The following is a 72,089-nucleotide window of genomic DNA, read 5'->3' on the forward strand; positions in this document are numbered from 1 at the left end:
TACAATTAACTATGAGTTTTGCGTCGGATTCGAAAACGTAGAATCACGGGAGACGGACCATGTGGTGCCCGAGGCAGCAATATCCCCTTGGAGACAAGTCCGCTGGAGGCCGATGTATTGAATCTCGACGCAATTTGAGTGTTCCATCGTCATTAGGAGGCCCTGAACCTTACAATTAACTATCAGTTTCGCGTCGGATTCGAGAATCTGGACTCACAGGAGACGGAACACATGGAGCCCGAGGCAGCAATATCCCCTTGTAGACAAGTCGGCTGGAGGAAGATGTATTGACTCTCGACGCAATTTGAGTGTTCCATCGTCTTTAGGAGTCCCTGAACGTTACAATTAACTATCATTTATGCGTCGGATTCGAAAATCTAGACTCACAGGAGAACGACCATAAGGTGCCCGAGGCAGCAATAGACCCTTGGAGACAAGTCGGCTGGAGGCCGATGTATTGAATCTCGACTCAATTTGTGTGCTCCATCGTCATTAGGAGGCCCTGAACGTTACAATTAACCATGAGTTTTGCGTCGGATTCGAAAACGTAGAATCACCGGAGACGGACCATGTGGTGCCCGAGGCAGCGATATCCCCTTGGAGACAAGTCCGCTGGAGGCCGATGTATTGAATCTCGACGCAATTTGAGTGTTCCATCGTCATTAGAAGGCCCTGAACGTTACAATTAACTATCATTTTTGCGTCGGATTCGAAAATCTAGACTCACAGGAGAACGACCATAAGGTGCCCGAGGCAGCAATAGACCCTTGGAGACAAGTCGGCTGGAGGTCGATGTATTGAATCTCGACTCAATTTGTGTGCTCCATCGTCATTAGGAGTGCCTGAACGTTACAATTAACTATGAGTTTTGCGTCGGATTCGAAAACGTAGAATCACGGGAGACGGACCATGTGGTGCCCGAGGCAGCAATATCCCTTTGGAGACAAGTCCGCTGGAGACCGATGTATTGAATCTCGACGCAATTTGAGTGATCCATCGTCATTAGGAGGCCCTGAACCTTACAATTAACTATCAGTTTCGCGTCGGATTCGAGAATCTGGACTCACCGGAGACGGAACACATGGAGCCCGAGGCAGCAATATCCCCTTGTAGACAAGTCGGCTGGAGGAAGATGTATTGACTCTCGACGCAATTTGAGTGTTCCATCGTCTTTAGGAGTCCCTGAACGTTACAATTAACTATCATTTATGCGTCGGATTCGAAAATCTAGACTCACAGGAGAACGACCATAAGGTGCCCGAGGCAGCAATAGACCCTTGGAGACAAGTCGGCTGGAGGACGATGTACTGAATCTCGACGCAATTTGAGTGTTCCATCGTCATTAGGAGGCCCTGAACCTTACAATTAACTATCAGTTTCGCGTCGGATTCGAAAATCTAGACTCACAGGAGAACGACCATAAGGTGCCCGAGGCAGCAATAGACCCTTGGAGACAAGTCGGCTGGAGGCCAATGTATTGAATCTCGACGCAATTTGAGTGTTCCATCGTCATTAGGAGGCCCTGAACCTTACAATTAACTATCAGTTTCGCGTCGGATTCGAAAATCTAGACTCACAGGAGACGGACCACATGGAGCCCAGGCAGCAATATCCCGTTGTAGACAAGTCGGCTGGAGCAAGTTGTATTGACTCTCGGCGCAATTTGAGTGTTCCATCGTCATTAGAAGGCCCTGAACGTCATAATTAACTATTATTTTAGCGTCGGATTCGAAAATCTAAACTCACAGGAGAACGACCATAAGGTGCCCGATGCAGCAATATCCCCTTGGAGACAAGTCGGCTGGAGGTCGATGTATTGTATCTCGACTCAATTTGTGTGCTCCATCGTCATTAGGAGGCCCAGAACGTTACAATTAACTATGAGTTTTGCGTCGGATTCGAAAACGTAGAATCACCGGAGACGGATCATGTGGTGCCCGAGGCAGCGATATCCCCTTGGAGACAAGTCGGCTGGAGGCCGATGTATTGAATCTCGACGCAATTTGAGTGTTCCATCGTCATTAGAAGGCCCTGAACGTTACAATTAACTATCAGTTTTGCGTCGGATTCGAAAATCTAGACTCACAGGAGAACGACCATAAGGTGCCCGAGACAGCAATAGACCCTTGGAGACAAGTCGGCTGGAGGCCGATGTATTGAATCTCGACTCAATTTGTGTGCTCCATCGTCATTAGGAGGCCCTGAACGTTACAATTAACTATGAGTTTTGCGCCGGATTCGAAAACGTAGAATCACCCTAGACGGACCATGTGGTGCCCGAGGCAGCGATATCCCCTTGGAGACAAGTCGGTTGGAGGCCGATGTATTGAATCTCGTAGCAATTTGAGTGTCCCATCGTCATTAGAAGGCCCTGAACGTTACAATTCACTATCATTTTTGCGTCGGATTGACTCTCGACGCAATTTGAGTGTTCCATCGTCTTTAGGAGTCCCTGAACGTACAAATTAACTATCATTTATGCGTCGGATTCGAAAATTTAGACTCACAGGAGAACGACCATAAGGTGCCCGCGGCAGCAATAGACCCTTGGAGACAAGTCGGCTGGAGGACGATGTACTGAATCTCGACGCAATTTGAGTGTTCCATAGTCACTAGGAGGCCCTGAACCTTACAATTAACTATCAGTTTCGCGTCGGATTCGAAAATCTAGACTCACAGGAGAACGACCATAAGGTGCCCGAGGCAGCAATAGACCCTTGGAGACAAGTCGGCTGGAGGCCGATGTATTGAATCTCGACGCAATTTGAGTGTTCCATCGGCATTAGAAGGCCCTGAACGTTACAATGAAATATCATTTTAGCGTCGGATTCGAAAATCTAAACTCACAGGAGAACGACCATAAGGTGCCCGATGCAGCATTATCCCCTTGGAGGCAAGTCGGCTGGAGGTCGATGTATTGAATCTCGACTCAATTTGAGTGTTCCATCGTCATTAGGTGGCCCTGAACGTTACAATTAACAATCAGTTATGCGTCAGGTTCGAAAATCTAGACTCACAGCAGAACGATCACAAGGTGCCCGTGGCAGCTATTGACCCTTAAAGACAAGTCGTTTGGAGGACGATGTATTGGATCGCGACGCAAAATGAGTGTTCCATCGTCATTAGGAGGCCCTGAACGTTACAATTAACTATCATTTTTGCGTCGGATTCGAAAAACTAGACTCACAGGAGAACGACCATAAGGTGCCCGATGCAGCAATAGACCCTTGGAGACAAGTCGGCTGGAGGCCGATGTATTGAATCTCGACGCAATTTGAGTGTTCCATCGTCTTTAGGAGTCCCTGATCGTTACAATTAACTATCATTTTTGCGTCGGATTCGAAAATCTAGACTCACAGGAGAAGGATCATATGGTGCCCGAGACAGCAATATCCCCTTGGAGACAAGTCCGCTGGAGGCCGATGTATTGAATCTGGACGCAATTTGAGTGTTCCATCGTCTTTAGGAGTCCCTGAACGTTACAATTAACTATCATTTATGCGTCGGATTCGAAAATCTGGACTCACAGGAGAACGACCATAAGGTGCCCGAGGCAGCAATAGACCCTTGGAGACAAGACGGCTGGAGGACGATGTATTGAATCTCGACGCAATTTGAATGTTCCATCTTCATTAGGAGGCCCTGAACCTTACAATTAACTATAATTTATGCGTCGGATTCGAAAATCTAGACTCACAGGAGAACGACCATAAGGTTCCCGAGGCAGCAATAGACCCTTGGAGACAAGTCGGCTGGAGGTCGACGTATTGAATCTCGACTCAATTTGTGTGCTCCATCGTCATTAGTAGGCTCTGAACGTTACAATTAACTAAGAGTTTTGCGTCGGATTCGAAAACGTAGAATCACCGGAGACCGACCACATGGAGCCCGAGGCAGCGATATCCCCTTGGAGACGAGTCGGCTGGAGGCCGATGTATTGAATCTCGACGCAATTTGAATGTCACATCGTCATTAGAAGGCCCTGAACGTTACAATTAACTATCATTTTTGCGTCGGATTCGAAAATCTAGACTCACAGGAGAAGGATCATATGGTGCCCGAGACAGCAATATCCCCTTGGAGACAAGTCCGCTGGAGGCCGATGTATTGAATCTCTACGCAATTTGAGTGTTCCATCGTCTTTAGGAGTCCCTGAACGTTACAATTAACTATCATTTATGCGTCGGATTCGAAAATCTGGACTCACAGGAGAACGACCATAAGGTGCCCGAGGCAGCAATAGACCCTTGGAGACAAGACGGCTGGAGGACGATGTATTGAATCTCGACGCAATTTGAATGTTCCATCTTCATTAGGAGGCCCTGAACCTTACAATTAACTATAATTTATGCGTCGGATTCGAAAATCTAGACTCACAGGAGAACGACCATAAGGTTCCCGAGGCAGCAATAGACCCTTGGAGACAAGTCGGCTGGAGGTCGACGTATTGAATCTCGACTCAATTTGTGTGCTCCATCGTCATTAGTAGGCTCTGAACGTTACAATTAACTAAGAGTTTTGCGTCGGATTCGAAAACGTAGAATCACCGGAGACCGACCACATGGAGCCCGAGGCAGCGATATCCCCTTGGAGACGAGTCGGCTGGAGGCCGATGTATTGAATCTCGACGCAATTTGAATGTCACATCGTCATTAGAAGGCCCTGAACGTTACAATTAACTATCATTTTTGCGTCGGATTCGAAAATCTAGACTCACAGGAGAAGGATCATATGGTGCCCGAGACAGCAATATCCCCTTGGAGACAAGTCCGCTGGAGGCCGATGTATTGAATCTCTACGCAATTTGAGTGTTCCATCGTCATTAGGAGGCCCTGAACCTTGCAATTAACTATCAGTTGCGCGTCGGATTCGAAAATCTGGACTCACAGTAGACGGACCACATGGAGCCCGAGGCAGCAATATCCCCTTGTAGACAAGTCGGTTGGAGGAAGATGTATTGACTCTCGACGCAATTTGGTGTTCCATCGTCTTTAGGAGTCCCTGAACGTTACAATTAACTATCATTTATGCGTTGGATTCGAAAATCTAGACTCACTGGAGAACGACCATAAGGTGCCCGAGGCAGCAATAGACCATTGGAGACAAGTCGGCTGGAGGACGATGTATTGAATCTCGACGCAATTTGAGTGTTCCATCGGCATTAGAAGGCCCTGAACGTTACAATTAACTATCATTAGAGCGTCGGATTCTAAAATCTAAACTCATAGGAGAACGACCATAAGGTGCCCGATGCACCAATATCCCCTTGGAGACAAGTCGGCTGGAGGTCGATGTATTGAATCTCGACTCAATTTGTGTGCTCCTTCGGCATTATGAGGCCCTGAACGTTACAATTAACTATCAGTTTCGCGTCGGATTCAAAAATCCAGACTCACAGGAGACGGACCATTTGGTGCCCGAGGCAGCAATATCCCCTTGTAGACAAGTCGGCTGGAGGAAGATGTATTGATTCTCGACGCAATTTGAGTGTTTCATCGTCTTTAGGAATCCCTGAACGTTACAATTAACTATCAGTTCTGCGTCGGATTCTAAAATGTTGACTCACAGGGGAACGACCATACGGTGCCCGAGGCAGCAATAGAGCGTTGGAGACAAGTCGGCTGGAGGCCGATGTATGGAATCTCGACGCAATTTGAGTGTCCCATCGTCATTAGGAGGCCCTGAACCTTACAATTAACTATCATTTTTGCGCCGGACTCGAAAATCTAGACTCACAGGAGAACAACCATAAGGTGTCCTAGGCAGCAATAGATCCCTTGGAGACAAGTCGGCTGGAGGACGATGTTTTGAATCTCGACGCAATTTGAGTGTCCCATCGTCATTAGGAGGCCCTGGACTTTACAATTAACTATCATTTTTGCGTCGGATTCGAAAATCTAGACTTACAAGAGAACGACCATAAGGTGCCCGAGGCAGCAACAGACCCTTGGAGACAAGTCGGCTGGAGGCCGATGTATTGAATCTCGACGCAATTTGAGTGTTCCATCGCCAATAGGAGGCCCTGAACGTTACAATTAACTATGAGTTTTGCGTCGGATTCGAGAACGTAGAATCACCGGAGACGGAGCATGTGGTGCCCGAGGGAGCGATATCCCCTTGGAAACAAGTCGGCTGGAGGCCGATATATTGACTCTCGACGCAATTTGAGTGTTCCATCGTCTTTAGGAGTCCCTGAACGTTACAGTTAAATATCATTTATGCGTCGGATTCGAAAATCTAGACTCACAGGAGAACGACCATAAGGTGCCCGAGGCAGCAATAGACCCTTGGAGACAAGTCGGCTGGAGGACGATGTACTGAATCTCGACGCAATTTGAGTGTTCCATCGTCATTAGGAGGCCCTGAACCTTACAATTAACTATCAGTTTCGCGTCGGATTCCAAAATCTAGACTCACAGGAGAACGACCATAAGGTGCCCGAGGCAGCAATAGACCCTTGGAGACAAGTCGGCTGGAGGTCGATGTATTGTATGTCGACTCAATTTGTGTGCTCCATCGTCATTAGGAGGCCCTGAACGTTACAATTAACTATGAGTTTTGCGTCGGATTCGAAAACGTAGAATCACCGGAGACGGATCATGTGGTGCCCGAGGCAGCGATATCCCCTTGGAGACAAGTCGGCTGGAGGCCGATGTATTGAATCTCGACGCAATTTGAGTGTTCCATCGTCATTAGAAGGCCCTCAACGTTACAATTAACTATCAGTTTTGCGTCGGATTCGAAAATCTAGACTCACAGGAGAACGACCATAAGGTGCCCGAGGCAGCAATAGACCCTTGGAGACAAGTCGGCTGGAGGCCGATGTATTGAATCTCGACTCAATTTGTGTGCTCCATCGTCATTAGGAGGCCCTGAACGTTACAATTAACTATGAGTTTTGCGTCGGATTCGAAAACGTAGAATCACCCTAGACGGACCATGTGGTGCCCGAGGCAGCGATATCCCCTTGGAGACAAGTTGGTTGGAGGCTGATGTATTGAATCTCGTAGCAATTTGAGTGTTCCATCGTCATTAGAAGGCCCTGAACGTTACAATTCACTATCATTTTTGCGTCGGATTTACTCTCGACGCAATTTGAGTGATCCATCGTCTTTAGGAGTCCCTGAACGTTACAGTTAAATATCATTTATGCGTCGGATTCGAAAATCTAGACTCACAGGGAACGACCATAAGGTGCCCGAGGCAGCAATAGACCCTTGGAGACAAGTCGGCTGGAGGACGATGTACTGAATCTCGACGCACTTTGAGTGTTCCGTAGTCACTAGGAGGCCCTGAACCTTACAATTAACTATCAGTTTCGCGTCGGATTCGAAAATCTAGACTCACAGGAGAACGACCATAAGGTGCCCGATGCAGCATTATCCCCTTGGAGGCAAGTCGGCTGGAGGTCGATGTATTGAATCTCGACTCAATTTGAGTGTTCCATCGTCATTAGGTGGCCCTGAACGTTACAATTAACAATCAGTTTTGCGTCAGGTTCGAAAATCTAGACTCACAGCAGAACGATCACAAGGTGCCCGTGGCAGCTATTGACCCTTAAAGACAAGTCGTTTGGAGGACGATGTATTGGATCGCGACGCAAAATGAGTGTTCCATCGTCATTAGGAGGCCCTGAACCTTACAATTAACTATCATTTTTGCGTCGGATTCGAAAATCTAGACTCACAGGAGAACGACCATAAGGTGCCCAAGGCAGCAATAGACCCTTGGAGACAAGTCGGCTGGAGGCCGATGTATTGAATCTCGACTCAATTTGTGTGCTCCATCGTCATTAGGAGGCCCTGAAAGAGACAATTAACTATGAGTTTTGCGTCGGATTCGAAAACGTAGAATCACCGAAGACGGACCATGTGGCGCCCGAGGCAGCGATATACCCTTGGAGACAAGTCGGCTGGAGGCCGATGTATTGAATCTCGACGCAATTTTAGTGTTCCATCGTCATTAGAAGGCCCTGAACGTTACAATTAACTATAATTTATGCGTCGGATTCAAAAATCTAGACTCACAGGAGAACGACGATAAGGTTCCCGAGGCAGCAATAGACCCTTGGAGACAAGTCGGCTGGAGGTCGACGTATTGAATCTCGACTCAATTTGTGTGCTCCATCGTCTTTAGGAGTCCCTGACCGTTACGATTAACTATCATTTATGCGTTGGATTCGAAAATCTAGACTCACAGGAGAACGACCATAAGGTGCCCGAGGCAGCAATAGACCATTGGAGACAAGTCGGCTGGAGGACGATGTATTGAATCTCGACGCAATTTGAGTGTTCCATCGGCATTAGAAGGCCCTGAACGTTACAATTAACTATCATTAGAGCGTCGGATTCTAAAATCTAAACTCACAGGAGAACGACCATAAGGTGCCCGATGCACCAATTTCCCCTTGGAGACAAGTCGGCTGGAGGTCGATGTATTGAATCTCGACTCAATTTGTGTGCTCCTTCGGCATTACGAGGCCCTGAACGTTACAATTAACTATCAGTTTCGCGTCGGATTCAAAAATCCAGACTCACAGGAGACGGACCATTTGGTGCCCGAGGCAGCAATATCCCCTTGTAGACAAGTCGGCTGGAGGAAGATGTATTGATTCTCGACGCAATTTGAGTGTTTCATCGTCTTTAGGAATCCCTGAACGTTACAATTAACTATCAGTTTTGCGTCGGATTCTAAAATGTTGACTCACAGGGGAACGACCATACGGTGCCCGAGGCAGAAATAGAGCGTTGGAGACAAGTCGGCTGGAGGCCGATGTATGGAATCTCGACGCAATTTGAGTGTCCCATCGTCATTAGGAGGCCCTGAACTTTACAATTAACTATCATTTTTGCGCCGGATTCGAAAATCTAGACTCACAGGAGAACAACCATAAGGTGTCCTAGGCAGCAATAGATCCCTTGGAGACAAGTCGGCTGGAGGACGATGTTTTGAATCTCGACGCAATTTGAGTGTCCCATCGTCATTAGGAGGCCCTGGACTTTACAATTAACTATCATTTTTGCGTCGGATTCGAAAATCTAGACTTACAAGAGAACGACCATAAGGTGCCCGAGGCAGCAACAGACCCTTGGAGACAAGTCGGCTGGAGGCCGATGTATTGAATCTCGACGCAATTTGAGTGTTCCATCGCCAATAGGAGGCCCTGAACGTTACAATTAACTATGAGTTTTGCGTCGGATTCGAGAACGTAGAATCACCGGAGACGGACCATGTGGTGCCCGAGGGAGCGATATCCCCTTTGAGGCAAGTCGGCTGGAGGCCGATACATTGAATCTCGACGCAATTTGAGTGTTCCATCGTCTTTAGGAGTCCCTGAACGTTACAGTTAACTATCATTTATGCGTCGGATTCGAAAATCTAGACTCACAGGAGAACGACCATAAGGTGCCCGAGGCAGCAATAGACCCTTGGAGACAAGTCGGCTGGAGGACGATGTACTGAATCTCGACGCAATTTGAGTGTTCCATCGTCATTAGGAGGCCCTGAACCTTACAATTAACTATCAGTTTCGCGTCGGATTCCAAAATCTAGACTCACAGGAGAACGACCATAAGGTGCCCGAGGCAGCAATAGACCCTTGGAGACAAGTCGGCTGGAGGTCGATGTATTGTATCTCGACTCAATTTGTGTGCTCCATCGTCATTAGGAGGCCCTGAACGTTACAATTAACTATGAGTTTTGCGTCGGATTCGAAAACGTAGAATCACCGGAGACGGATCATGTGGTGCCCGAGGCAGCGATATCCCCTTGGAGACAAGTCGGCTGGAGGCCGATGTATTGAATCTCGACGCAATTTGAGTGTTCCATCGTCATTAGAAGGCCCTGAACGTTACAATTAACTATCAGTTTTGCGTCGGATTCGAAAATCTAGACTCACAGGAGATCGACCATAAGGTGCCCGAGGCAGCAATAGACCCTTGGAGACACTCGGCTGGAGGCCGATGTATTGAATCTCGACTCAATTTGTGTCCTCCATCGTCATTAGGAGGCCCTGAACGTTACAATTAACTATGAGTTTTGCGTCGGATTCGAAAACGTAGAATCACCCTAGACGGACCATGTGGTGCCCGAGGCAGCGATATCCCCTTGGAGACAAGTTGGTTGGAGGCTGATGTATTGAATCTCGTAGCAATTTGAGTGTTCCATCGTCATTAGAAGGCCCTGAACGTTACAATTCACTATCATTTTTGCGTCGGATTTACTCTCGACGCAATTTGAGTGTTCCATCGTCTTTAGGAGTCCCAGAACGTACAAATTAACTATCATTTATGCGTCGGATTCGAAAATTTAGACTCACAGGGAACGACCATAAGGTGCCCGAGGCAGCAATAGACCCTTGGAGACAAGTCGGCTGGAGGACGATGTACTGAATCTCGACGCACTTTGAGTGTTCCGTAGTCACTAGGAGGCCCTGAACCTTACAATTAACTATCAGTTTCGCGTCGGATTCGAAAATCTAGACTCACAGGAGAACGACCATAAGGTGCCCGATGCAGCATTATCCCCTTGGAGGCAAGTCGGCTGGAGGTCGATGTATTGAATCTCGACTCAATTTGAGTGTTCCATCGTCATTAGGTGGCCCTGAACGTTACAATTAACAATCAGTTTTGCGTCAGGTTCGAAAATCTAGACTCACAGCAGAACGATCACAAGGGTGCCCGTGGCAGCTATTGACCCTTAAAGACAAGTCGTTTGGAGGACGATGTATTGGATCGCGACGCAAAATGAGTGTTCCATCGTCATTAGGAGTCCCTGAACGTTACAGTTAACTATCATTTATGCGTCGGATTCGAAAATCTAGACTCACAGGAGAACGACCATAAGGTGCCCGAGGCAGCAATAGACCCTTGGAGACAAGTCGGCTGGAGGACGATGTACTGAATCTCGACGCAATTTGAGTGTTCCATCGTCATTAGGAGGCCCTGAACCTTACAATTAACTATCAGTTTCGCGTCGGATTCCAAAATCTAGACTCACAGGAGAACGACCATAAGGTGCCCGAGGCAGCAATAGACCCTTGGAGACAAGTCGGCTGGAGGTCGATGTATTGTATCTCGACTCAATTTGTGTGCTCCATCGTCATTTGGAGGCCCTGAACGTTACAATTAACTATGAGTTTTGCGTCGGATTCGAAAACGTAGAATCACCGGAGACGGATCATGTGGTGCCCGAGGCAGCGATATCCCCTTGGAGACAAGTCGGCTGGAGGCCGATGTATTGAATCTCGACGCAATTTGAGTGTTCCATCGTCATTAGAAGGCCCTGAACGTTACAATTAACTATCAGTTTTGCGTCGGATTCGAAAATCTAGACTCACAGGAGAACGACCATAAGGTGCCCGAGGCAGCAATAGACCCTTGGAGACAAGTCGGCTGGAGGCCGATGTATTGAATCTCGACTCAATTTGTGTCCTCCATCGTCATTAGGAGGCCCTGAACGTTACAATTAACTATGAGTTTTGCGTCGGATTCGAAAACGTAGAATCACCCTAGACGGACCATGTGGTGCCCGAGGCAGCGATATCCCCTTGGAGACAAGTTGGTTGGAGGCTGATGTATTGAATCTCGTAGCAATTTGAGTGTTCCATCGTCATTAGAAGGCCCTGAACGTTACAATTCACTATCATTTTTGCGTCGGATTTACTCTCGACGCAATTTGAGTGTTCCATCGTCTTTAGGAGTCCCAGAACGTACAAATTAACTATCATTTATGCGTCGGATTCGAAAATTTAGACTCACAGGGAACGACCATAAGGTGCCCGAGGCAGCAATAGACCCTTGGAGACAAGTCGGCTGGAGGACGATGTACTGAATCTCGACGCACTTTGAGTGTTCCGTAGTCACTAGGAGGCCCTGAACCTTACAATTAACTATCAGTTTCGCGTCGGATTCGAAAATCTAGACTCACAGGAGAACGACCATAAGGTGCCCGATGCAGCATTATCCCCTTGGAGGCAAGTCGGCTGGAGGTCGATGTATTGAATCTCGACTCAATTTGAGTGTTCCATCGTCATTAGGTGGCCCTGAACGTTACAATTAACAATCAGTTTTGCGTCAGGTTCGAAAATCTAGACTCACAGCAGAACGATCACAAGGTGCCCGTGGCCTGCTATTGACCCTTAAAGACAAGTCGTTTGGAGGACGATGTATTGGATCGCGACGCAAAATGAGTGTTCCATCGTCATTAGGAGTCCCTGAACGTTACAGTTAACTATCATTTATGCGTCGGATTCGAAAATCTAGACTCACAGGAGAACGACCATAAGGTGCCCGAGGCAGCAATAGACCCTTGGAGACAAGTCGGCTGGAGGACGATGTACTGAATCTCGACGCAATTTGAGTGTTCCATCGTCATTAGGAGGCCCTGAACCTTACAATTAACTATCAGTTTCGCGTCGGATTCCAAAATCTAGACTCACAGGAGAACGACCATAAGGTGCCCGAGGCAGCAATAGACCCTTGGAGACAAGTCGGCTGGAGGTCGATGTATTGTATCTCGACTCAATTTGTGTGCTCCATCGTCATTAGGAGGCCCTGAACGTTACAATTAACTATGAGTTTTGCGTCGGATTCGAAAACGTAGAATCACCGGAGACGGATCATGTGGTGCCCGAGGCAGCGATATCCCCTTGGAGACAAGTCGGCTGGAGGCCGATGTATTGAATCTCGACGCAATTTGAGTGTTCCATCGTCATTAGAAGGCCCTGAACGTTACAATTAACTATCAGTTTTGCGTCGGATTCGAAAATCTAGACTCACAGGAGAACGACCATAAGGTGCCCGAGGCAGCAATAGACCCTTGGAGACAAGTCGGCTGGAGGCCGATGTATTGAATCTCGACTCAATTTGTGTCCTCCATCGTCATTAGGAGGCCCTGAACGTTACAATTAACTATGAGTTTTGCGTCGGATTCGAAAACGTAGAATCACCCTAGACGGACCATGTGGTGCCCGAGGCAGCGATATCCCCTTGGAGACAAGTTGGTTGGAGGCTGATGTATTGAATCTCGTAGCAATTTGAGTGTTCCATCGTCATTAGAAGGCCCTGAACGTTACAATTCACTATCATTTTTGCGTCGGATTTACTCTCGACGCAATTTGAGTGTTCCATCGTCTTTAGGAGTCCCAGAACGTACAAATTAACTATCATTTATGCGTCGGATTCGAAAATTTAGACTCACAGGGAACGACCATAAGGTGCCCGAGGCAGCAATAGACCCTTGGAGACAAGTCGGCTGGAGGACGATGTACTGAATCTCGACGCACTTTGAGTGTTCCGTAGTCACTAGGAGGCCCTGAACCTTACAATTAACTATCAGTTTCGCGTCGGATTCGAAAATCTAGACTCACAGGAGAACGACCATAAGGTGCCCGATGCAGCATTATCCCCTTGGAGGCAAGTCGGCTGGAGGTCGATGTATTGAATCTCGACTCAATTTGAGTGTTCCATCGTCATTAGGTGGCCCTGAACGTTACAATTAACAATCAGTTTTGCGTCAGGTTCGAAAATCTAGACTCACAGCAGAACGATCACAAGGTGCCCGTGGCAGCTATTGACCCTTAAAGACAAGTCGTTTGGAGGACGATGTATTGGATCGCGACGCAAAATGAGTGTTCCATCGTCATTAGGAGGCCCTGAACGTTACAATTAACTATCATTTTTGCGTCGGATTCGAAAAACTAGACTCACAGGAGAACGACCATAAGGTGCCCGATGCAGCAATAGACCCTTGGAGACAAGTCGGCTGGAGGCCGATGTATTGAATCTCGACGCAATTTGAGTGTTCCATCGTCTTTAGGAGTCCCTGAACGTTACAATTAACTATCATTTTTGCGTCGGATTCGAAAATCTAGACTCACAGGAGAAGGATCATATGGTGCCCGAGACAGCAATATCCCCTTGGAGGCAAGTCCGCTGGAGGCCGATGTATTGAATCTGGACGCAATTTGAGTGTTCCATCGTCTTTAGGAGTCCCTGAACGTTACAATTAACTATCATTTATGCGTCGGATTCGAAAATCTGGACTCACAGGAGAACGACCATAAGGTGCCCGAGGCAGCAATAGACCCTTGGAGACAAGACGGCTGGAGGACGATGTATTGATTCTCGAAGCAATTTGAATGTTCCATCGTCATTAGGAGGCCCTGAACCTTACAATTAACTATCATTTTTGCGTCGGATTCGAAAAATCTAGACTCACAGGAGAACGACCATAAGGTGCCCGAGGCAGCAATAGACCCTTGGAGACAAGTCGGCTGGAGGCCGATGTATTGAATCTCGACTCAATTTGTGTGCTCCATCGTCATTAGGAGGCCCTGAAAGTGACAATTAACTATGAGTTTTGCGTCGGATTCGAAAACGTAGAATCACCAAAGACGGACCATGTGGCGCCCGAGGCAGCGATATACCCTTGGAGACAAGTCGGCTGGAGGCCGATGTATTGAATCTCAACGCAATTTTAGAGTTCCATCGTCATTAGAAGGCCCTGAACGTTACAATTAACTATAATTTATGCGTCGGATTCAAAAATCTAGACTCACAGGAGAACGACCATAAGGTTCCCGAGGCAGCAATAGACCCTTGGAGACAAGTCGGCTGGAGGTCGACGTATTGAATCTCGACTCAATTTGTGTGCTCCATCGTCTTTAGGAGTCCCTGACCGTTACAATTAACTATCATTTATGCGTTGGATTCGAAAATCTAGACTCACAGGAGAACGACCATAAGGTGCCCGAGGCAGCAATAGACCATTGGAGACAAGTCGGCTGGAGGACGATGTAGTGAATCTCGACGCAATTTGAGTGTTCCATCGGCATTAGAAGGCCCTGAACGTTACAATTAACTATCATTAGAGCGTCGGATTCTAAAATCTAAACTCACAGGAGAACGACCATAAGGTGCCCGATGCACCAATATCCCCTTGGAGACAAGTCGGCTGGAGGTCGATGTATTGAATCTCGACTCAATTTGTGTGCTCCTTCGGCATTATGAGGCCCTGAACGTTACAATTAACTATCAGTTTCGCGTCGAATTCAAAAATCCAGACTCACAGGAGACGGACCATTTGGTGCCCGAGGCAGCAATATCCCCTTGTAGACAAGTCGGCTGGAGGAAGATGTATTGATTCTCGACGCAATTTGAGTGTTTCATCGTCTTTAGGAATCCCTGAACGTTACAATTAACTATCAGTTTTGCGTCGGATTCTAAAATGTTGACTCACAGGGGAACGACCATACGGTGCCCGAGGCAGAAATAGAGCGTTGGAGACAAGTCGGCTGGAGGCCGATGTATGGAATCTCGACGCAATTTGAGTGTCCCATCGTCATTAGGAGGCCCTGAACTTTACAATTAACTATCATTTTTGCGCCGGATTCGAAAATCTAGACTCACAGGAGAACAACCATAAGGTGTCCTAGGCAGCAATAGATCCCTTGGAGACAAGTCGGCTGGAGGACGATGTTTTGAATCTCGACGCAATTTGAGTGTCCCATCGTCATTAGGAGGCCCTGGACTTTACAATTAACTATCATTTTTGCGTCGGATTCGAAAATCTAGACTTACAAGAGAACGACCATAAGGTGCCCGAGGCAGCAACAGACCCTTGGAGACAAGTCGGCTGGAGGCCGATGTATTGAATCTCGACGCAATTTGAGTGTTCCATCGCCAATAGGAGGCCCTGAACGTTACAATTAACTATGAGTTTTGCGTCGGATTCGAGAACGTAGAATCACCGGAGACGGACCATGTGGTGCCCGAGGGAGCGATATCCCCTTTGAGGCAAGTTGGCTGGAGGCCGATACATTGAATCTCGACGCAATTTGAGTGTTCCATCGTCATTAGAAGGCCCTGAACGTTACAATTAACTATCATTTTTGCGTCGGATTCGAAAATCTAGACTCACAGGAGAACTACCATAAGGTGCCCGAGGCAGCAATAGACCCTTAGAGACAAGACGGCTGGAGGCCGATGTATTGAATCTCGACGCAATTTGAGTGTTCCATCGTCATTAGGAGGCCCTGAATCTTACAATTAACTATCAGTTTCGCGTCGGATTCGAAAATCTAGACTCACAGGAGAACGACCATAAGGTGCCCGTGGCAGCAATAGAACCTTGGAGACAAGTCGGCTAGAGGCCGATGTATTGAATCTCGACTCAATTTGTGTGCTCCTTCGGCATTAGGACTCCCTGAACGTTACAATTAACTATCAGTTTCGCGTCGGATTCAAAAATCCAGACTCACAGGAGACGGACCATTTGGTGCCCGAGGCAGCAATATCCCCTTGTAGACAAGTCGGCTGGAGGAAGATGTATTGATTCTCGACGCAATTTGAGTGTTCATCGTCTTTAGGAATCCCTGAACGTTACAATTAACTATCAGTTTTGCGTCGGATTCTAAAATGTTGACTCACAGGGGAACGACCATACGGTGCCCGAGGCAGCAATAGAGCCTTGGAGACAAGTCGGCTGGAGGCCGATGTATTGAATCTCGACGCAATTTGAGTGTCCCATCGTCATTAGGAGGCCCTGAACTTTACAATTAACTATCATTTTTGCGCCGGATTCGAAAATCTAGACTCACAGGAGAACAACCATAAGGTGCCCGAGGCAGCAACAGACCCTTGGAGACAAGTCGGCTGGAGGCCGATGTATTGAATCTCGACGCAATTTGAGTGTTCCATCGCCAATAGGAGGCCCTGAAAGTTAAAATTAACTATGAGTTTTGCGTCGGATTCGAGAACGTAGAATCACCGGAGACGGACCATGTGGTGCCCGAGGCAGCGATATCCCCTTGGAGACAAGTCGGCTGGAGGCCGATATATTGAATCTCGACGCAATTTGAGTGTTCGATCGTCATTAGAAGGCCCTGAACGTTACAATTCACTATCATTTTTGCGTCGGATTCGAAAACCTAGACTCACAGGGGAAGGATCATATTGTGCCCGAGGCAGCAATAGACCCTTGGATTCAAGTCGACTGGAGGTCGGTGTATTGACTCTCGACGCAAATTTAGTGTTCCATCGGCATTAGGAGGCCCTGAACGTTACAGTTAACTATCATTTCAGCGTCGGATTCGAAAATCTACTAACAGGAGAATGACCATAAGGTGCCTGTGGCAGCAATAGACCATTGGAGACAAGTCGGCTGGAGGCCGATGTATTGAATCTCGACGCAATTTGAGTGTTCCATCGTCATTAAAAGGCCCTGAACGTTACAATTAACTATCATTTTTGCGTCGGATTCGAAAATCTAGACTCACAGGAGAACGACCATAAGGTGCCCGAGGCAGCAATAGACCCTTGGAGACAAGTCGGCTGGAAACCGATGTATTGAATCTCGACTCAATTTGTGTGCTCCATTGTCATTAGGAGGCCCTGAACGTTACAATTAACTAAGAGTTTTGCGTCGGATTCGAAAACGTAGAATCACCGGAGACGGACCATGTGGTGGCCGAGGCAGCGATATCCCCTTGGAGACAAGTCGACTGGAAGCCGATGTATTGCATCTCGACGCAATTTGAGTGTTCCATCGTCATTAGAAGGCCCTGAACGTTACAATTAACTATCATTTTTGCGTCGGATTCGAAAATCTAGACTCACAGGAGAACGACCTTAATGTGCCCGAGGCAGCAATAGACCCTTGGAGACAAGTCGGCTGGAGGTCGATGTATTGAATCTCGACTCAATTTGTGTGCTCCATCGTCATTAGGAGGACCTGAACGTTACAATTAACTATGAGTTATTCGTCGGATTCGAAAACGTAGAATCACCGGAGACGGACCACATGGAGCCCGAGGCAGCAATATCCCCTTGTAGACAAGTCGGCTGGAGGAAGATGTATTGACTCTCGACGCAATTTGAGTTTTCCATCGTCTTTAGGAGTCCCTGAACGTTACAATTAACTATCATTTATGCGTCGGATTCGATAATCTAGACTCACAGGAGAACGACCATAAGGTGTCCTAGGCAGCAATAGATCCCTTGGAGACAAGTCGGCTGGAGGACGATGTATTGAATCTCGACGCAATTTGAGTGTCCCATCGTCATTAGGAGGCCCTGAACGTTACAATTAACTATCATTTTTGCGTCGGATTCGAAAATCTAGACTTACAAGGGAACGACCATAAGGTGCCCGAGGCAGCAATAGACCCTTGGAGACAAGTCGGCGGGAAACCGATGTATTGAATCTCGACTCAATTTGTGTGCTCCATTGTCATTAAGAGGCCCTGAACGTTACAAATAACTATGAGTTTTGCGTCGGATTCGAAAACGTAGAAACACCAGAGACGGACCATGTGGTGCCCGAGGCAGCGATATTCCCTTGGAGACAAGTCGACTGGAGGCCGATGTATTTCATCTCGACGCAATTTGAGCGTTCATCGTCATTAGAAGGCCCTTAACGTTACAATTAACTATCATTTTTGCGTCGGATTCGAAAATCTAGACTCACAGGAGAACGACCTTAAGGTGCCCGAGGCAGCAATAGACCCTTGGAGACAAGTCGGCTGGAGGTCGATGTATTGATCTCGACTCAATTTGTGTGCTCCATCGTCATTAGGAGGCCCTGAACGTTACAATTTACTATGAGTTTTGCGTCGGATTCGAAATCGTAGAATCACCGGAGACGGACCACATAGAGCCCGAGGCAGCAATATCCCCTTGTAGACAAGTCGGGTGGAGGAAGATGTATTGACTCTCGACGCAAAGTGAGTGTTCCATCGTCTTTAGGAGGCCCTGAACCTTACAATTAACTATCATTTATGCGTCGGATTCGAAAATCTAGACTCACAGGAGCACGACCATAAGGTGCCCGAGGCAGCAATAGACCCTTGGAGACAAGTCGGCTGGAGGTAGATGTATTGAATCTCGACGCAATTTGAGTGTTCCATCGGCATTAGAAGGTCCTGAACGTTACAATTAACTATCAGTTTTGCGTCGGATTCTAAAATGTTGACTCACTGGGGAACGACCATACGGTGCCCAAGGCAGCAATAGACCCTTGGAGACAAGTCGGCTGTAGGCCGATGTATTGAATCTCGACGCAATTTGAGTGTTACATCGGCATTAGGAGGCCCTGAACGTTACAATTCACTTTCATTTTTGCGTCGGATTCGAAAATCTACTAACAGGAGATGGATCATATGGTGCACGAGAGTGCAATATCCCCTTGGATACAAGTCGGCTGGAGGTCGATGTATAAAATCTCGACGCAATTTGAGTGTTCCATCGTCATTAGGAGGCCCTGAACCTTCAATTAACTATCAGTTTCGTGTCGGATTCGAAAATCTAGACTCACAGGAGACGGACCACATGGAGCCCGAGGCAGCAATATCCCTTTGGAGATAAGTCGGCTGGAGGTCGAAGTATTGAATCTCGACTCAATTTGAGTGTTCGATCGTCATTAGTAGGCCCTGAACATTACAATTAACTATCAGTTTCGCGTCGGATTCGAAAATCTAAACTCACAGGAGAACGACCATAAGGTGTCGGAGGCAGCAACAGACTCTTGGAGACAAGTCGGCTGGAGGCCGATGTATTGGATTGCGACGCAATTTGAGTGTTCCATCGTCATTAGGAGGCCCTGAATGTTACAATTAACTATCAGTTTTTCGTCGGATTCGAAATTCTAGACGCACAGCAGACGGACCATTTGGTGCCCGAGGCAACAATATCCCCTTGCAGACAAACGACTGGAGGATGATGTATTGAATCTCAACGCAATTTGAGTCTTCTATCGTCATTGGGAGGCGCTGAACGTTGCAATTCACTATCATTTTTGCGTCGGATTCGAAAATCTAGACTCACAGGAGAAGGATCACATTGTGCCCGAGGCAGCAATATCCCCTTGGAGACAAATCGGCTGGAGGACGATGTATTGAATCTCGACGCAATTTGAGTCTTCTATCGTCATTAGGAGACGCTGAACGTTACAATTCACTATCATTTGTGCGTCGGATTCGAAAATCTAGACTCACAGGAAAAGGATCATATTGTGCCCGAGGCAACATTAGACCCTTGGATACAAGTCGACTGGAGGTCGATGTATTGAATCTAGACGCAATTTGAGTGTCCCATCGTCATTAGAAGGCCCTGAACGTTACAATTAACTATCGTTTTTGCGTCGGATTCGAAAATCCAGACTCACAGGAGAAAGATCATATGGTGCCCGAGACAGCAATATCCCCTTGGAGACAAGTCCGCTGAGGGCCGAAGTATTGAATCTCGACGCAATTTGAGTGTTCCATCGTCATTAGGAGGCCCTGAACCTTACAATTAACTATCAGTTTCGCGTCGGATTCGAAAATCTAGACTCACAGGAGACGGACCACATGGAGCCCGAGGCAGCAATATTCCCTCGTAGACAAGTCGGCTGGAGGAAGATGTATTGACATTCGACGCAATTTGAGTGTTCCATCGTCTTTAGGAGTCCCTGAACGTTACAATTAACTATCATTTATGCGTCGGATTCGAAAATCTAGACTCACAGGACAACGACCATAAAGTGCACGAGGCAGCAATAGACCCTTGGAGACAAGACGGCTGGAGGACGATGTATTGAATCCTGACGCAATTTGAGTGTTCCATCGTCATTAGGAGGCCCTGAACCTTTCAATTAACTATCAGTTTCGCGTCGGATTCGAAAATCTAGACTCACAGGAGAACGACCATAAGGTGCCCGTGGCAGCAATAGACCCTTGGAGACAAGTCGGCTGGAGGCCGATGTATTGAGTCTCGACGCAATTTGAGTGTTCCATCGTCATTACAAGGCCCTGACCGTTACAATTAACTATCATTTTTGCGTCGGATTCGAAAATCTAGACTCACAGGAGAACGACCATAAGGTGCCCGAGGCAGCAATAGACCCTTGGAGGCAAGTCGGCTGGAAACCGATGTATTGAATCTCGACTCAATTTGTGTGCTCCATTGTCATTAGGAGGCCCTGAACGTTATAATTAACTATGAGTTTTGCGTCGGATTCGAGAACGTAGAATCACCGGAGTCGGACCATGTGGTGCCCGAGGCAGCGATATCCCCTTGGAGACAAGTCGGCTGGAGGCCGATGTATTGAATCTCGACGCAATTTGAGTGTTCCATCGTCATTAGAAGGCCCTGAACGTTACAATTAACTATCATTTTTGCGTCGGATTCGAAAATCTAGACTCACAGGAGAACGACCATAAGGTGCCCGAGGCAGCAATAGACCCTTGGAGACATGTCGGCTGGAGGTCGATGTATTGAATCTCGACTCAATTTGTGTGCTCCATCGTCATTAGAAGGCCCTGTACGTTACAATTCACTATCATTTTTGCGTCGGATTCGAAAATCTAGACTCACAGGAGAAGAATCATATTGTGCCCGAGGCAGCATTAGACCCTTGGATACAAGTCGACTGGAGGTCGATGTATTGAATCTCGACTCAATTTGTGTGCTCCATCGTCATTAGGAGGCCCTGAACGTTGCAATTAACTATGAGTTTTGCGTCGGATTCGAATACGTAGAATCACCGGAGACGGACCATATGGTGCCCGAGTCTGCGATATCCCCTTGGAGACAAGTCGGCTGGAGGCCGATGTATTGAATCTCGACGCAATTTGAGTGTTCCATCGTCATTAGAAGGCCCTGAACGTTACAGTTAACTATTATTTCAGCGTCGGATTGGAAAATCTACTAACAGGAGAACGACCATAAGGTGCCCGAGGCAGCAATATCGCCATGGAGACAAGTCGGTTGGAGGAAGATGTATTGAATCTCGACGCAATTTGAGTGTCCCATCGTCTTTAGGGGTCCCTGAACGTTACAATTAACTATCATTTATGCGTCGGATTCGAAAATCTAGACTCACAAGAGAACGACCATAAGGTGCCCGAGGCAGCAATAGACCCTTGGAGACAAGACGACTGGAGGAAGTTGTATTGACTCTCGACGCAATTTGAGTGTTCCATCGTCATTAGAAGGCCCTGAACGTTATAATTAACTATTATTTTAGCGTCGGATTCGAAAATCTAAACTCACAGGAGAACGACCATAAGGTGCCCGATGCAATAATATCCCCTTGGAGACAAGTCGGCTGGAGGCCGATGTATTTAATCTCGACGCAATTTGAGTAATCCATCGTCATTAAAAGGCCCTGAACGTTACAATTAACTATCATTTTTGCGTCGGATTCGAAAATCTAGACTCACAGGAGAACGACCATAAGGTGCCCGAGGCTGCAATAGACCCTTGGAGACAAGTCGGCTGGAATCCGATGTATTGAATCTCGACTCAATTTGTGTGCTCCATTGTCATTAGGAGGCCCTGAACGTTACAATTAACTATGAGTTTTGCGTCGGATTCGAAAACGTAGAATCACCGGAGACGGACCATGTGGTGCCCGAGGCAGCGATATCCCCTTGGAGACAAGTCGACTGGAAGCCGATGTATTGCATCTCGACGCGATTTGAGTGTTCCATCGTCATTAGAAGGCCCTGAACGTTACAATTAACTTTCATTTTTGCGTCGGATTCGAAAATCTAGACTCACAGGAGAACTACCTTAAGGTGCCCGAGACAGCAATAGACCCTTGGAGACAAGTCGGCTGGAGGTCGATGTATTGAATCTCGACTCAATTTGTGTGCTCCATCGTCATTAGGAGGCCCTGAACGTTGCAATTAACTATGAGTTTTGCGTCGGATTCGAAAACGTAGAATCACCGGAGACGGACCACATAGAGCCCGAGGCAGCAATATCCCCTTGTAGACAAGTCGGCTGGAGGAAGATGTATTGACTCTCGACGCAATTTGAGTGTTCCATCGTCTTTAGGAGTCCCTGAACGTTACAATTAACTATCATTTATGCGTCGGATTCGAAAATCTAGACTCACAGGAGAACGACCTTAAGGTGCCCGAGGCAGCAATAGACCCTTGGAGACAAGTCGGCTGGAGGTCGATGTATTGAATCTCGACTCAATTTGTGTGCTCCATCGTCATTAGGATGCCCTGAACGTTACAATTAACTATGAGTTTTGCGTCGGATTCGAAAACGTAGAACCACCGGAGACGGACCACATGGAGTCCGAGGCAGCAATATCCCCTTGTAGACAAGTCGGCTGGAGGAAGATGTATTGACTCTCGACGCAATTTGAATTTTCCATCGTCTTTAGGAGTCCTTGAACGTTACAATTAACTATCATTTATGCGTCGGATTCGAAAATCTAGACTCACAGGAGAACGACCATAAGGTGCCCGAGGCAGCAATAGACCCTTGGAGACAAGTCGGCTGGAGGTAGATGTATTGAATCTCGACGCAATTTGAGTGTTCCATCGCCAATAGGAGGCCCTGAACGTTACAATTAACTATGAGTTTTGCGTCCGATTCGAAAACGTAGAATCACCGGAGACGGACCATGTGGTGCCCGAGGCAGCGATATCCCCTTGAAGACAAGTCGGCTGGAGGCCGATGTATTGAATCTCGACGCAATTTGAGTGCACCATCGTCATTAGAAGGCCCTGAACGTTACAATTAACTATCATTTTTGCGTCGGATTCGAAAATCTAGACTCACAGGAGAACAACCATAAGGTGTCCTAGGCAGCAATAGATCCCTTGGAGACAAGTCGGCTGGAGGACAATGTATTGAATCTCGACGCAATTTGATTGTCCCATCGTCATTAGGAGGCCCTGAACGTTACAATTAACTATCATTTCTGCGTCGGCTTCGAGAATCTAGACTTACAAGAGAACGACCATAAGGTGCCCGAGGCAGCAACAGACCCTTGGAGACAAGTCGGCTGGAGGCCGATGTATTGAATCTCGACGCAGTTTGGGTGTTCCATCGCCAATAGGAGGCCCTGAACGTTACAATTAACTATGAGTTTTGCCTCGGATTCGAGAACGTAGAATCACCGGAGACGGACCATGTGGTGCCCGAGGCAGCGATATCCCCTTGGAGACAAGTCGGCTGGAGGCCGATGTATTGAATCTCGACGCAATTTGAGTGTTCCATCGTCATTAGAAGGCCCTGAACGTTACAATTAACTATCATTTTTGCGTCGGATTCGAAAATCTAGACTCACAGGAGAACGACCATAAGGTGCCATAGGCAGCAATAGACCCTTGGAGACAAGTCGGCTGGAGGTCGATGTATTGAATCTCGACTCAATTTGTGTGCTCCATCGTCATTAGGAGGACCTGAACGTTGCAATTAACTATGAGTTTTGCGTCGGATTCGAATACGTAGAATCACCGGAGACGGACCATATGGCGCCCGAGTCTGCGATATCCCCTTGGAGACAAGTCGGCTGGAGGCCGATGTATTGAATCTCGACGCAATTTGAGTGTTCCATCGGCATTAGAAGGCCCGGAACGTTACAATTCACTATCATTTTTGCGTCGGATTCGAAAATCTAGACTCACAGGAGAAGGATCATATTGTGCCCGAGGCAGCATTAGACCCTTGGAGACAAGTCGGCTGGAGGACGATGTATTGAATCTCGACGCAATTTGAGTGTCCCATCGTCATTAGGAGGCCCTAAACGTTACAATTAACTATCATTTTTGCGTCGGATTCGATAATCTAAACTCACAGGAGAACGACCATAAGGTGCCCGAGGCAGCAACAGACCCTTGGAGACAAGACGGCTGGAAGCCGATGTATTGAATCTCGACGCAATTTGAGTGTTCCATCGTCATTACAAGGCCCTGAACGTTACAATTAACTATCTTTTTTGCGTCGGATTCGAAAATCTAGACTCACTGGAAAACGACCATAAGGTGCCCGAGGCAGCAATAGACCCTTGGAGACAAGTCGGCTGTAGGCCGATGTATTGAATCTCGACGCAATTTGAGTGTTCCATCGGCATTAGGAGGCCCTGAACGTTACAATTCACTATCATTTTTGCGTCGGATTCGAAAATCTACTAACAGGAGATGGATCATATGGTACACGAGACTGCAATATCCCCTTGGATACAAGTCGACTGGAGGTCGATGTATAAAATCTCGACGCAATTTGAGTGTTCCATCGTCATTAGGAGGCCCTGAACCTTACAATTAACTATCATTTTTGCGTCGGATTCGAAAATCTAGACTCACAGGAGAACGACCATAAGGTGCCCGAGGCAGCAATATCCCCTTGGAGACAAGTCGGCTGGAGGTCGATGTATTGAATCTCGACTCAATTTGAGTGTTCCATCGTCATTAGTAGGCCCTGTACGTTACAATTAACTATCAGTTTCGCGTCGGATTCGAAAATCTAAACTCACAGGCGAACGACCATAAGGTGCCGGAGGCAGCAACAGACTCTTGGAGACAAGTCGGCTGGAGGCCGATGTATTGGATTGCGACGCAATTTGAGTGTTCCATCGTCATTAGGAGGCCCTGAATGTTACAATTAACTATCAGTTTTTCGTCGGATTCGAAATTCTAGACTCACAGCAGACGGACCATTTGGTGCCCGAGGCAGCAATATCCCCTTGCAGACAAACGACTGGAGGATGATGTATTGAATCTCAACGCAATTTGAGTCTTCTATCGTCATTAGGAGGTGCTGAACGTTACAATTCACTATCATTTTTGCGTCGGATTCGAAAATCTAGACTCACAGGAGAAGGATCATATTGTGCTCGAGGCAACATTAGACCCTTGGATACAAGTCGACTGGAGGTCGATGTATTGAATCTCGACGCAAGTTGAGTGTTCCATCGGCATTAGGAGGCCCTGAACGTCACAGTTAACTATCATCTTAGTGTCGGATTCGAAAATCTATTAACAGGAGAACGACCATAAGGTGCCCGAGGCAGTAATATCCCCATGGAGACAAGTCGGTTGGAGGAAGATGTATTGACTCTCGACGCAATTTGAGTGTTCCATCGTCATTAGAAGGCCCTGAACATTACAATTAACTATCATATTTGCGTCGGATTCGAAGACGTAGAATCAATGGAGACGGACCATGTGGTGCCCGAGGCAGCGATATCCCCTTGGAGACAAGTCGGCTGGAGGCCGATGTATTGAATCTCGACGCAATTTGAGTGTCCCATCGTCATTAGAAGGCCCTGAACGTTGCAATTAACTATCATTTTTGCGTCGGATTCGAAAATCTAGACTCACAGGAGAAGGATCATATGGTGCCCGAGACAGCAATATCCCCTTGGAGACAAGTCCGCTGAGGGCCGATGTATTGAATCTCGACGCAATTTGAGTGTTCCATCGTCATTAGGAGGCCCTGAACCTTACAATTAACTATCAGTTTCGCGTCGGATTCGAAAATCTAGACTCACAGGAGAACGACCATAAGGTGCCCGTGGCAGCAATAGACAGTTGGAGACAAGTCGGCTGGAGGCCGATGGATTAAATCTCGACCCAATTTGAGTGTTCCATCGTCATTACAAGGCCCTGAACGTTACAATTAACTATCATTTTTGCGTCGGATTCGAAAATCTAGACTCACTGGAGAACGACCATAAGGTGCCCGAGGCAGCAACAGACCCTTGGAGACAAGTCGGCTGGAGGCCGATGTATTGGATCGCGACGCAATTTGAGTGTTCCATCGTCATTAGGAGGCCCTGAATGTTACAATTAACTATCAGTTTTTCGTCGGATTCGAAATTCTAGACTCACAGCAGACGGACCATTTGGTGCCCGAGGCAGCAAATCCCCTTGGAGACAAATCGACTGGAGGACGATATATTGAATCTCAACGCAATTTGAGTCTTCTATCGTCATTAGGAAGCGCTGAACGTTACAATTCACTATCATTTTTGCGTCGGATTCGAAAATCTAGACTCACAGGAGAAGGATCATATTGTGCCCGAGGCTGCAATATCCCCTTGGAGACAAATCGGCTGGAGGACGATGTACTGAATCTCGACGCAATTTGAGTCTTCTATCGTCATTAGGAGACGCTGAACGTTACAATTCACTATCATTTTTGCGTCGGATTCGAAAATCTAGACTCACAGGAGAAGGATCATATTGTGCCCGAGACAGCAATATCCCCTTGGAGACAAGTCGGCTGGAGGTCGATGTATTGAATCTCGACTCAATTTGCGTGTTCCATCGTCATTAGGTGGCCCTGAACGTTACAATTAACAATCAGCTTTGCGTCGGGTTCGAAAATCTAGACTCACAGCAGAACGATCACAAGGTGCCCGTGGCAGCTATTGACCCTTGGAGACAAGTCGTTTGGAGGACGGTATTGGATCGCGACGCAAAATGAGTGTTCCATCGTCATTACGAGGCCCTGAATGCTACAATTAACTATCAGTTTTTCGTCGGATTCGAAAATCTAAACTCACAGGACAACGACCATAAGGTGCCCGATGCAGCAATATCCCCTTGGAGACAAGTCGGCTGGAGGTCGATGTATTGAATCTCGACGCAATTTGAGTGTTCCATCGCCAATAGGAGGCCCTGAACGTTACAATTAACTATGAGTTTTGCGTCGGATTCGAAAACGTATAATCACCGGAGACGGACCATGTGGTGCCTGAGGCAGCGATATCCCCTTGGAGACAAGTCGGCTGGAGGCCGATGTATTGAATCTCGACGCAATTTGACTGTTCCATCGTCATTAGAAGGCCCTGAACGTTACAATTAACTATCATTTTTGCGTCGGATTCGAAAATCTAGACTCACAGGAGAACGACCATAAGGTGCCCGAGGCAGCAATAGACCCTTGGAGGCAAGTCGGCTGGAGGCCGATGTATTGACTCTCGACGCAATTTGAGTGTTCCATCGGCATTTGGAGGCCCTGAACGTTACAATTAACCATGAGTTTTGCGTCGGATTCGAAAATCTAGACTCACAGGAGAACGACCATAAGGTGCCCGAGGCAGCAATATCCCCTTGGAGACAAATCAGCTGGAGGTCGATTTATTGAATCTCGATGCAATATGAGTATTCCATCGCCAATAGGAGGCCTTGAACGTTACAATTAACTATGAGTTTTGCGTCGGATTCGAAAACGTGGAATCACCGGAGACGGACCATGTGGTGCCCGAGGCAGCGATATCCCCTTGTAGACAAGTCGGCTATAGGCCGATGTATTGAATCTCGACGCAATTTGAGTGTTCCATCGTCATTAGAAGGCCCTGAACGTTACAATTAACTATAATTTTTGCGTCGGATTCGAAAATCTAGACTCACAGGAGAACGACCATAAGGTGCCCGAGGCAGCAATAGACCCTTGGAGCCAAGTCGGCTGGAGGACGATGTATTGAATCTCGACGCAATTTGAGTGTTCCATCGTCATTAGGAGGCCCTGAACGTTACAATTAACTATCATTTTTGCGTCGGATTCGAAAATCTAGACTTACAAGAGAACGACCATAAGGTGCCCGAGGCAGCATTAGACCCTTGGAGACAAGTCGGCTGGAGGACGATGTATTGAATCTCGACGCAATTTGAGTGTCCCATCGTCATTAGGAGGCCCTAAACGTTACAATTAACTATCATTTTTGCGTCGGATTCGATAATCTAAACTCACAGGAGAACGACCATAAGGTGCCCGAGGCAGCAACAGACCCTTGGAGACAAGACGGCTGGAAGCCGATGTATTGAATCTCGACGCAATTTGAGTGTTCCATCGTCATTACAAGGCCCTGAACGTTACAATTAACTATCTTTTTTGCGTCGGATTCGAAAATCTAGACTCACAGGAAAACGACCATAAGGTGCCCGAGGCAGCAATAGACCCTTGGAGACAAGTCGGCTGGAGGCCGATGTATTGAATCTCGACGCAATTTGAGTGTTTCATCGGCATTAGGAGGCCCTGAACTTTACAATTAACTATCATTTTTGCGTCGGATTCGATAATCTAAACTCACAGGAGAACGACCATAAGGTGCCCGAGGCAGCAATAGACACTTGGAGACAAGTCGGCTGGAGGCCGATGTATTGAATCTCGACGCAATTTGAGTGTTCCATCGGCATTAGGAGGCCCTGAACGTTACAGTTAACTATCATTTTAGCGTCGGATTCGAAAATCTACTAACAGGAGAAGGATCATATGGTGCACGAGACTGCAATATCCCCTTGGAGACAAATCATTTGGAGGACGATGTATTGAATCTCGACGCAATTTGAGAGTTCTATCGTCATCAGGAGGCACTGAACGTTACTATTCACTATCATTTTTGCGTCGGATTCGAAAATCTAGACTTACAAGAGAACGAGCATAAGGTACCCGAGGCAGCATTAGACCCTTGGAGACAAGTCGGCTGGAGGACGATGTATTGGATCGCGACGCAATTTGTGTGTTCCATCGTCATTAGGAGGCCCTGAATGTTACAATTAACTATCAGTTTTTCGTCGGATTCGAAAATCTAGACTCACAGCAGACGGACCATTTGGTGCCCGAGGCAGCAATATACCCTTGGAGACAAATCGGCTGGAGGACGATGTATTGAATCTCGACGCAATTTGAGTCTTCTATCGTCATTAGGAGGCCCTAAACGTTACAATTAACTATCATTTTTGCGTCAGATTCGATAATCTAAACTCACAGGAGAATGACCATAAGGTGCCCGAGGCAGCAACAGACCCTTGGAGACAAGTCGGCTGTAGGCCGATGTATTGAATCTCGACGCAATTTGAGTGTTCCATCGTCATTACAAGGCCCTGAACGTTACAATTAACTATCATTTTAGCGTCAGATTCGAAAATCTACTCATAGGAGAAGTTCATACGGTGCTCGGGACAGCAATATACCCCTCGGAGACAAGTCGGCTGGAGGCCGATGTATTGAATCTCGACGCAATTTGAGTGTTCCGTCGTCATTACAAGGCCCTGAACGTTACAATTAACTATCATTTTTGCGTCGGATTCGAAAATCTAGACTCACAGGAGAACGATCATAAGGTGCCCGAGGCAGCATTAGCCCCTTGGAGACAAGTCGGCTGGAGGACGATGTATTGAATCTCGACGCAATTTGAGTGTTCCATCGGCATTAGGAGGCCCTGAACGTTACAGTTAACTATCATTTTAGCGTCGGATTCGAAAATCTACTAACAGGAGAAGGATCATATGGTGCACGAGACTGCAATATCCCCTTGGAGACAAATCAGTTGGAGGACGATGTATTGAATCTCGACGCAATTTGAGAGTTCTATCGTCATCAGGAGGCACTGAACGTTACTATTCACTATCATTTTTGCGTCGGATTCGAAAATCTAGACTTACAAGAGAACGAGCATAAGGTACCCGAGGCAGCATTAGACCCTTGGAGACAAGTCGGCTGGAGGACGATGTATTGGATCGCGACGCAATTTGTGTGTTCCATCGTCATTAGGAGGCCCTGAATGTTACAATTAACTATCAGTTTTTCGTCGGATTCGAAAATCTAGACTCACAGCAGACGGACCATTTGGTGCCCGAGGCAGCAATATACCCTTGGAGACAAATCGGCTGGAGGACGATGTATTGAATCTCGACGCAATTTGAGTCTTCTATCGTCATTAGGAGGCCCTAAACGTTACAATTAACTATCATTTTTGCGTCAGATTCGATAATCTAAACTCACAGGAGAATGACCATAAGGTGCCCGAGGCAGCAACAGACCCTTGGAGACAAGTCGGCTGTAGGCCGATGTATTGAATCTCGACGCAATTTGAGTGTTCCATCGTCATTACAAGGCCCTGAACGTTACAATTAACTATCATTTTAGCGTCAGATTCGAAAATCTACTCATAGGAGAAGTTCATACGGTGCTCGGGACAGCAATATACCCCTCGGAGACAAGTCGGCTGGAGGCCGATGTATTGAATCTCGACGCAATTTGAGTGTTCCGTCGTCATTACAAGGCCCTGAACGTTACAATTAACTATCATTTTTGCGTCGGATTCGAAAATCTAGACTCACAGGAGAACGATCATAAGGTGCCCGAGGCAGCAATAGACCCTTGGAGACCAGTCGGCTGGAGGACGATGTATTGAATCTCGACGCAATTTGAGTGTTCCATCGTCATTAGGAGGCCCTGAGCCTTACTATTAACTATCAGTTTCGCGTCGGATTCGAAAATCTAAACTCACAGGAGAACGACCATAAGGTGCCCGAAGCAGCAACAGACCCTTGGAGACAAGTCGGCTGGAGGCCGATGTATTGAATCTCTACGCAATTTGAGTGTTCCATCGTCATTACAAGGCCCTGAACGTTACAATTAACTATCATTTTTGCGTCGGATTCGAAAATCTAGACTCACAGGAGAACGACCATAAGGTGCCCGAGGCAGCAATAGACCCTTGGAGATAAGTCGGCTGGAGGCCGATGTATTGAATCTCGACGCAATTTGAGTGTTCCATCGGCATTAGGAGGCCCTGAACGTTACAACTAACAATCATATTAGCGTCGGATTCGGAAATCTACTCACAGGAGAAGTTCATACGGTGCCCGAGGCAGCAATAGACCCTTGGAGACAAGTCGGCTGGAGGCCGATGTATTGAATATCGACTCAATTTGAGTGTTCCATCGTCATTAGGTGGCCCTGAACGTTACAATTAACTATCATTTTTGCGTCGGATTCGAAAATCTAGACTCACAGGAGAAGGATCATATGGTGCCCGAGACAGCATTATCCCCTTGGAGACAAGTCCGCTGGAGGCCGATTGTAAGTAGTCTGATTATGTTTTCTCTATGTAAGTAGGCTGTTTATGTTTTCTCTATGTAAGTAGGCTGTTTAGGTTTTTTTATGGTAACGCCACCTCTGTATGAAAATCACTGGCTGTGCTGTGTGCAGTCTGTGGCTGCTTTGCATTGTTGTAATACTCGCCATTGTAGTGTTAGGCAGCTGGCTGTGAACAGCGCGTAGCGTTGCGCAGTTGGAGGTGAGCCGCCAGCAGTGGTGGATGTGGGGAGAGAGATGGCGGAGTTTTGAAATTTGTCATGAACTGCTATATTTATATATGATGATATCAAGGTAATTACATTGTTTGTTCTCTATTAATATCTTTCATTTGCTAACTATCCCTATCAGTAGTTAGTGCCTTTAGTAGTTTGAATCTTTTATTTAGCTGGCAGTAGTGGCGCTTGCTGTATTGCAGTAGTGGGAGAAACGAAGATTATTGTGAGGTAAGTGATTTAGTGATTTGTGAAAGGTATAGTTTAATGTTAGTCAGGGCCATTCTTTAGTAGGGATTTTTGAAAGTCAGATTGCGTTGCGCTAAAAATATTGTGTGTCAGTTTAAGGGCAGTCCTGTATAACTGTTTAAAGGGGGCGTTTCATATGTCGACCCTTAGCCGAGGATACCTCACTGGAATCTTCTGATTTTTTTTTTTCTTGTAGTTTGTGTAATTAGTGTAGATTTTGTTTATTGCTAGCTCGTAATTGTAGAGAAAATCTCCTTTGTAGTTGCAGTCTTTCATTGTTGTACAGTAAAACAGTTGTGGCATGCATGTAGATTTGCACCAAGTATTTCGCAGCTGCAATTAACTAGATATTATTTTCAGTGTTATGTTAATGTGTTCTCTTATTTTTGCTCTTCAAATTGTGTTTTTCTGTGTTGTCGTGTGAAATTCTGTGACAATAATGGCGTGTGAAAAACGTAATACTAGGCTCCAAAGTAAACTGAGAAATGACAGTGAAAATGAAAGCAGTGTGTTAGCGCCACCGAGTAATGAATTAACTGATGTTCAAAGTAGTAATTTGGTAATTGTGCATAGGGAAATGGAGCGGGCGGCAAACAATGGCGTGGACAGTGAAACAATTAGTGAAGAGGGAAGCATTATCGATCGATCGGTCGGCAATAGCTCGCCTCAGGAATCCGAAATGACAGGACACAATTTTGCAAATACTGTAGATTCAGGTTTTGCGTCCTCACCGTTTTCTCAAATGAGTCAAGACACATTTTCCTCTTGTCAAAATGTGAATGTTGCCGGTGCAAATTCACTGCCGAAAAGCACTGACGAACATGTTTCAGACACCAGTGCATTGTTATTACAATTAATGCAAGAAATGGGACAAAAGCTTCAAAAGTTAGACACAATGGAACAAAGTCAGAGACAAACACAGCAAAAGCTTCAAAAGTTAGACACAATGGAACAAAATCTTCAAAAGTTAGACACAATGGAACAATACCAGAGACAAACACAGCAACAGTTAGACGCAATGGAACAAAATCTTCAAAAGTTAGACACCACGCTTGAACAAACACGTGAAGATTTAACTACTGAGATACATAAAATCGAATCGAAATGTCAAAAAGTCTGTAATGACGTAAAAACACAAATTTGTGAGCATTTCCAACCTATTTTTTCGCGTCATGAAAATGCATTACAGAATCACGAAGCAGCCATAAAAGAACTGCAAACTATTGTTCATGAAAATCACGACACCCTGCAAGCTAAAATTGACTCAGTTGCATCTACCGATTCGGTTACGCAACTTGCAAAAACTCAGGAAAACTTAAAGGACACAATACATACTCTGAAACTTGGTTCAGAAAAACACATTGAGGAAATGTGTTCACTATCGGAGACAGTAGCCGAACTTTCGGATCAGTTCACTAACTTATCTACGAAGGTAGATGATAATCTGAACGACACAAAACCGGTAGTCTTTAATGACACAGAAGAGTGTGAACAAATTAGGAAATTCAAACAAAATCAGAATCAAATTAATACGCAACACCAAAGAGAAATCCGGGAAGTACAAGATCAGCTGACTCAGGTAATACAAGAATTACGTATTTCAGAGGCCACTCGCGCTCCAATACGGGAAGAGGGACTTAGAAATACGGAACAACCACAAAATTATAACACAGGACACTTCGGAAGTTATGAAAGAAATTGGCAATGTGCACCGAATTTTGAGATGGAACGGCCGACACGACCTAACAATGACCGATATGCGACTCGCCGACATGATGATTTTGACTATAAGCTGTTCATTACTACACGTAAATTCAAAACATTTAAGAATTCTGGCAACGACATTCATCCACAAGCATGGCTCCATCAATTCTCTCATTGTTTTCCTCCCAACTGGTCATTAGAACACAGATTAGAATTTATGTGTGGCTACTTGGAGAATGAACCAGCTGTAAGAATGCGATCGGTAATTCACGATTGCCACAGTGAAGGAGAGTTTTACCATGCCTTCCTCTCAGCATATTGGTCTCAAGCCACACAAGACCGTGTGAAACATAGCATCATGATGATGAAACATTTTGAACAATCTGAATTTTCCAGTTTTGTCAAATATTTTGAAGACATGTTGCATAAGAATCAGTATCTTTCAAACCCATACAGCCCCTCAGAACTCATCCGCATTTGCTTAATCAAACTGGCTGAACATTTACGACAGATTATTTTGGCAGGACGTTGCAAAGACGACATTGAAGCATTTCAGGGACTTTTACAAGAATTAGAAATTGACACTGACAATCGCAGAACGCGAAACCGGGAAAACAATCACTACAGATCACATCCGTCACAATTCCGTGACGACAGAAGTAATAACTGGACACGACAAGGCTATTCTCACAACACAAATCGTGACCAAAACAGACACCACCCTTATGACAACCGCTGGCAGAATAATAGTTACAGAGAAAGATCGCATTTCCGTAGAAATGAATATGACAGAGATAACCATAGAAACAGACAATATGGTAACCAGAACTGTTATTATCAAGGGAGACAGAATAATTTCAGACGCAACGGTCCAGCGCGCAGTTACGATTCAGGGAGAAATTCTCCACCACATGACCGACAAGTAAGAAACTACAGGAACTACCGACATGACGACAGACGATATAATCATAACGATAGACGTGAATTTCATCAGAACTGGCGGGACTCTAACAGAGCTGGGCCCTCTCGGCAAGGCGAATTTGTAGAAGTTAGGTCTCCTAATCCCAATAACAGCGCGCGCCAACAAAGAGACAGACAATGACTCGCACAGCAGGCAGCTGCGTGCGGCCGCTGGCTCAGGGAAAAATAACAAAGACGCTAGCCTTGAGAAAAGATTTAGCATTCTTTACCGATGTAAACAACATGATAATTGCTTTGAAGTTGAAACTCTGCGTACTAGGAAGAGTAAAGGTTTACACCAGGTTTCACATGTAAAACCATTTATTGAAAGATAATCTGCTTTTTAACTTAGTCTTTGTCATAAAATTTTTCGCTTCACATTACTAATATGCTTTGTCAGACTTAGAATCTGTTAACATACAACAATGTTTGAAGTTAAATATCCAATCAAGAACCAAGAGAACTTATTTAAACAGAAATGACGAATGCATTGTTATAGTGAACAGACGTCACAGTGTTATTGTGTGTGTACATTCTTGCTTGTTTGTTGCACGATTACGTAACGACTATAAGGCTCACATACTTAGAACATTTACCAGTACTGCTAATGAGATTTTAATGCAACATTTTGGTTTATTTGAAAATACATTATGGATTCAAGGTGCTTTCTGAGAGATACCAGGTGACACAGTGGTTAGTTTATTTGACAGCTACATGACTATATCACGATGCTACTAATGTGTGACACAATTTACCTTGTTGCTTTTGCGGTGTATCTGTTTTATATCTGCACAGTTTTCTGAATTCTTCTGGGAAGAAAAACATGTTTTAGTAGTAACTTTTGTGGTATAGCTACAATGAGACAGCCTTTTCCGTAGCACAACAATACGTTACAGCACAGTAATTTCTTCATCACAACAATAAGCGTAATAACTAAGATATCTATACGCAAAGCATTTCACTTTTGTTTATCATGAGGTAAGTTCATTGGCTTCTGCAGAACTTAGCTTTTGGAGGACGATAACTACGACACTTCCACAGAGATTATCTTACAACAAGATGCACATTTAGCGCTACAGGACACGTATTTGAGTGATTAATTTTGTACTTAAAACATTTATTTTTAAAGATTTTTGAATTACAAAGAAAGTTTTCCGTGATATATTTCATTCCATTGGTGTAATCTGTAACACCTGAGGGTATAATTACATTAATCCTCAGGGGGGTACACGCTTGCTTTGTGTACCATGTGTTTGGCAAGCACAAGGAGCCCTAGCTAATATGGTATTTGCTTATACAACTTTACACATCGGTACCATATTTCTCTAACACAGAATTACACAGCTATCTGATTATTTGACAGAGAAACAAACATTCTTTTTACTATGTCAGTGACACATGTTTACGCAATTACACAGTTGGATAACTTCACACTTATGAAATTGTATTTTGTCTGTACTTTGTGAAATGCTCATATTTTTTCGGAACCATTGTGATACTATGAGAGCTTTGAATGATGTATTTGGTATGGATTCATGATTTTTAAAGTACGTTTGAGGCAGATGACACTTTTGACATGAGCAGAGAATTTTTTAATTCTTGGAGGAAGCTACGACGATTTTGAGATTTGACTGAGGTGTTATGATGTTATTTTTTTACGACGACGATGTGTATTATGCTGCTGAGGTATGTTTATGATTAATAAGCTGGTGCTATATGAGGAATTTGGTTATGCTATGTATTTATTATGATGAAATATTGAAGTGCCGTCGCAAGGTTGACTTGTCGACGAATATAAATATGTGTAATAAGGTAAGGAGTAATGAATAGTGATTAGGGACTCTGACTTATGGAAAAGGATGTTGGAAACCAAGAATCGTACTTTAGAATTATGAAATGTGTGTACATGTGTGAATCATGTGTGAATGTATCACAATGCCACTGAAAATTTTTTTGGACACTGTTATATTCATAGGATTTTGTTTCTACACATTTGCAAAATAAATCCTCGACCTGTGAAATTTTGTATATATGACTGTCACTGTAGCGGAAACTGCTGTCGTAAATATTTCCGTACGAAAGTTAAGTGACCGCCTGCACATAATGCGTCGTGGGCACCCAGGTGTGTCAGACGCCTGGAGAACAAGCCATTAGTGTGAGTGCCTCGTCAGAAGCACAGGTAGAAAAAAAAGAAAGGGAAGGCCATTGTCCGCGCTACTGACATCTCCTTGTTGAAAGCATACTGTGGAGCTCGTAATTTATGATATTTACTGAAATGCCTAATGAAACGATGAGAAACATTTCACAGCTATTGCCTTGCTAGTTAAGAAAAATGCCATATGGCTTGCTTTATGTATTTATTTACACATTTTGTTTAATATCAAGTTTCTAGCTGCACTGCAGCATTGGTTAAAATAAAATTTTATAGATGTACTAATATAAATATTTTCTGTCTACAGATCGAGTATATAATAATTTTTTTCAAAAAAATGAGGCAGCACAAAGCGACATTTACCTTCACAGGAACTGCATTCATAATTTTCTTTTCAAGTACTTGGTAATTTCTTTTGTAGAATAAATTGTGATGCATCACTCTAATGTTAAGATGTGACATAGGTATTAGATATGGCCATTTTAGTGTAATATTTTTTCTGCTTGCGCTATGTCATGTTTAGGTATAAGTTGCAGCTGTTTGCCAGGCATAGTGTTATTGAATTTGACTTTTGCTAATTTATACTGTAGCTTGCTTTGCAATTTTCCATTTTTTTCATTGCTGTTTATAATAATTGTTTTACATGCTGCTGCATTGCCTCGTTCCTTAGTTTAGCATCTGAGCTCAGTAGATTTAAGTTAGTTTAAGAGGGGGTAGACTATAGAAGAGAATGAGTTGCGATGAATTGGAAGAAATGCATTGAGAATCTATACGAAAAACGTACAGGAAGCAGGTATAGGTAGGATTTTCTTGGAAATAAATAATGAGGTAAGAAATATGTGAAATAAATACAGAACGCATGCTTGGATAGGATTTTTTTGGTGGAAGCAAAGGTTGAAATAAGACGAAAGACCTATGGAATGAAGTTTTGAGTTGGACTGCAGTACCAAATGTTACACTGAAAACAAACCCTGTCCTTTCCTTTTGTGTTATCCCACTATATGTTTGTGTACCCTTGTGTATTTGTTTTCTTCCTGTCTCTGTGTAGTTTCATAGAATTTTTTTCTCTTTTAATATTAAGCTACATTCACTATGATGAGGAATACTGTTATCCTCAAATATAATTGGCATTAATAATATGTTATTTACTTTGTAAAGATGTTAGACATTATTCATTCTGTTTAAATGCTCATGTGTGAAGTTGATGTTTCAATAATTATTCTGATCTTCTATGTATGTACTCATGTCATAATTCCTGTAACACTGACGTATATGTCTATTTCTATTCTTTTGTAAAGCCCCTATTACTACAAATGTTATCTATATTGTTATGTTTTTAATGATGTATTGTGTACCTTTGTTATTGCATTCTCATGTTATAAAATTGTAATTGTTACCAGTTCTTCAAATTAAGTAACATTTCACTGCACACGTTTCTGTTGGTCATAGTACATGGACAATATGTGAGAAGTAGGGACTGATAGTGTTTGCACGTGTGTTAATGATTCAGCAAGGGACTGGATAACAGCATTGCTGGATCTAAGGACAATTCCAAAAACTTTGTGAGTGCACAAGTGGTGGTTTATGGACTTGCTATATTCTCCGCAAGACTCTTCAATGGTGAATGTGCACCTGCAGAATCGCAACAGATGGCTGCTGGCCATCTCTACAAGGACTACAGTGGGTCTGCACCTCTGGTGGCCCACCAATACCATTATCTCTACAAGGACTACAGTGGGTCTACATCTTTGATGATCCATCAATACCATTATTTCTACAAGGACTGCAGTGGGTCTGCACCTCTGGTGGCCCACCAATATCGTAATCTCTACCAGGACTACGGTGGGTCTGCTCTGTGATGACCTACCTACCAATATTCATCAAAACTTCGACTGACTCTGCAGTGGGTTTGCTCTGTTGTGACCCAATACTTGTCTGCATGTCGAGAGTCAGCACTGTCTTTCCGTTGGAAGGACAACACTACTTCTTCAAGACTGCATGGAAATCCACTACTTCCGTGTGCATTTTCTTTTACTGCTCAGACTTTGAGAAAAACACTGCTATTCTACTGTAATGAATGATCAGGACTATCTTTATGGACTGTGAGAAAATTTTAGCTTTTGACCAACATTGTATCAATAAGTGTGTGCATTTGATTTCTTTGTTATTGTAATTATGAAAAATTTTATCAAATCATTATTGGCCACTGCCCAAAAAAAATTTTGTAAAATTTTTTGTGGGGAGCATGGGGGCTATGTAAGTAGTCTGTTTATGTTTTCTCTATGTAAGTAGGCTGTTTATGTTTTCTCTATGTAAGTAGGCTGTTTAGGTTTTTTTATGGTAACGCCACCTCTGTATGAAAATCACTGGCTGTGCTGTGTGCAGTCTGTGGCTGCTTTGCATTGTTGTAATACTCGCCATTGTAGTGTTAGGCAGCTGGCTGTGAACAGCGCGTAGCGTTGCGCAGTTGGAGGTGAGCCGCCAGCAGTGGTGGATGTGGGGAGAGAGATGGCGGAGTTTTGAAATTTGTCATGAACTGCTATATTTATATATGATGATATCAAGGTAATTACATTGTTTGTTCTCTATTAATATCTTTCATTTGCTAACTATCCCTATCAGTAGTTAGTGCCTTTAGTAGTTTGAATCTTTTATTTAGCTGGCAGTAGTGGCGCTTGCTGTATTGCAGTAGTGGGAGAAACGAAGATTATTGTGAGGTAAGTGATTTAGTGATTTGTGAAAGGTATAGTTTAATGTTAGTCAGGGCCATTCTTTTGTAGGGATTTTTGAAAGTCAGATTGCGTTGCGCTAAAAATATTGTGTGTCAGTTTAAGCACAGTCATGTATAAATAGTTCAGAGGGGAAGTTTCACGATGTATTGAATCTCGACGCAATTTGAGTGTTCCATCGTCATTAGGAGGCCCTGAACCTTACTATTAACTATCAGTTTCGCGTCGGATTCGAAAATCTAAACTCACAGGAGAACGAACATAAGGTGCCCGAAGCAGCAACAGACCCTTGGAGACAAGTCGGCTGGAGGCCGATGTATTGAATCTCGACGCAATTTGAGTGTTCCATCGTCATTACAAGGCCCTGAACGTTACAATTAACTATCATTTTTGCGTCGGATTCGAAAATCTAGACTCACAGGAGAACGACCATAAGGTGCCCGAGGCAGCAATAGACCCTTGGAGATAAGTCGGCTGGAGGCCGATGTAATGAATCTCGACGCAATTTGAGTGTTCCATCGGCATTAGGAGGCCCTGAACGTTACAACTAACAATCATATTAGCGTCGGATTCGGAAATCTACTCACAGGAGAAGTTCATACGGTGCTCGAGACAGCAATATACCCGTTGGAGACAAATCGACTGGAGGCCGATGTATTGAATATCGACTCAATTTGAGTGTTCCATCGTCATTAGGTGGCCCTGAACGTTACAATTAACAATCAGTTTTCGTCGTGTTCGAAAATCTAGACTCACAGCAGAACGATCACAAGGTGCCCGTGGCAGCTATTGACCCTTGGAAACAAGTCGGTTGGAGGACGATGTATTGGATCGCGACCCAAAATGAGTGTTCCATCGTCATTAGGAGGCCCTGAATGTTACAATTAACTATCAGTTTTTCGTCGGATTCGAAAATCTAAACTCACAGGAGAACGACCATAAGGTGCCCGATGCAGCAATATCCCCTTGGAGACAAGTCGGCTGGAGGTCGATGTATTGAATCTCGATGCAATTTGAGTATTCCATCGCCAATAGGAGGCCCTGAACCTTACAATTATATATGAGTTTTGCGTCGGATTCGAAAACGTGGAATCACCGGAGACGGACCATGTGGTGCCCGAGGCAGCGATATCCCCTTGTAGACAAGTCGGCTATATTCCGATGTATTGAATCTCGACGCAATTTGAGTGTTCCATCGTCATTAGAAGGCCCTGAACGTTACAATTAACTATCATTTTTGCGTCGGATTCGAAAATCTAGACTCACAGGAGAACGACCATAAGGTGCCCGAGGCAGCAATAGACCCTTGGAGACAATTCGGCTGGAGGACGATGTATTGAATCTCGACGAAATTTGAGTGTTCCATCGTCATTAGGAGGCCCTGAACGTTACAATTAACTATCATTTTTGCATCGGATTCGAAAATCTAGACTTCCAAGAGAACGACCATAAGGTGCCCGAGGCAGCATTAGACCCTTGGAGACAAGTCGGCTGGAGACCGATGTATTGAATCTCGACGCAATTTGAGTGGCCCATCGTCATTAGGAGGCCTAAACGTTACAATTAACTATCATTTTTGCGTCGGATTCGATAATCTAAACTCACAGGAGAACGACCATAAGGTGCCCGAGGCAGCAACAGACCCTTGGAGACAAGTCGGCTGGAGGCCGATGTATTGAATCTCGACGCAATTTGAGTGTTCCATCGTCATTACAAGGCCCTGAACGTTACAATTCACTATCATTTTTGCGTCGGATTCGAAAATCTAGACTTACAAGAGAACGAGCATAAGGTGCCCGAGGCAGCATTAGACCCTTGGAGACAAGTCGGCTGGAGGACGATGTATTGGATCGCGACGCAATTTGTGTGTTCCATCGTCATTAAGAGGCCCTGAATCTTACAATTAACTATCAGTTTTTCGTCGGATTCGAAAATCTAGACTCACAGCAGACGGACCATTTGGTGCCCGAGGCAGCAATATACCCTTGGAGACAAATCGGCTGGAGGACGATGTATTGAATCTCGACGCAATTTGAGTCTTCTATCGTCATTAGGAGGCCCTAAACGTTACAATTAACTATAATTTTTGCGTCAGATTCGATAATCTAAACTCACAGGAGAACGACCATAAGGTGCCCGAGGCAGCAACAGACCCTTGGAGACAAGTCGGCTGGAGGCCGATGTATTGAATCTCGACGCAATTTGAGTGTTCCATCGTCATTACAAGGCCCTGAACGTTACAATTAACTATCATTTTAGCGTCGGATTCGAAAATCTACTCATAGGAGAAGTTCATACGGTGCTCGAGACAGCAATATACCCCTCGGAGACAAGTCGGCTGGAGGCCGATGTATTGAATCTCGAAGCAATTTGAGTGTTCCATCGTCATTAGAAGGCCCTGAACGTTACAATTAACTATCATTTTTGCGTCGGATTCGAAAATCTAGACTCACAGGAGAACGACCATAAGGTGCCCGAGGCAGCAATAGACCCTTGGAGACAAGTCGGCTGGAGGACGATGTATTGAATCTCGACGCAATTTGAGTGTTCCATCGGCATTAGGAGGCCCTGAACGTTACAATTAACTATCATTTTTGCGTCGGATTCGAAAATCTAGACTCACAGGAGAACGACCATAAGGTGCCCGAGGCAGCAATAGACCCTTGGAGACACATCGGCTGGAGGTCGATGTATTGAATCTCGACGCAATTTGAGTGTTCCATCGTCATTAGGTCGCCCGGAACGTTATAATGAACTATCAGTTTTGCGTCGGATTCGAAAATGTAGACTTACAAGAGAACGACCATAAGGTGCCTGAGACAGCATTAGACCCTTGGAGACAAGTCGGCTGGAGGACGATGTATTGGATCGCGACGCAATTTGAGTGGTCCATCGTCAATATGAATGTTACAATTAACTACCAGTTTTTCGTCGGATTCGAAAATCTAGACTCACAGCAGACGGACCATTTGGTGCCCGAGGCAGCAATATCCCCTTGGAGACAAATCGGCTGGAGGACGATGTATTGAATCTCGACGATATTTTAGGCTTCTATCGTCATTAGGAGGCGCTGAACGTAACAATTCACTATCATTTCTGCGTCGGATTCGAAAATGTAGACTCACAGGAGAAGGATCATATTGTGCGCGAGACAGCAATATCCCCTTGGTAACAAGTCGGCTGGAGGCCGATGCATTGAATCTCGACGCAATTTGAGTGATCCATCGACATTAGGAGGCCCTGAACGTTACAATTAACTATCAGTTTCGCGTCGGATTCGAAACTCTAGACTCACAGGAGACGGACCACATGGAGCCCAAGGCAGCAATATCCCCTTGTTGACAAGTCAGCTGGTGGTCGATGTATTGAATCTCGACTCAATTTGAGTGTTCCATCGTCATTAGGAGGCCCTGAACCTTACAATTAACTATCATTTTTGCGTCGGATTCGAGAATCTAGACTCACAGGAGAACGACCATAAGGTGCCCGAGGCAGCAATAGACCCTTGGAGACAAGTCGGCTGGAGGCCGATGTATTGAATCTCGACTCAATTTGTGTGCTCCATCGTCATTAGGAGGCCCTGAAAGTGACAATTAACTAAGAGTTTTGCGTCGGATTCGAAAACGTAGAATCACCGGAGAAGGACCATGTGGTGCCCGAGGCAGCGATATCCCCCTGGAGACAAGTCGGCTGGAGGCCGATGTATTGAATCTCGACTCAATTTGTGTGCTCCATCGTCATTAGGAGGCTCTGAACGTTACAATTAACTATGAGTTTTGCGTCGGATTCGAAAACGTAGAATCACCGGTGACGGACCATGTGGTGCCCGAGGCAGCGATGTCCCCTTGGAGACGAGTCGGCTGGAGGCCGATGTATTGAATCTGGACGCAATTTGAATGTCCCATCGTCATTAGAAGGCCCTGAACGTTACAATTAACTATTATTTTTGCGTCGGATTCGAAAATCTAGACTCACAGGAGAAGGATCATATGGTGCCCGAGACAGCAATATCCCCTTGGAGACAAGTCCGCTGGAGGCCGATGTATTGAATATCGACGCAATTTGAGTGTTCCATCGTCATTAGGAGGCCCTGAACCTTACAATTAACTATCAGTTGCGCGTCGGATTCGAAAATCTGGACTCACAGTAGACGGACCACATGGAGCACGAGGCAGCAATATCCCCTTGTAGACAAGTCGGCTGGAGGAAGATGTATTGACTCTCGACGCCATTTGAGTGTTCCATCGTCTTTACGAGTCCCTGAACGTTACAATTAACTATCATTTATGCGTCGGATTCGAAAATCTAGACTCACAGGAGAACGACCATAAGGTGCCCGAGGCAGCAATAGACCATTGGAGACAAGTCGGCTGGAGGACGATGTATTGAATCTCGACGCAATTTGAGTGTTCCATCGTCATTAGGAGGCCCTGAACCTTACAATTAACAATCAGTTTTGCGTCGGGTTCGAAAATCTAGACTCACAGCAGAACGATCACAAGGTGCCCGTGGCAGCTATTGATCCTTGGAGACAAGTCGGTTGGAGGACGATGTATTGGATCGCAACGCAAAATGAGTGTTCCATCGTCATTAGGAGGCCCTGAATGTTACAATTAACTATCAGTTTTTCGTCGGATTCGAAAATCTAAAGTTACAGGAGAACGACCATAAGGTGCCCGATGCAGCAATATCCCCTTGTAGACAAGTCGGCTATAGGCCGATGTATTGAATCTCGACGCAATTTGAGTGTTCCATCGTCATTAGAAGGCCCTGAACGTTACAATTAACTATCATTTTTGCGTCGGATTCGAAAATCTAGATACACAGGAGAACGACCATAAGGTGCCCGAGGCAGCAATAGACCCTTGGAGACAAGTCGGCTGGAGGCCGATGTATTGAATCTCGACGCAATTTGAGTGTTCCATCGGCATTAGAGGGCCCTGAACGTTACAATTAACTATCATTTTAGCGTGGGATTAAAAAATTTAATCTCACAGGAGGACGACCGTAAGGTGCCCGATGCAGCAATATCCCATTGGAGACAAGTCGGCTGGAGTTCGATGTATTGAATCTCGACTCAATTTGTGTGCTCCATCGGCATTAGGAGGCCCTGAACGTTACAATTAACTATCAGTTTCGCGTCGGATTCGAAAATCCAGACTCACAGGAGACGGACCATTTGGTGCCCGAGGCAGCAATATCCCCTTGTAGACAAGTCGGCTGGAGGAAGATGTATTGATTCTCGACGCAATTTGAGTGTTTCATCGTCTTTAGGAATCCCTGAACGTTACAATTAACTATCAGTTTTGCGTCGGATTCTAAAATGTTGACTCACAGGGGAACGACCATACGGTGCCCGAGGCAGCAATAGAGCCTTGGAGACAAGTCGGCTGGAGGCCGATGTATTGAATCTCGACGCAATTTGAGTGTTCCATCGTCATTAGGAGGCCCTGAACGTTACAATTAACAATCAGTTTTGCGTCGGGTTCGAAAATCTAGACTCACAGCAGAACGATCACAAGGTGCCCGTGGCAGCTATTGACCCTTGGAGACAAGTCGGTTGGAGGACGATGTATTTGATCGCGACGCAAAATGAGTGTTCCATCGTCATTAGGAGGCCCTGAGTGTTACAATTAACTATCAGTTTTTCGTCGGATTCGAAAATCTAAACTCACAGGACAACGACCATAAGGTGCCCGATGCAGCAATACCCGCTTGGAGACAAGTCGGTTGGAGGTCGATGTATTGAATCTCGACGCAATTTGAGTGTTCCATCGTCATTAGAAGGCCCTGAACGTTACAATTAACTATCATTTTTGCGTCGGATTCGAAAATCTAGACTCACAGGAGAACGACCATAAGGTGCCCGAGGCAGCAATAGACCCTTGGAGACATGTCGGCTGGAGGACGATGTATTGGATCGCGACGCAATTTGTGTGTTCCATCGTCATTAAGAGGCCCTGAACGTTACAATTAACTATCATTTTTGCGTCGGATTCGAAAATCTAGACTCACAGGAGAACGACCATAAGGTGCCCGAGGCAGCAATAGACCCTTGGAGACATGTCGGCTGGAGGTCGATGTATTGAATCTCGACTCAATTTGTGTGCTCCATCGTAATTAGGAGGCCCTGAACGTTACAATTAACTATGAGTTTTGCGTCGGATTCGAAAACGTAGAATCAACGGAGGCGGACCATATGGTGCCCGAGGCAGCGATATCCCCTTGGAGAAAAGTCGGCTGGAGGCCGATGTATTGAATCTCGACGCAATTTGAGTATTCCATCGTCATTAGAAGGCCCTGAACGTTACAAATCACTATCATTTTTGCGTCGGATTCGAAAATCTAGACTCACAGGAGAAGGATCATAAGGTGCCCGAGGTAGCATTAGACCCTTGGAGACAAGTCGGCTGGAGGCCGATGTATTGAATCTCGACGCAATTTGAGTGTTCCATCGTCATTACAAGGCCCTGAACGTTACAATTAAGTATCATTTTTGCGTCGGATTCGAAAATCTAGACTTACAAGAGAACGAGCATAAGGTGCCCGAGGCAGCATTAGACCCTTGGAGACAAGTCGGCTGGAGGACGATGTATTGGATCGCGACGCAATTTGTGTGTTCCATCGTCATTAAGAGGCCCTGAATGTTACAATTAACTATCAGTTTTTCGTCGGATTCTAAAATCTAGACTCACAGCAGACGGACCATTTGGTGCCCGAGGCAGCAATATACCCTTGGAGACAAATCGGCTGGAGGACGATGTATTGAATCTCGACGCAATTTGAGTCTTCTATCGTCATTAGGAGGCCCTAAACGTTACAATTAACTATAATTTTTGCGTCAGATTCGATAATCTAAACTCACAGAAGAACGACCATAAGGTGCCCGAGGCAGCAACAGACCCTTGGAGACAAGTCGGCTGGAGGCCGATGTATTGAATCTCGACGCAATTTGAGTGTTCCATCGTCATTACAAGGCCCTGAACGTTACAATTAACTATCATTTTAGCGTCGGATTCGAAAATCTACTCATAGGAGAAGTTCATACGGTGCTCGAGACAGCAATATACCCCTCGGAGACAAGTCGGCTGGAGGCCGATGTATTGAATCTCGACGCAATTTGAGTGTTCCATCGTCATTAGAAGGCCCTGAACGTTACAATTAACTATCATTTTTGCGTCGGATTTGAAAATCTAGACTCACAGGAGAACGACCATAAGGTGTCCGAGGCAGCAATAGACCCTTGGAGACAAGTCGGCTGGAGGACGATGTATTGAATCTCGACGCAATTTGAGTGTTCCATCGGCATTAGGAGGCCCTGAACGTTACAATTAACTATCATTTTTGCGTCGGATTCGAAAATCTAGACTCACAGGAGAACGACCATAAGGTGCCCGAGGCAGCAATAGACCCTTGGAGACACATCGGCTGGAGGTCGATGTATTGAATCTCGACGCAATTTGAGTGTTCCATCGTCATTAGGTCGCCCGGAACGTTATAATGAACTATCAGTTTTGCGTCGGATTCGAAAATGTAGACTTACAAGAGAACGACCATAAGGTGCCCGAGACAGCATTAGACCCTTGGAGACAAGTCGGCTGGAGGACGATGTATTGGATCGCGACGCAATTTGAGTGTTCCATCGTCAATATTAATGTTACAATTAACTATCAGTTTTTCGTCGAATTCGAAAATCTAGACTCACAGCAGACGGACCATTTGGTGCCCGAGGCAGCAATATCCCCTTGGAGACAAGTCGGCTGGAGGACGATGTATTGAATCTCTACGCAATTTTAGGCTTCTATCGTCATTAGGAGGCGCTGAACGTAACAATTCACTATCATTTCTGCGTCGGATTCGAAAATCTAGACTCACAGGAGAAGGATCATATTGTGCCCGAGACAGCAATATCCCCTTGGTGACAAGTCGGCTGGAGGCCGATGTATTCAATCTCGACGCAATTTGAGTGATCCATCGACATTAGGAGGCCCTGAACGTTACAATTAACTATCAGTTTCGCGTCGGATTCGAAACTCTAGACTCACAGGAGACGGACCACATGGAGCCCAAGGCAGCAATATCCCCTTGGAGACAAGTCAGCTGGTGGTCGATGTATTGAATCTCGACTCAATTTGAGTGTTCCATCGTCATCAGGAGGCCCTGAACCTTACAATTAACTATCATTTTTGCGTCGGATTCGAAAATCTAGACTCACAGGAGAACGACCATAAGGTCCCCGAGGCAGCAATAGACCCTTGGAGACAAGTCGGCTGGAGGCCGATGTATTGAATCTCGTCTCAATTTGTGTGCTCCATCGTCATTAGGAGGCCCTGAGAGTGACAATTAACTAAGAGTTTTGCGTCGGATTCGAAAACGTAGAATCACCGGAGACGGACCATGTGGTGCCCGAGGCAGCGATATCCCCCTGGAGACAAGTCGGCTGGAGGCCGATGTATTGAATCTCGACGCAATTTGAGTGTTCCATCGTTATTAGAAGGCCCTGAACGTTACAATTAACTATCATTTTTGCGTCGGATGAGAAAATCTAGACTCACAGGAGAACGACCATAAGGTTCCCGAGGCAGCAATAGACCCTTGGAGACAAGTCGGCTGGAGGTCGATGTATTGAATCTCGACTCAATTTGTGTGCACCATCGTCATTAGGAGGCTCTGAACGTTACAATTAACAATCAGTTTTGCGTCGGGTTCGAAAATCTAGACTCACAGCAGAACGATCACAAGGTGCCCGTGGCAGATATTGACCCTTGGAGACAAGTCGGTTGGAGGACGATGTATCGGATCGCAACGCAAAATGAGTGTTCCATCGTCATTAGGAGGCCCTGAATGTTACAATTAACTATCAGTTTTTCGTCGGATTCGAAAATCTAAAGTCACAGGAGAACGACCATAAGGTGCCCGATGCAGCAATATCCCCTTGTAGACAAGTCGGCTATAGGCCGATGTATTGAATCTCGACGCAATTTGAGTGTTCCATCGTCATTAGAAGGCCCTGAACGTTACAATTAACTATCATTTTTGCGTCGGATTCGAAAATCTAGACACACAGGAGAACGACCATAAGGTGCCCGAGGCAGCAATAGACCCTTGGAGACAAGTCGGCTGGAGGCCGATGTATTGAATCTCGACGCAATTTGAGTGTTCCATCGGCATTAGAAGGCCCTGAACGTTACAATTAACTATCATTTTAGCGTGGGATTAAAAAAATTTAATCTCACAGGAGAACGACCGTAAGGTGCCCGATGCAGCAATATCCCCTTGGAGACAAGTCGGCTGGAGGTCGATGTATTGAATCTCGACTCAATTTGTGTGCTCCATCGGCATTAGGAGGCCCTGAACGTTACAATTAACTATCAGTTTCGCGTCGGATTCGAAAATCCAGACTCACAGGAGACGGACCATTTGGTGCCCGAGGCAGCAATATCCCCTTGTAGACAAGTCGGCTGGAGGAAGATGTATTGATTCTCGACGCAATTTGAGTGTTTCATCGTCTTTAGGAATCCCTGAACGTTACAATTAACTATCAGTTTTGCGTCGGATTCTAAAATGTTGACTCACAGGGGGACGACCATACGGTGCCCGAGGCAGCAATAGAGCCTTGGAGACAAGTCGGCTGGAGGCCGATGTATTGAATCTCGACGCAAATTGAGTGTTCCATCGTCATTAGGAGGCCCTGAACGTTACAATTAACAATCAGTTTTGCGTCGGGTTCGAAAATCTAGACTCACAGCAGAACGATCACAAGGTGCCCGTGGCAGCTATTGACCCTTTTAGACAAGTCGGTTGGAGGACGATGTATTTGATCGCGACGCAAAATGAGTGTTCCATCGTCATTAGGAGGCCCTGAGTGTTACAATTAACTATCAGTTTTTCGTCGGATTCGAAAATCTAAACTCACAGGAGAACGACCATAAGGTGCCCGATGCAGCAATACCCGCTTGGAGACAAGTCGGCTGGAGGTCGATGTATTGAATCTCGACGCAATGTGAGTGCTCCATCGTCATTAGAAGGCCCTGAACGTTACAATTAACTATCATTTTTGCGTCGGATTCGAAAATCTAGACTCACAGGAGAACGACCATAAGGTGTCCTAGGCAGCAATAGATCCCTTGGAGACAAGTCGGCTGGAGGACGGTGTATTGAATCTCGACGCAATTTGAGTGTCCCATCGTCATTAGGAGGCCCTGAACGTTACAATTAACTATAATTTTTGCGTCGGATTCAAAAATCTAGACTTACAAGAGAACGACCATAAGATGCCCGAGGCAGCAACAGACCCTTGGAGACAAGTCGGCTGGAGGCCGATGTATTGAATCTCGACGCAATTTGAGTGTTCCATCGCCAATAGGAGGCCCTGAACGTTACAATTAACTATGAGTTTTGCGTCGGATTCGAGAACGTAGAATCACCGGAGACGGACCATGTGGTGCCCGAGGCAGCGATATCCCCTTGGAGACAAGTCGGCTGGAGGCCGATGTATTGAATCTCGACGCAATTTCAGTGTTCCATCGTCATTAGAAGGCCCTGAACGTTACAATTAACTATCATTTTTGCGTCGGATTCGAAAATCTAGACTCACAGGAGAACGACCATAAGGTGCCCGAGGCAGCAATAGACCCTTGGAGACAAGTCGGCTGGAGGCCGATGTATTGAATCTCGACGCAATTTGAGTGTTCCATCGTCATTAGAAGGCCCTGAACGTTACAATTAACTATCATTTTTGCGTCGGATTCGAAAATCTAGACTCACAGGAGAACGACCATAAGGTGCCCGAGGCAGCAATAGACCCTTGGAGACAAGTCGGCTGGAGGTCGATGTATTGAATCTCGACTCAATTTGTGTGCTCCATCGTAATTAGGAGGCCCTGAACGTTACAATTAACTATGAGTTTTGCGTCGGATTCGAAAACGTAGAATCACCGGAGACGGACCATATGGTGCCCGAGGCAGCGATATCCCCTTGGAGAAAAGTCGGCTGGAGGCCGATGTATTGAATCTCGACGCAATTTGAGTATTCCATCGTCATTAGAAGGCCCTGAACGTTACAAATCACTATCATTTTTGCGTCGGATTCGAAAATCTAGACTCACAGGAGAAAGATCATATTGTGCCCGAGGCAGCATTAGACCCTTGGATACAAGTCGACTGGAGGTCGATGTATTGACTCTCGACGCAATTTGAGTGTTCCATTGGCATTAGGAGGCCCTGAACGTTACAGTTAACTATCATTTCAGCGTCGGATTCGAAAATCTACTAACAGGAGAACGACCATAAGGTGCCCGAGGCAGTAATATCGCCATGGAGACAAGTCGGTTGGAGGAAGATGTATTGAATCTCGACGCAATGTGAGTGTCCCATCGTCTTTAGGAGTCCCTGAACGTTACAATTAACTATCATATATACGTCGGATTCGAAAATCTTGACTCACAGGAGAACGACCATAAGGTGCCCGAGGCAGCAATAGACCCTTGGAGAGAAGACGGCTGGAGGACGATGTATTGAATCTCGACGCAATTTGAGTGTTCCATCGTCATTAGGAGGCCCTGAACCTTACAATTAACTATCAGTTTCGCGTCGGATTCGAAAATCTAGACTCACAGGAGAACGACCAAAAGGTGCCCGTGGCAGCAATAGACCCTTGGAGACAAGTCGGCTGGAGGCCGATGTATTGAATCTCGACGCAATTTGAGTGTTCCATCGTCATTACAAGGCCCTGAACGTTACAATTTACTATCATTTTTGCGTCGGATTCGAAAATCTAGACTCACAGGAGAACGACCATAAGGTGTCCTAGGCAGCAATAGATCCCTTGGAGACAAGTCGGCTGGATGACGATGTATTGAATCTCGACGCAATTTGAGTGTCCCATCGTCATTAGGAGGCCCTGAACGTTACAATTAACTATAATTTTTGCGTCGGATTCGAAAATCTAGACTTACAAGAGAACGACCATAAGGTGCCCGAGGCAGCAACAGACCCTTGGAGACAAGTCGGCTGGAGGCCGATGTATTGAATCTCGACGCAATTTGAGTGATCCATCGCCAATAGGAGGCCCTGAACGTTACAATTAACTATGAGTTTTGCGTCGGATTCGAGAACGTAGAATCACCGGAGACGGACCATGTGGTGCCCGAGGCAGCGATATCCCCTTGGAGACAAGTCGGCTGGAGGCCGATGTACTGAATCTCGACGCAATTTGAGTGTTCCATCGTCATTAGAAGGCCCTGAACGTTACAATTAACTATCATTTATGCGTCGGATTCGAAAATCTAGACTCACAGGAGAACGACCATAAGGTGCCCGAGGCAGCAATAGACCCTTGGAGACAAGTCGGCTGGAGGTCAATGTATTGAATCTTGACTCAATTTGTGTGCTCCATCGTAATTAGGAGGCCCTGAACGTTACAATTAACTATGAGTTTTGCGTCGGAATCGAAAACGTAGAATCACCGGAGACGGACCATATGGTGCCCGAGGCAGCAATAGACCCTTGGATACAAGTCGACTGGAGGTCGATGTATTGACTCTCGACGCAATTTGAGTGTTCCATCGGCATTAGGAGGCCCTGAACGTTACAGTTAACTATCATTTCAGCGTCGGATTCGAAAATCTACTAACAGGAGAACGACCATAAGGTGCCCGAGGCAGTAATATCGCCATGGAGACAAGTCGGTTGGAGGAAGATGTATTGAATCTCGACGCAATGTGAGTGTCCCATCGTCTTTAGGAGTCCCTGAAAGTTACAATTAACTATCATTTATGCGTCGGATTCGAAAATCTAGACTCAGAGGAGAACGACCATGAGGTGCCCGAGGCAGCAATAGACCCTTGGAGACAAGACGGCTGGAGGACGATGTATTGAATCTCGACGCAATTTGAGTGTTCCATCGTCATTAGCAGGCCCTGAACCTTACAATTAACTATCAGTTTCGCGTCGGATTCGAAAATCTAGACTCACAGGAGAACGACCAAAAGGTGCCCGTGGCAGCAATAGACCCTTGGAGACAAGTAGGCTGGAGGCCGATGTATTGAATCTCGACGCAAATTGAGTGTTCCATCGTCATTACAAGACCCAGAACGTTACAATTAACTAATATTTTTGCGTCGGATTCGAAAATCTAGACTCACAAGAGAACGACCATAAGGTGCCCGAGGCAGCAATAGACCCTTATAGACCAGTCGGCTGGAAACCGATGTATTGAATCTTGACTCAATTTGTGTGCTCCATTGTCATTAGGAGGCCCTGAACGTTTCAATTAACTATGAGTTTTGCGTCGGATTCGAAAACGTAGAATCACCGGAGACGGACCATGTGGTGCCCGAGGCAGCGATATCCCCTTGGAGACAAGTCGGCTGGAGGCCGATGTATTGAATCTCGACGCAATTTGAGTGTTCCATCGTCATTAGGAAGCCCTGAACCTTACAATTAACTATCAGTTTCGCGTCGGATTCGAAAATCTAGACTCACAGGAGAACGACCAAAAGGTGCCCGTGGCAGCAATAGACCCTTGGAGACAAGTCGGCTGGAGGCCGATGTATTGAATCTCGACGCAATTTGAGTGTTCCATCGTCATTACAAGGCCCTGAACGTTACAATTTACTATCATTTTTGCGTCGGATTCGAAAATCTAGACTCACAGGAGAACGACCATAAGGTGTCCTAGGCAGCAATAGATCCCTTGGAGACAAGTCGGCTGGATGACGATGTATTGAATCTCGACGCAATTTGAGTGTCCCATCGTCATTAGGAGGCCCTGAACGTTACAATTAACTATAATTTTTGCGTCGGATTCGAAGATCTAGACTTACAAGAGAACGACCATAAGGTGCCCGAGGCAGCAACAGACCCTTGGAGACAAGACGGTTGGAGGACGATGTATTGAATCTCGACGCAATTTGAGTGTCCCATCGTCATTAGGAGGCCCTGAACCTTACAATTAATTATCAGTTTCGCGTCGGATTCGAAAATCTACACTCACAGGAGAACGACCATTAGGTGCCCGTGGCAGCAATAGACCCTTGGAGACAAGTCGGCTGGAGGCCGATGTATTGAATCTCGACCCAATTTGAGTGTTCCATCGTCGTTACAAGGCCCTGAACGTTACAATTAACTATCATTTTTGCGTCGGATTCGAAAATCTAGACTCACAGGAGAACGACCATCAGGCGCCCGAGGCAGCAATAGACCCTTGGAGACAGGTCGGCTGGAGGTCGATGTATTGAATCTCGACTCAATTTGTGTGCTCCATCGTCATTAGGAGGATCTGAACGTTACAATTAACTATGAGTTTTGTGTCGGATTCGAAAACGTAGAATCACCGGAGACGGAACATGTGGTGCCCGAGGCAGCGATATCCCCTTGGAGGCAAGTCGGCTGGAGGCCGATGTGTTGAATCTCGACGCAATTTGAGTGTCCCATCGTCATTAGAAGGCCCTGAACGTTACAATTAACTATCATTTTTGCGTCGGATTCGAAAATCTAGACTCACACGAGAAGGATCATATGGTGCCCGAGACAGCAATATCGCCTTGGAGACAAGTCCGCTGGAGGCCGATGTATTGAATCTCGACGCAATTTGAGTGTTCCATCGTCATTAGGAGGCCCTGAACCTTACAAGTAACTATCAGTTTCGCGTCGGATTCGAAAATCTGGACTCACAGGAGACGGACCACATGGAGCCCGAGGCAGCAATATCCCCTTGTAGACAAGTCGGCTGGAGGTCGATGTATTGAATCTCGACTCAATTTGTGTGCTCCATCGTAATTAGGAGGCCCTGAACGTTACAATTAACTATGAGTTTTGCGTCGGATTCGAAAACGTAGAATCACCGGAGCGGACCATATGGTGCCCGAGGCAGCGATATCCTCTTGGAGAAAAGTCGGCTGGAGCCGATGTATTGAATCTCGACGCAATTTGAGTATTCCATCGTCATTAGAAGGCCCTGAACGTTACAATGCACTATCATTTTTGCGCCAGATTCGAAAATCTAGACTCACTGGAGAGGGATCATATTGTGCCCGAGGCAGCATTAGACCCTTGGATACAAGTCGACTGGAGGTCGATGTATTGACTTTCGACGCAATTTGAGTGTTCCATCGGCATTAGGAGGCCCTGAACGTTACAGTTAACTATCATTTCAGCGTCGGATTCGAAAATCTACTAACAGGAGAACGACCATAAGGTGCCCGAACAGTAATATCGCCATGGAGACAAGTCGGTTGGAGGAAGATGTATTGAATCTCGACGCAATGTGAGTGTCCCATCGTCTTTAGGAGTCCCTGAACGTTACAATTAACTATCATTTATGCGTCGGATTCGAAAATCTAGACTCAGAGGAGAACGACCATGAGGTGCCCGAGGCAGCAATAGACCCTTGGACACAAGACGGCTGGAGGACGATGTATTGAATCTCGACGCAATTTGAGTGTTCCATCGTCATTAGGAGGCCCTGAACCTTACAATTAACTATCAGTTTCGCGTCGGATTCGAAAATCTAGACTCACAGGAGAACGACCAAAAGGTGCCCGTGGCAGCAATAGACCCTTGGAGACAAGTCGGCTGGAGGCCGATGTATTGAATCTCGACGCAAATTGAGTGTTCAATCGTCATTACAAGGCCCAGAACGTTACAATTAACTATCATTTTTGCGTCGGATTCGAAAATCTAGACTCACAAGAGAACGACCATAAGGTGCCCGAGGCAGCAATAGACCCTTGGAGACAAGTCGGCTGGAAACCGATGTATTGAATCTCGACTCAATTTGTGTGCTCCATTGTCATTAGGACGCCCTGAACGTTACAATTAACTATGAGTTTTGCGTCGGATTCGAAAACGTAGAATCACCGGAGACGGACCATGTGGTGCCCGAGGCCCGATATCCCCTTGGAGACAAGTCGGCTGGAGGGCGATGTATTGAATCTCGACGCAATTTGAGTGTCCCATCGTCATTAGAAGGTCCTGAACGTTACAATTAACTATCATTTTTGCGTCGGATTTGAAAATCTAGACTTACAGGAGAAGGATCATATGGTGCCCGAGACAGCAATATCCCCTTGGAGACAACTCCGCTGAGGGCCGATGTATTGAATCTCGACGCAATTTGAGTGTTCCATCGTCATTAGGAGGCCCTGAACCTTACAATTAACTATCAGTTTCGCGTCGGATTCGAAAATCTAGACTCACAGGAGACGGACCACATGGAGCCCGAGGCAGCAATATCCCCTTGTAGACAAGTCGGCTGGAGGAAGATTTATTGACTCTCGACGCAATTTGAGTGTTCCATCGCCTTTAGGAGTCCCTGAACGTTACAATTAACTATCATTTATGCGTCGGATTCGAAAATCTAGACTCACAGGAGAACGACCATAAGGTGCCCGAGGCAGCAATAGACCCTTGGAGACAAGACGGCCGGAGGACGATGTATTGAAACTCGACGCAATTTGAGTGTTCCATCGTAATTAGGAGGCCCTGAACCTTACAATTAATTATCAGTTTCGCGTGGGATTCGAAAATCTAGACTCACAGGAGAACGACCATTAGGTGCCCGTGGCAGCAATAGACCATTGGAGACAAGTCGGCTGGAGGCCGATGTATTGAATCTCGACCCAATTTGAGTGTTCCATCGTCATTACAAGGCCCTGAACGTTACAATTAACTATCATTTTTGCGTCGGATTCGAAAATCTAGACTCACAGGAGAACGACCATAAGGTGCCCGAGGCAGCAATAGACCCTTGGAGACAAGTCGGCTGGAAACCGATGTATTGAATCTCGACTCAATTTGTGTGCTCCATTGTCATTAGGAGGCCCTGAACGTTACAATTAACTATGAGTTTTGCGTCGGATTCGAAAACGTAGAATCACCGGAGACGGACCATGTGGTGCCCGAGGCAGCGATATCCCCTTGGAGACAAGTCGGCTGGAGGCCGATGTATTGAATCTCGACGCAATTTGAGTGTTCCATCGTCATTAGGAGGCCCTGAACCTTACAAGTAACTATCGGTTTCGCGTCGGATTCGAAAATCTGGACTCACAGGAGACGGACCACATGGAGCCCGAGGCAGCAATATCCCCTTGTAGACAAGTCGGCTGGAGGAAGATGTATTGACTCTCGACGCAATTTGAGTGTTCCATCGTCTTTAGGAGTCCCTGAACGTTACAATTAACTATCATTTATGCGTCGGATTCGAAAATCTAGACTCATAGGAGAACGACCATAAGGTGCCCGAGGCAGCAATATCCCCTTGGAGACAAGTCGGCTGGAGGTCGATGTATTGAATCTCGACTCAATTTGTGTGCTCCATCGGCATTAGGAGTCCCTGAACGTTACATTTAACTATCAGTTTTGCGTCGGATTCTAAAGTGTTGACTCACAGGGGAACGACCATACGGTGCCCGAGGCAGCAATAGACCCTTGGAGACAAGTCGGCTGGAGGCCGATGTATTGAATCTCGACGCAATTTGAGTGCTCCATCGGCATTAGGAGGAACTGAACGTTACAATTCACTATCATTTTTGCGTCGGATTCGAAAATCTACTAACAGGAGAAGGATCATATGGTGCACGAGACTGCAATATCCCCTTGGATACAAGTCGACTGGAGGTCGATGTATAAAATCTCGACGCAATTAGAGTGTTCCATCGTCATTAGGAGGCCCTCAACCTTACAATTAACTATCAGTTTCGCGTCGGATTCGAAAATCTAGACTCACAGGAGACGGACCACATGGAGCCCGAGGCAGCAATATCCCCCTGTAGACAAGTCGGCTGGAGGAAGATGTATTGACTCTCGACGCAATTTGAGTGTTCCATCGTCTTTAGGAGGCCCTGAACGTTACAATTAACTATCATTTATGCGTCGGATTCGAAAATCTAGACTCACAGGAGAACGACCATAAGGTGCCCGAGGCAGCAATAGACCCTTGGAGACAAGACAGCTGGAGGACGATGTATTGAATCTCGACGCAATTTGAGTGTTCCATCGTCATTAGGAGGCCCTGAACCTTACAATTAACCATCAGTTTCGCGTCGGATTCGAAAATCTAGACTCACAGGAGAACGACCATAAGGTGCCCGTGGCAGCAATAGACCCTTGGAGACAAGTCGGCAGGAGGCCGATGTATTGAATCTCGACTCAATTTGAGTGTTCCATCGTCATTAGGTGGCCCTGAACGTTAGAATTAACAATCAGTTTTGCGTCGGGTTCGAAAATCTAGACTCACAGCAGAACGATCACAAGGTGCCCGTGGCAGCTATTGACCCTTGGAGACAAGTCGGTTGGAGGACGATGTATTGGATCGCGACGCAAAATGAGTGTTCTATCGTCATTAGGAGGCCCTGAATGTTACAATTAACTATCAGTTTTTCGTCGGAATCGAAAATCTAAACCCACAGGATAACGACCATAAGGTGCCCGATGAAGCAATATCCCCTTGGAGACAAGTCGGCTGGAGGTCGATGTATTTAATCTCGACGCAATTTGAGAGTTCCATCGTCATTAGTAGGCCCTGAACGCTACAATTAACTATCATTTTTGCGTCGGATTCGAAAATCTGGACTTACAAGAGAACGACCATAAAATGCCCGAGGCATCATTAGACCCTTGGAGACAAGTCGGCTGGAGGACGATGTATTGAATCTCGACGCAATTTGAGTGTCCCATCGTCATTAGGAGGCCCTAAACGTTACAATTAACTATGAGTTTTGCGTCGGATTGGAAAATCTACTCACAGGAGAAGTTCATACGGTGCTCGAGACAGCAATATACCCCTAGGAGACAAATCGACTGGAGGCCGATGTATTGAATATTGACGCAATTTGAGTGTTCCATCGTCTTTAGGAGTGCCTGAACGTTGCAATTAACTATCAGTTTCGCGTCGGATTCGAAAATCTAAACTCACAGGAGAACGACCATAAGGTGCCCGAGGCAGCAACAGACCCTTGGAGACAAGTCGGCTGGATGCCGATGTATTGGATCGCGACGCAATTTGAGTGTTCCATCGTTATTAGGAGGCCCTGAATGTTACAATTAACTATCAGTTTTTCGTCGGATTCGAAATTCTAGACTCACAGCAGACGGACCATTTGGTGCCCGAGGCAGCAATATCCCCTTGGAGACAAATCGACTGGAGGACGATGTATTGAATATCAACGCAATTTGAGTCTTCTATCGTCATTAGGAGGCGCTGAACGTTACAATTCACTATCATTTTTGCGTCGGATTCGAAAATCTAGACTCACAGGAGAAGGATCATATTGTGCCCGAGACAGCAATATCCCCTTGGAGACAAGTCGGCTGGAGGTCGATGTATTGAATCTCGACTCAATTTGAGTGTTCCATCATCATTAGGTGGCCCTGAACGTTACAATTAACAATCAGTTTTGCGTCGGGTTCGAAAATCTAGACTCACAGCAGAACGATCACAAGGTGCCCGTGGCAGCTATTGACCCTTGGAGACAAGCCGGTTGGAGGACGGTAGTGGATCGCGACGCAAAATGAGTGTTCCATCGTCATTACGAGGCCCTGAATGTTACAATTAACTATCAGTTTTTCGTCGGATTCGAAAATCTAAACTCACAGGAGAACGACCATAAGGTGCCCGATGCAGCGATATCCCCTTGGAGACAAGTCGGCTGGAGGACGATGTACTGAATCTCGACGCAATTTGAGTGTTCCATCGTCATTAGAAGGCCCTGAACGTTACAATTAACTATCATTTTTGCCTCGGATTCGAAAATCTAGACTCACAGGAGAACGACCATAAGGTGCACGAGGCAGCAATATCCCCTTGGAGACAAATCAGCTGGAGGACGATGTATTGAATCTCGACGCAATTTGAGAGTTCTATCGTCATCAGGAGGCGCTGATCGTTACTATTCACTATCATTTTTGCGTCGGATTCGAAAATATAGACTCACAGGAGAAGGATCATATGGTGCCCGAGACAGCAATATCCCCTTGGAGACAAGTCCGCTGGAGGCCGATGTATTGAATCTCGACGCAATTTGAGTGTTCCATCGTCATTAGGAGGCCCTGAACCTTACTATTAACTATCAGTTTCGCGTCGGATTCGAAAATCTAAACTCACAGGAGAACGACTATAAGGTGCCCGAAGCAGCAACAGACCCTTGGAGACAAGTCGGCTGGAGGCCGATGTATTGATTCTCGACGCAATTTGTGTATTCCATCGTCATTAGGAGGCCCTGAATGTTACAATTAACTATCAGTTTTTCGTCGGATTCGAAAATCTAGACTCACAGCAGACGGACCATTTGGTGCCCGAGGCAGCAATATCCCCTTGGAGAAAAATCGGCTGGAGGACGATGTATTGAATCTCGACGCAATTTGAGTCTTCTATCGTCATTAGGAGGCGCTGAACGTTACAATTCACTATCATTTTTGCGTCGGATTCGAAAATCTAGACTCACAGGAGAAGGATCATATTGTGCCCGAGGCAGCAATATCCCCTCGGAGACAAATCGGCTGGAGGACGATGTATTTAATCTCGACGCAATTTGAGTCTTCTATCGTCATTAGGAGGCGCTGAACGTTACAATTCACTATCATTTTTGCGTCGGATTCGAAAATCTAGACTCACAGGAGAAGGATCATATTGTGCCCGAGACAGCAATATCCCCTTGGTGACAAGTCAGCTGGAGGCCGATGTATTGAATCTCGACGCAATTTGAGTGTTCCACCGTCATTAGGAGGCCCTGAACGTTACAATTAACTATGAGTTTTGCGTCGGATTCGAAAATCTAGACTCACAGGAGAACAACCATAAGGTGTCCTAGGCAGCAATAGATCCCTTGGAGACAAGTCGGCTGGAGGACGATGTATTGAATCTCGACGCAATTTGAGTGTTCCATCGTCATTAGGAGGCCCTGAACGTTACAATTAACTATCAGTTTCGCGTCGGATTCGAAAATCTAGATTCACAGGAGACGGACCACATGGAGCCCGAGGCAGCAATATCCCCTTGTAGACAAGTCGGCTGGAGGAAGATGTAGTGACTCTCGACGCAATTTGAGTGTTCCATCGTCTTTAGGAATCCCTGAACGTTACAATTAACTATCATTTATGCGTCGGATTCGAAAATCTAGACTCACAGGAGAACGACCATAAGGTGCCCGAGGCAGCAATAGACCCTTGGAGACAAGACGGCTGGAGGACGATGTATTGAATCTCGACGCAATTTGAGTGTTCCATCGTCATTAGGAGGCCCTGAACCTTACAATTAACCATCAGTTTCGCGTCGGATTCGAAAATCTAGACTCACAGGAGAACGACCATAAGGTGCCCGTGGCAGCAATAGACCCTTGGAGACAAGTCGGCTGGAGGCCGATGTATTGAATCTCGACTCAATTTGAGTGTTCCATAGTCATTAGGTGGCCCTGAACGTTAGAATTAACAATCAGTTTTGCGTCGGGTTCGAAAATCTAGACTCACAGCAGAACGATCACAAGGTGCCCGTGGCAGCTATTGACCCTTGGAGACAAGTCGGTTGGAGGACGATGTATTGGATCGCGACGCAAAATGAGTGTTCTATCGTCATTAGGAGGCCCTGAATGTTGCAATTAACTATCAGTTTTTCGTCGGAATCGAAAATCTAAACTCACAGGAGAACGACCATAAGGTGCCCGATGCAGCAATATCCCCTTGGAGACAAGTCGGCTGGAGGTCGATGTATTGAATCACGACGCAATTTGAGAGTTCCATCGTCATTAGTAGGCCCTCAACGTTACAATTAACTATCATTTTTGCGTCGGATTCGAAAATCTGGACTTACAAGAGAACGACCATAAAATAACCGAGGCAGCATTAGACCCTTGGAGACAAGTCGGCTGGAGGACGATGTATTGAATCTCGACGCAATTTGAGTGTCCCATCGTCATTAGGAGGCCCTAAACGTTACAATTAACTATTATTTTTGCGTCGGATTGGAAAATCTACTCACAGGAGAAGTTCATACGGTGCTCGAGACAGCAATATACCCCTTGGAGACTAATCGACTGGAGGCCGATGTATTGAATATCGACGCAATTTGAGTGTTCCATCGTCTTTAGGAGTCCCTGAACGTTGCAATTAACTATCAGTTTCGCGTCGGATTCGAAAATCTAAACTCTCAGGAGAACGACCATAAGGTGCCCGAGGCAGCAACAGACCCTTGGAGACAAGTCGGCTGGAGGCCGATGTATTGGATCGCGACGCAATTTGAGTGTTCCATCGTCATTAGGGGGCCCTGAATGTTGCAATTAACTATCAGTTTTTCGTCGGATTCGAAATCCTAGACTCACAGCAGACGGACCATTTGGTGCCCGAGGCAGCAATATCCCCTTGGAGACAAATCGACTGGAGGACGATGTATTGAATCTCAACGCAATTTGAGTCTTCTATCGTCATTAGGAGGCGCTGAACGTAACAATTCACTATCATTTTTCCGTCGGATTCGAAAATCTAGACTCACAGGAGAAGTATCATATTGTGCCCGAGACAGCAATATCCCCTTGGAGACAAGTCGGCTGGAGGTCGATGTATTGAATCTCGACTCAATTTGAGTGTTCCATCATCATTAGGTGGCCCTGAACGTTACGATTAACAATCAGTTTTGCGTCGGGTTCGAAAATCTAGACTCACAGCAGAACGATCCCAAGGTGCCCGTGGCAGCTATTGACCCTTGGAGACACGCCGGTTGGAGGACGGTAGTGGATCGCGACGCAAAATGAGTGTTCCATCGTCATTACGAGGCCCTGAATGTTACAATTAACTATCAGTTTTTCGTCGGATTCGAAAATCAAAACTCACAGGAGAACGACCATAGGGTGCCCGATGCAGCAATATCCCCTTGGAGACAAGTCGGCTGGAGGTCGATGTATTGAATCTCGACGCAATTTGAGTGTTCCATCGCCAATAGGAGGCCCTGAACGTTACAATTAACTATGAGTTTTGCGTCGGATTCGAAAACGTAGAATCACAGGAGACGGACCATGTGGTGCCCGAGGCAACGATATCCCCTTGGAGACAAGTCGGCTGGAGGTCGATGTACTGAATCTCGACGCAATTTGAGTGTTCCATCGTCATTAGGAGGCCCTGAACCTTACTATTAACTATCAGTTTCGCGTCGGATTCGAAAATCTAAACTCACAGGAGAACGACCATAAGGTGCCCGAAGCAGCAACAGACCCTTGGAGACAAGTCGGCTGGAGGCCGATGTATTGAATCTCGACGCAATTTGAGTGTTCCATCGTCATTACAAGGCCCTGAACGTTACAATTAACTATCATTTTTGTGTCGGATTCGAAAATGTAGACTCACAGGAGAACGACCATAACGTGCCCGAGGCAGCAATAGACCCTTGGAGATAAGTCGGCTGGAGGCCGATGTATTGAATCTCGACGCAATTTGAGTGTTCCATCGTCATTAGGAGGCCCTGAATGTTACAATTAACTATCAGTTTTTCGGCGGATTCGAAAATCTAGACTCACAGCAGACGGACCATTTGGTGCCCGAGGCAGCAATATCCCCTTGGAGAAAAATCGGCTGGAGGACGATGTATTGAATCTCGACGCAATTTGAGTCTTCTATCGTCATTAGGAGGCGCTGAACGTTACAATTCACTATCATTTTTGCGTCGGATTCGAAAATCTAGACTCACAGGAGAAGGATCATATTGTGAGCGAGGCAGCAATATCCCCATCGGAGACAAATCGGCTGGAGGACGATGTATTTAATCTCGACGCAATTTGAGTCTTCTATCGTCATTAGGAGGCGCTGAACGTTACAATTCACTATCATTTTTGCGTCGGATTCGAAAATCTAGACTCAAAGGAGAAGGATCATATTGTGCCTGAGACAGCAATATCCCCTTAGAGACAAGTCAGCTGGAGGCCGATGTATTGAATCTCGACGCAATTTGAGTGTTCCATCGTCATTAGGAGGCCCTGAACGTTACAATTAACTGTGAGTTTTGCGTCGGATTCGAAAACGTAAAATCACCGGAGACGGACCATGTGGTGCACGAGGCAGCGATATCCCCTTGGAGACAAGTCGGCTGGAGGCGGATGTATTGAATCTCGACGCAATTTGAGTGCTCCATCGTCATTAGAAAGCCCTGAACGTTACAATTAACTATCATTTTTGCGTCGGATTCGAAAATCTAGACTCACAGGAGAACAACCATAAGGTGTCCTAGGCAGCAATAGATCCCTTGGAGACAAGTCGGCTGGAGGACAATGTATTGAATCTCGACGCAATTTGAGTGTCCCATCGTCATTAGGAGGCCCTTAACGTTACAATTAACTATCATTTTTGCGTCGGATTCGAAAATCTGGACTTACAAGAGAACGACCATGAAATGCCCGAGGCATCATTAGACCCTTGGAGACAAGTCGGCTGGAGGACGATGTATTGAATCTCGACGCAATTTGAGTGTCCCATCGTCATTAGGAGGCCCTAAACGTTACAATTAACTATTATTTTTGCGTCGGATTGGAAAATCTACTCACAGGAGAAGTTCATACGGTGCTCGAGACAGCAATATACCCCTTGGAGACAAATCAACTGGAGGCCGATGTATTGAATATCGACGCAATTTGAGTGTTCCATCGTCTTTAGGAGTCCCTGAACGTTGCAATTAACTATCAGTTTCGCGTCGGATTCGAAAACCTAAACTCACAGGAGAACGACCATAAGGTGCCCGAAGCAGCAACAGACCCTTGGAGACAAGTCGGCTGGAGGCCGATGTATTGATTCTCGACGCAATTTGAGTGTTCCATCGTCATTACAACGCCCTGGACGTTACAATTAACTATCATTTTTGTGTCGGATTCGAAAATCTAGACTCACAGGAGAACGACCATAAGGTGCCCGAGGCAGCAATATCCCCTTGGAGACAAGTCCGCTGGAGGCCGATGTATTGAATCTCGATGCAATTTGAGTGTTCCATCGTCATTAGGAGGCCCTGAACCTTACTATTAACTATCAGTTTCGCGTCGGATTCGAAAATCTAAACTCACAGGAGAACGACCATAAAGTGCCCGAAGCAGCAGCAGACCCTTGGAGACAAGTTGGCTGGAGGCCGATGTATTGAATCTCGACGCAATTTGAGTGTTCCATCGTCATTACAAAGCCCTGAACGTTACAATTAACTATCATTTTTGCGTCGGGTTCGAAAATCTAGACTCACAGCAGAACGATCACAAGGTGCCCGTGGCAGCTATTGACCCTTGGAGACAAGCCGGTTGGAGGACGGTAGTGGATCGCGACGCAAAATGAGTGTTCCATCGTCATTACGAGGCCCTGAATGTTAAAATTAACTATCAGTTGTTCGTCGGATTCGAAAATCTAGACTCACAGGAGAAGGATCATATTGTGCCCGATGCAGCAATATCCCCTTGGAGACAAGTCGGCTGGAGGTCGATGTATTGAATTTCGACGCAATTTGAGTGTTCCATCGTCAATAGGAGGCCCTGAACGTTACAATTAACTATGAGTTTTGCGTCGGAATCGAAAACGTAGAATCACCGGAGACGGACCATGTGGTGCCCGAGGCAGCGATATCCCCTTGGAGACAAGTCGGCTGGAGGCCGATGTACTGAATCTCGACGCAATTTGAGTGTTCCATCGTCATTAGAAGGCCCTGAACGTTACAATTAACTATCATTTTTGCGTCGGATTCGAAAATCTAGACTCACAGGAGAACGACCATAAGGTGCCCGAGGCAGCAGTAGACCCTTGGAGGCAAGTCGGCTGGAGGCCGATGTATTGAATCTCGACGCAATTTGAGTGTTCCATCGGCATTAGGAGGCCCTGAACGTTACAATTAACTATCATTTTTGCGTCGGATTCGAAAATCTAGACTCACAGGAGAACGACCATAAGGTGCCCGAGGCAGCAATATCCCCTTGGAGACAAATCAGCTGGAGGACGATGTATTGAATCTCGACGCAATTTGAGAGTTCTATCGTCATCAGGAGGCGCTGAACGTTACTATTCACTATCATTTTTGCGTCGGATTCGAAAATCTAGACTCACAGGAGAAGGATCATATGGTGCCTGAGACAGCAATATCCCCTTGGAGACAAGTCCGCTGGAGGCCGATGTATTGTATCTCGACGCAATTTGAGTGTTCCATCGTCATTAGGAGGCCCTGAACCTTACTATTAACTATAATTTTTGCGTCGGATTCGAAAATCTAGACTCACAGGAGAACAACCATAAGGTGTCCTAGGCAGCAATAGATCCCTTCGAGACAAGTCGGCTGGAGGACGATGTATTGAATCTCGACGCAATTTGAGTGTCCCATCGTCATTAGGAGGTCCTGAACGTTACAATTAACTATGAGTTTTGCGTCGGATTCGAAAACGTAGAATCACCGGAGACGGTCCATGTGGTGCCCGAGGCAGCGATATCCACTTGGAGACAAGTCGGCTGGAGGCCGATGTATTGAATCTCGACGCAATTTGAGTGCTCCATCGTCATTAGAAGGCCCTGAACGTTACAATTAACTATCATTTTTGCGTCGGATTCGAAAATCTAGACTCACAGGAGGACAACCATAAGGTGTCCTAGGCAGCAATAGATCCCTTCAAGACAAGTCGGCTGGAGGACGATGTATTGAATCTCGACGCAATTTGAGTGTCCCATCGTCATTAGGAGGTCCTGAACGTTACAATTAACTATCAGTTTCGCGTCGGATTTGAAAATCTAGACTCACAGGAGACGGACCACATGGAGCCCCAGGCAGCAATATCCCCTTGTAGACAAGTCGGCTGGAGGAAGATGTATTGACTCTCGACGCAATTTGAGTGTTCCATCGTCTTTAGGAGTCCCTGAACGTTACAATTAACTATCATTTATGCGTCGGATTCGAAAATCTAGACTCACAGGAGAACGACCATAAGGTGCCCGAGGCAGCAATAGACCCTTGGAGACAAGACGGCTGGAGGACGATGTATTGAATCTCGACGCAATTTGAGTGTTCAATCGTCATTAGGAGGCCCTGAACCTTACAATTAACCATCAGTTTCGCGTCGGATTCGAAAATCTAGACTCACAGGAGAACGACCATAAGGTGCCCGAGACAGCAATATCCCCTTGGAGACAAGTCGGCTGGAGGTCGATGTATTGAATCTCGACTCAAATTGAGTGTTCCATCATCATTAGGTGGCCCTGAACGTTACAATTAACAATCAGTTTTGCGTCGGGTTCGAAAATCTAGACTCACAGCAGAACGATCACAAGGTGCCCGTGGCAGCTATTGACCCACGGAGACAAGCCGGTTGGAGGACGGTAGTGGATCGCGACGCAAAATGAGTGTTCCATCGTCATTACGAGGCGTTGAATGTTACAATTAAGTATCAGTTTTTCGTCGGATTCGAAAATCTAAACTCACAGGAGAGCGACCATAAGGTGCCCGATGCAGCAATATCCCCTTGGAGACAAGTCGGCTGGAGGACGATGTATTGGATCGCGACGCAATTTGAGTGTTCCATCGTCATTAGGAGGCCCTGAATGTTACAATTAACTATCAGTTTTTCGTCGGATTCGAAAATCTAGACTCACAGCAGACGGACCATTTGGTGCCCGAGGCAGCAATATTCCCTTGGAGAAAAATCGGCTGGAGGACGATGTATTGAATCTCGACGCAATTTGAGTCTTCTATCGTCATTAGGAGGCGCTGAACGTTACAATTCACTATCATTTTTGCGTCGGATTCGAAAATCTAGACTTACAAGAGAACGACCATAAGGTGCCCGAGGCAGCAACAGACCCTTGGAGACAAGTCGGCTGGAGGACGACGTATTGAATCTAGACGCAATTTCAGTGTTCCATCGCCAATAGGAGGCCCTGAACGTTACAATTAACTATGAGTTTTGCGTCGGATTCGAGAACGTTGAATCACCGGAGACGGACCATGTGGTGCCCGAGGCAGCGATATCCCCTTGGAGACAAGTCGGCTGGAGGCCGATGTATTGAATCTCGACGCAATTTGAGTGTTCCATCGTCATTAGGAGGCCCTGAACGTTACAATTAATTATCATTTTTGCGTCGGATTCGAAAATCTAGACCTACAAGAGAACGACCATAAGGTGCCCTAGGCAGCATTAGACCCTTGGAGACAAGTCGGCTGGAGGACGATGTATTGTATCTCGACGCAATTTGAGTGTCCCATCGTCATTAGGAGGCCCTGAACGTTACAATTAACTATCATTTCTGCGTCGGATTCGATAATCTAAACTCACAGGAGAACGACCATAAGGTGCCCGTGGCAGCAACAGACCCTTGGAGACAAATCGGTTGGAGGACGATGTATTGGATCTCGACGCAAAATGAGTGTTCCATCGTCTTTAGGAGTCCCTGAACGTTGCAATTAACTATCAGTTTCGCGTCGGATTCGAAAACCTAAACTCACAGGAGAACGACCATAAGGTGCCCGAAGCAGCAACAGCCCCTTGGAGACAAGTCGGCTGGAGGCCGATGTATTGATTCTCGACGCAATTTGAGTGTTCCATCGTCATTACAACGCCCTGGACGTTACAATTAACTATCATTTTTGTGTCGGATTCGAAAATCTAGACTCACAGGAGAACGACCATAAGGTGCCCGAGGCAGCAATATCCCCTTGGAGACAAGTCCGCTGCAGGCCGATGTATTGAATCTCGACGCAATTTGAGTGTTCCATCGTCATTACAAAGCCCTGAAAGTTACAATTAACTATCATTTTTGCGTCGGGTTCGAAAATCTAGACTCACAGCAGAACGATCACAAGGTGCCCGTGGCAGCTATTGACCCTTGGAGACAAGCCGGTTGGAGGACGGTAGTGGATCGCGACGCAAAATGAGTGTTCCATCGTCATTACGAGGCCCTGAATGTTAAAATTAACTATCAGTTGTTCGTCGGATTCGAAAATCTAGACTCACAGGAGAAGGATCATATTGTGCCCGATGCAGCAATATCCCCTTGGAGACAAGTCGGCTGGAGGTCGATGTATTGAATCTCGACGCAATTTGAGTGTTCCATCGTCAATAGGAGGCCCTGAACGTTACAATTAACTATGAGTTTTGCGTCGGAATCGAAAACGTAGAATCACCGGAGACGGACCATGTGGTGCCCGAGGCAGCGATATCCCCTTGGAGACAAGTCGGCTGGAGGCCGATGTACTGAATCTCGACGCAATTTGAGTGTTCCATCGTCATTAGAAGGCCCTGAACGTTACAATTAACTATCATTTTTGCGTCGGATTCGAAAATCTAGACTCACAGGAGAACGACCATAAGGTGCCCGAGGCAGCAGTAGACCCTTGGAGGCAAGTCGGCTGGAGGCCGATGTATTGAATCTCGACGCAATTTGAGTGTTCCATCGGCATTAGGAGGCCCTGAACGTTACAATTAACTATCATTTTTGCGTCGGATTCGAAAATCTAGACTCACAGGAGAACGACCATAAGGTGCACGAGGCAGCAATATCCCCTTGGAGACAAATCAGCTGGAGGACGATGTATTGAATCTCGACGCAATTTGAGAGTTCTATCGTCATCAGGAGGCGCTGAACGTTACTATTCACTATCATTTTTGCGTCGGATTCGAAAATCTAGACTCACAGAAGAAGGATCATATGGTGCCTGAGACAGCAATATCCCCTTGGAGACAAGTCCGCTGGAGGCCGATGTATTGAATCTCGACGCAATTTGAGTGTTCCATCGTCATTAGGAGGCCCTGAACCTTACTATTAACTATCATTTTTGCGTCGGATTCGAAAATCTAGACTCACAGGAGAACAACCATAAGGTGTCCTAGGCAGCAATAGATCCCTTCGAGACAAGTCGGCTGGAGGACGATGTATTGAATCTCGACGCAATTTGAGTGTCCCATCGTCATTAGGAGGTCCTGAACGTTACAATTAACTATGAGTTTTGCGTCGGATTCGAAAACGTAGAATCACCGGAGACGGTCCATGTGGTGCCCGAGGCAGCGATATCCACTTGGAGACAAGTCGGCTGGAGGCCGATGTATTGAATCTCGACGCAATTTGAGTGCTCCATCGTCATTAGAAGGCCCTGAACGTTACAATTAACTATCATTTTTGCGTCGGATTCGAAAATCTAGACTCACAGGAGGACAACCATAAGGTGTCCTAGGCAGCAATAGATCCCTTCAAGACAAGTCGGCTGGAGGACGATGTATTGAATCTCGACGCAATTTGAGTGTCCCATCGTCATTAGGAGGTCCTGAACGTTACAATTAACTATCAGTTTCGCGTCGGATTTGAAAATCTAGACTCACAGGAGACGGACCACATGGAGCCCCAGGCAGCAATATCCCCTTGTAGACAAGTCGGCTGGAGGAAGATGTATTGACTCTCGACGCAATTTGAGTGTTCCATCGTCTTTAGGAGTCCCTGAACGTTACAATTAACTATCATTTATGCGTCGGATTCGAAAATCTAGACTCACAGGAGAACGACCATAAGGTGCCCGAGGCAGCAATAGACCCTTGGAGACAAGACGGCTGGAGGACGATGTATTGAATCTCGACGCAATTTGAGTGTTCCATCGTCATTAGGAGGCCCTGAACCTTACAATTAACCATCAGTTTCGCGTCGGATTCGAAAATCTAGACTCACAGGAGAACGACCATAAGGTGCCCGAGACAGCAATATCCCCTTGGAGACAAATCGGCTGGAGGTCGATGTATTGAATCTCGACTCAAATTGAGTGTTCCATCATCATTAGGTGGCCCTGAACGTTACAATTAACAATCAGTTTTGCGTCGGGTTCGAAAATCTAGACTCACAGCAGAACGATCACAAGGTGCCCGTGGCAGCTATTGACCCACGGAGACAAGCCGGTTGGAGGACGGTAGTGGATCGCGACGCAAAATGAGTGTTCCATCGACATTACGAGGCCCTGAATGTTACAATTAAGTATCAGTTTTTCGTCGGATTCGAAAATCTAAACTCACAGGAGAGCGACCATAAGGTGCCCGATGCAGCAATATCCCCTTGGAGACAAGTCGGCTGGAGGACGATGTATTGGATCGCGACGCAATTTGAGTGTTCCATCGTCATTAGGAGGCCCTGAATGTTACAATTAACTATCAGTTTTTCGTCGGATTCGAAAATCTAGACTCACAGCAGACGGACCATTTGGTGCCCGAGGCAGCAATATCCCCTTGGAGAAAAAATCGGCTGGAGGACGATGTATTGAATCTCGACGCAATTTGAGTCTTCTATCGTCATTAGGAGGCGCTGAACGTTACAATTCACTATCATTTTTGCGTCGGATTCGAAAACTAGACTTACAAGAGAACGACCATAAGGTGCCCGAGGCAGCAACAGACCCTTGGAGACAAGTCGGCTGGAGGACGATGTATTGAATCTAGACGCAATTTCAGTGTTCCATCGCCAATAGGAGGCCCTGAACGTTACAATTAACTATGAGTTTTGCGTCGGATTCGAGAACGTTGAATCACCGGAGACGGACCATGTGGTGCCCGAGGCAGCGATATCCCCTTGGAGACAAGTCGGCTGGAGGCCGATGTATTGAATCTCGACGCAATTTGAGTGTTCCATCGTCATTAGGAGGCCCTGAACGTTACAATTAATTATCATTTTTGCGTCGGATTCGAAAATCTAGACCTACAAGAGAACGACCATAAGGTGCCCTAGGCAGCATTAGACCCTTGGAGACAAGTCGGCTGGAGGACGATGTATTGTATCTCGACGCAATTTGAGTGTCCCATCGTCATTAGGAGGCCCTGAACGTTACAATTAACTATCATTTCTGCGTCGGATTCGATAATCTAAACTCACAGGAGAACGACCATAAGGTGCCCGTGGCAGCAACAGACCCTTGGAGACAAATCGGTTGAGGACGATGTATTGGATCTCGACGCAAAATGAGTGTTCCATCGTCATTAGGAGGCCCTGAATGTTACAATTAACTATCAGTTTTTCGTCGGATTCGAAAATCTAGACTCACTGGAGACGGACCATAAGGTGCCCGATGGAGCAATATCCCCTTGGAGACAAATCAGTTGGAGGCCGATGTATTGAATCTCGACGCAATTTGAGTGTACCATCGGCATTAGGAGGCCCTGAACGTTACAATTAACTATGAGTTTTTCGTCGGATTCGAAAACGTAGAATCACCGGAGACGGACCATGTGGTGCCCGAGGCAGCGATATCCCCTTGGAGACAAGTCGGCTGGAGGCCGATGTATTGAATCTCGACGCAATTTGAGTGTCCCATCGTCATTAGAAGGCCCTGAACGTTACAATTAACTATCATTTTTGCGTCGGATTCGAAAATGTAGACTCACACGAGAAGGATCATATGGTGCCCGAGAAAGCAATATCTCCTTGGAGACAAGTCCGCTGGAGGCCGATGTATTGAATCTCGACGCAAATTGAGTGTTCCATCGTCATTAGGAGGCCCTGAACCTTACAAT

This window comes from Schistocerca serialis, unplaced genomic scaffold (genome assembly GCF_023864345.2).
Source record: "Schistocerca serialis cubense isolate TAMUIC-IGC-003099 unplaced genomic scaffold, iqSchSeri2.2 HiC_scaffold_1393, whole genome shotgun sequence".
In the NCBI taxonomy this organism is placed as follows: Eukaryota; Metazoa; Arthropoda; class Insecta; order Orthoptera; family Acrididae; genus Schistocerca; species Schistocerca serialis.